The 71492-nt window shown below is 50.2% G+C and overlaps 1 protein-coding gene across 2 annotated transcripts; it reads right to left on the bottom strand.

Moving 5' to 3' along the window:
• Positions 1–16065: 16065 nt before the first annotated feature.
• On the bottom strand, positions 16066–50310 carry EPHA10 (EPH receptor A10). 2 transcript variants are annotated; one of them, XM_090123788.1, is made up of 17 exons: positions 50211–50310; positions 49708–49772; positions 48218–48887; positions 37014–37169; positions 36177–36515; positions 30803–30924; positions 29119–29281; positions 27891–27999; positions 27566–27621; positions 26858–26983; positions 25179–25364; positions 23223–23284; positions 22898–23101; positions 21718–21867; positions 21440–21618; positions 21205–21366; positions 16066–20663 (listed from the first exon to the last, which is right to left on the bottom strand). In XM_090123788.1, the coding sequence occupies exons 1-17, from the start codon at positions 50308–50310 to the stop codon at positions 20549–20551; spliced, it is 2964 nt and encodes a 987-aa protein (XP_089979914.1). In that variant the 3' UTR covers positions 16066–20548. The 2 variants fall into 2 exon arrangements, with proteins under 2 accessions (XP_089979914.1, XP_089979915.1); XM_090123789.1 differs by having other exon boundaries at positions 50147–50237.
• Between the last annotated feature and the right edge of the window lie 21182 nt (positions 50311–71492).

Genomic DNA, 71492 nt, shown 5'->3' with positions numbered 1-71492 from the left:
GTGCATGAATGTTTTTCCTAATAAGAGTGGTAGTACTCCTTTGGATCAGTGTAGGGTTTGTTCTGAACAGTAAGGAGGCTTAGTTGCTTCCTGAGCTATTTTCCAGCTGTGACTTTCTTGTAGGAAGAGTGATCTGGGGAATAATGGCCATGGTTTGCTAAAAGACTGCTGAACGCTGATGTTTTTTAGATCAAGGCCATTGACATGAACCAGAGTTCTTTCAAAAATAAGTCTTCTCAGTGACAAAGCAAGCTGAAGAAAGATGAGTTTGTGGTACTTCCAGCAGCACAGACCCTGCGGGAAGCAAGCAAGTAGCAGGGTGTGCCTGTTTCACCAGGCTGAAGTAGTGAATTACTACGGTCCTGCAGGGGAAATAACATTTGTTTTCCCTGGCTGGCTGAGCTCAGACAGTCCTCCAGCCATGAGTTCCTGCGTGCACCAAGTGGGTGCAGCAGCAAGCTGTGTGTGAGAGTCTGCCCGTGAGCCTCTGCTTGCACTGCAGCTCTGGGCACGAGAACTCCAAAGTTGAGCCCAAATTCATAATGAAAATGTGAAACTATTAATCTAGGGAAATAATGAGCACAATGGGTACCCAGCGAGGTATCTTCCTCTGTTCCCTGACATTGAACTCGCTGTTCAATGGGACCGTGTTAGATAATGATCCTAATAGGTGGCTCTTCCAGGCAATTTGATAGATGTGCACTATCAAGCATTGTCAGAAATAGCTCCGTACACAAAGCAAGCGTTTATCATCATGGACACCTTGCAGGTGGTCACTGATTCAATGACATTGTAAGAAATAAATAGATAACAATTCCCTGCTTGCCGATGGAAGAGATAATAGTTTAGAACAAATTAGAGTTGTCTCTAGGCAATTTTTTCATGGAGGAGTGTTTGATTTGAAGGTGCAGGACAGCACGTGCAGCTCCTCCAGCTGACCTGTACGATTCCACCAAAAACCCATGTTTTCTGTGGTCATCTGAAAGCACACGAAGGGAAAGCGTTTCTCAGCACTGCTAAAAGAGCAGAGGAGCTGAAATTCATTTCAATTGGAGGCTGGGAGAACCTCAGACTCAAAGGTGAAATGGATAACTGGACACCCTTCTGATTTCGGTGAGTTTCACTGAACAGACCGCATCTCCAAATTTCACATTCAATTGCAGCATCTGCCTCCAGCAGCACAGATATTCACAGATATTCACACAGAAGCTGAAATTTCATCCATTTGTGGAATTTGTGAGTCATTTGAGAACATCGGCACGCAGATGACAGCCTTGGGAGCTAGGAAATAACAAAGAAAAGGTATTTTCAAAACAAAAAATAATTGTTTCACCAGCAGCATCAACTGTCCCCTTATCAGGGTGTCCATGCAGTGATGGGTTTGCTTTCCTCTCCCATCCCAGCGTGCTTTTCCATGCAGTTGACCTGTGCTGCTTGCAGCGGGGATGTTACACCAGCTCTGATCTAACTTCCAGCAGAGTTCACAGCAGTTTTTAATGAGGCACAAAGATCTTTTCCATTAAGATGTCTAGTCCGTGGGCTGTACTGACAGTTCTTCCTGGATCCCAGGCCCTCTGCTGCAACCCTGCTGCAGCAGGCTCCAGCCGGCACCGCTTGTCTGCTCATTGTGTTTGCTCTCTGCCTGCTTCCAGCCAAGGCTCTCTTCACTTTAGGCAGAGCCCTCCTGGAAGCGCCCAGCTGGTGTTCAGGGTCAGCTTCCAGCAGCTCGTTGGGACTACTGAAATGCTCAAATATTAAATTCAGCCCAGATCTTGTGTTGGATTGCTTTACAGTGTAAAGTGGGGGTAGTCCAAGGATGAAGCATTAATCCAGATGTTCCCCCTTGATAAGGGGGCTGACTGCTGAGTCTTAAGTTTGGCATTTAATGTTAAGATGTGGGTGGTGGAGGGTGGGAGGTGAAAACAATTACTCAAATTAACAGGCTTGTAAGTGTTTCGCAATATAAGCTTCTGTAACTTTGCTCCTTTTTCTCTGTTCTTTTTCTTTTTTTCCCCTTAACTGGGACAGATTTAACATTTAATTAACCTGACTGATATCATTTAGCAGTTGGGCACTCAATTAGGTAAAATATATTAATTAGAAGATTTAACTGATGGTGGCTTTCCTGGGCTGGCATCTGGCTGCATGGAAACTGTGCTGTGCAGTGATGAGCAGCATCCCCTCCACTCCGCACAGCATCTGCTGCAACGTGACATTCCCAGTGGGACCTTGCAGCCTTTTATCTGATCCTGTGTCATGTGTCACAGGCTACAGGGACTCCTGAAAACAAATCAAACAATGTTGTTTGCCATGGATTTAGCTGCAGCTTTCTTTTTCTCTAATTGATTTTACCGCAGGGTTCTGGATGAATGCTGGAGGTGTCTGCAGAGAAGAGCCTTGCTGTAATGCCTGCTCATCTGCTGTGTGTGTGTGTTCAGGGGCAGAGTGGTTGCTCATATACCTGGCCCCTTTGCAGGAGCGTGTTCAGGAGAGATGCCTTCTTCACTCTTACCTGATGGCAAAGCCGTGTTCTGGCTGTGGGTGACCAGAAGTGGTTTGGCAGGTGCTTCTCTCCACCTGGGATTACAGAAGCCAGATGATACAGATGCACTTCTGGAAAGCTGCATTGCTCTGTGCAAGGTCCTGAGGTGTGCTGCACTCTGTCCCATCACTGTTACACTCCCACACGAGGAGGATGGCAGCTGGTCACAGCCCATCTCTCTGGGCCATGCCGCCTGCAGTCGACTGGCAGAACAACAAGGGCTTCGCCCTGCCTGGCTCTGAAGTGTCAAAACACTTCAAAGGAGAAAGGGAGAGGCCAACTGCTCAAGTAGACAAGTTCTCTGAAAAGGGAATTGTGAGCATAGCTTCTCTCCAGCTGAAAAACTGTCTTTGTGGGGAAGGGAGAGAGCTGGGTGCTCGAGCTGGGTGTGCTGAGCCCCCTCCAGCAAGACACGCTTGTGATGCTATATTGCAAGCCCTTTCTTGGAACATAAATCTAGTATTTCCTTCTGTGTAGGAAGAGAGGCAATCATGAGACAGCTGGGTTTCTGCTTTTATAATCTCACAACAGCAAGTTTTAGCTGTCAGGAGTTCCAAATAAGTATATCCAATTTATTCATAGATGGTAGCTTTCTTAAAGGCAGGACTTCTTTCACAGCTGTGCTGCAAATCAGATCCACATTGTCCAGTGAATCTCATTTACTGTAAGATAATACAAAAAAACTGATGTGGCTGGACCTCACTGTGGAATTGCAGGGTGCCACTGCTCTGCTGTCACATCTGAGCTGAGGGAAAGCATAAATGTCCTCTTAAAATACAGTGGTGGGAAACATAGCTTATGGGGTGCGGATTACAGTGCAATTTTATTCCTGGCTCTGATGAGGGTGGGGATGAAATTCTCTTTATCCCAGAAAGTCAGTGCCCGTAAGCCATGCAGCTTCACCCATCCCTCGCCCAGAAGCATTATTACACTGAAAAATGGGATTAGGCAGAATCACTAATTTGAACATCACACAAAAAGACCAAAATCCCAGGCACCCTCCCTGTCTCTCTAGGGAAAGATTTACTGCCTGCAACTGTGTAATTAATCTAATTTCCATTAATAAGGATGAGACAGTTAATAGGAAAGTCATGTCCTCAAAGTTGGTTGCCGCCTGTAAGCCTGGCTGGGCCCAGGAGAGCAGCAGAGCTGTGCCCATCTGCATGGATGGAGAAGATGCTGTCACAGCATCGTCGTCTGCTGTGTTGCCCATGTCGCACTGCCTCGCAGCAACTGGCTGAGAGCAGCTTTCCAGGGAAAAATCAATATTTACTAGTTATGGGTCAATCTTCCTTATAAAGTACAAAGCCTGCTGATTTTGCACAGTTCAGGACTGCACTGAGCTGGGAAGCCGGCGCTTTTCTTACACAATTTGAACTTAATTCCTTTGCTGTAAAGTAGCAAGTGGAAACATTAATAAGGACTCAGCTGCTTGTTGTAGCCCTGCTCTGCCTGTGGGCTCAGTGCTCTGAACACAGCTGTGCCCCAGCACTGGGGGGGGGGAGAGGAGGGATGCAGTGGTGGAAGGACGATGGAAAGGAACAATTTGTCCTTGTCCTGCATCACTCCTGTGAATAGCATCCAGGGGTTTGTGCCTCTCCTGCCCACCATTCCTCTGTTGTCTTTGCCTACCCTCTGCATCTAGCTCCCATGGCATTCAGCCACTGCAGGGCTGTCCCCTTCTGCAAAGGGCTTCAATTCACCTTCACCAAGAGCGCTAAGAGAGTTTCAGTGTGATGAACACCAGCTAATGATGCCCTCTGCGAGCAGCGAGCGGATTTCTTCCTGTTGCTGCAGCACACATTAAAGCTGGAGGCGTACCTCATTCTGTTCCATCATCCTCAGTGTGTGCAAACGACCAGGGAAGAGCTGGTTTGCACCATCCCTTTTTGCCTCTTCCTACTGTCAGGTGGCTTTGACTCATCTGTGCAGTGAAGGCTGGAGCTGGAACAAGAGTAGGGTTCGTGTTTCCTGAGTGCTGGGGCTCTCTGAGCAGACACATGGCTTATGGGAAACAGAATGGGAGGAGGGCTGGAGCAGGAGAGGAGAAGCTGCTGGTCACTGGGCATGACTTGATTTAGCTGTCCTGCTTTTTGCTTTCCTCTATATGTGTAGGAAGAGCTGGTGGATGTCCCAGTGTGCTACTGCACAATTTCCTGACAGAACATCATGAGTTTTCTTCCCAGTTCCCCACAGATGTTCTGTGTGAGAACCCAGCAGCGGGATGTGGAGGACAGTGAGTGATGACTGCTGGTGTACAGCTCAGCCTCCCTCTGCTGCCATGCACCGCAGCGAGGGGACAGTGGGAGAAAGGCATGGGGAGGGCTCTGCTTCAGACAGAAAGCTTATTTCCCACTGAGGGTGACCTTGTGGCCCGGGAGCCTGGGAAGCCGAATCCTGATGGCACTTGATTGATGGGATCTGAGGAGTCGTTCTCCCTCAATGTCAGTCAGCCTGCCTCTGCTGACTGCAAATGAAGGCATGAGAAATTGGACGGTAATCAATGCCAGATGGAAAGTGCAATTGAAAATGCCTTCTGTCTGGAGCGCGTAGCCCTGGAGGAGAGCTTGGCTGGGGCAGCGCTGAGCTCGTGTGCACTCACAAACGTTCCTGCTTTCCCTTTCCCTTTCTGTTGTTCAATGATCACACACGAGGACGACAGGAGATGCATCTCCATAGGAACCCACTGGATGAAGAAACTGCTTGCCCAGCACTGCCAGCTCTGAGTCCTGCCAGCTCCGAGCAGCTCATGCAGATAAGGAAAGAGATTGCTGTTATCCCACCAGGCAGCACGGGGCTGGAAAGCAATAGCTTTGCAACTTTGCAGAGCACACAGAGAAACCCTCCGTGGAGCAACGTGTGCCCACAGGGAGCAGAACTGCTCAGGGAAGCATGTGAGTGCTGTGCATCCCAAGGGGACTGGACAGCAGAAGGGATTTCTGTGCGTTGTATTGCAACAGAACATCACCTGCACGTGGTATGGGATTGTGCTTCTTTCTGGGACCAGGGCTTCAGACGTGGGGGAAAACCCACGGAAAGCTGTTCTTCCTAAGAAAACCTACAGAAATCTGTGTTTCCTAGGGAAATGAGGGCGTTTTTAAGAGGAATTTAGTTATTTAGCTTGTCTCAGAGAGAAAGAAACAGGGGTGCAGCACGTGTCAGCAGAAAACTAGCGCTGTAAGCGATGCTATTCAAGCACTGCATTTGAAATGCTTGTTAAAATTAAAGGCCCGCATTAGTTTGTTGTAGGGAATTGCCTCGGGCACATTCAAATGCATCAGCTCCTGGAACTCTGCTGATGGAAAAGGCCATCAGAGAGTGTCAGTGCCATGAAATGCATTAGAGGTGCCTGATGGGACGGGAGTTGGGGCTGTCAGGAGCGAAGTTCCTCCAGCCTCGCAGATCCCTCACCAGTGGTAAAGAGCCCTTTGATGGCAGGGATGCAAGAAGCCTTCAGAGAAAGAAAACCTGCAGGATAACAGGAGCGCACCCCCACATCATTGCCAGCATATGGTAAAGCCAAAAAATATACAAAGGGAAATTCAGGTAAGAAGGAGCAGCCACGAAGAGGCAGCAGAATGGGGCAGCAGAAGGATTTTCCCATAGATGCATGCAGACATTTGGCTGCAGCTGGGTTCTTCCAGTTCAGCATTTCATCATTAGAAGAGCTGAACCATAAATTGCTTTGAAAGATATGAATTTCCTTTCCCAGCACATGGATTAATTCGATCCCAGGGGCAGAGGCAGCTCAGCCCATGCAGGGCAGTGCTGGCAGTCACAGGGTCTGCTCACACCGATGAACCCACACGTCTGTCAGGCAGCGAACCTCTTGTAGGGTGGAATTAATGCTGAAAAGCAGCAAGGAGGTTTCTGGTATGTGGTAACCACAGCTGTTAAATGGTGTGGTTAGGAAATGGTGTGATTAACGGGAACACAACGCCTGCCAGTGCTGGGAATGCCCCCATGTGAGTGCAGCCCTGCTCAGGAGCAGCAAGAGCAGGGCAGGAGAAGAGAGGATGGAGGATGCTTCCCCCTGGGGTCACCTCATGGCCCTAGAAGGACACCTCCCAATCCCACACCAGCACAGTACAAAGCAGCAACAAGGCTTTGCTTGTTTGCTATAAATAAAAGCCCTTGCAAGATAGAACCAATTTCCTTTTCCCCTTGGGACAATGCCAACTGATAGCAATCCCATTATTTTTGGCAAATAACACCCCTGGCGGTTTCTTGCATGTTTGAGGAAGCAGGCGTCTTGCTGAGAATGAATTACAGGTTCACTTTCTCATCAAATATCCAGCTCACCTAGAAACAAGGAGGCCCAATAGCAAAGGGAGGAAACTTCAGAGACAAAGTGCATTGCTAATAGCCTACATTAATCGCCGATTCTTTGGAGCCAGGCTCATTGGAGCCTACAGCTCACTCCACATAATAACATCTCCCTCCTTCGTCCTCACCCATCTGGCACTTGCCATCTGCTCTCCACAGCACTCCCTGCCTTACCAGAGCCTTGCTGCAGGAAGTTTCTCTGTGCAGAATGCTGGAGCCCCGGGCAGGGCACTGCTGGCTGCAGCAGCAGGGCAGCATGGGCAGGACAAGCACTGCAATCAGTGCAGGCAGTGCTGTGAGCACAGCTGAGGGTTTCATTAACTGATTGGTGCCAGGCTGCAGGGAAGGTCTCAGCTTCTCTCCTCCAGCTCCATTTGTTAATGACCTGGCTTTACCTTCTCACCCCTTTTTCTGGCTGAGCCTTGATGCTGCGGTCAGAATGTTCTTGCTCTTTGTATCTATTATGATCCTAAAAAAAAAAAAAAACAATAGTTTTCTTCACTTAGAAGTAGAAACACTATTTCAAATATAGAACCACTGCATTGTTTTTCCTGCTTCCCAAAACCTCCTCGCGCAGACAATATTCTCTCCCTCTTTGGAGACTGAAATTGTTTGCTACAGTCATAATTTCCTTTCAGCTCCAGAGATTACATATGACTATTTCTCTGTGGGTATTCAGTAGCAACGCTCCTCTGACCACAGCAGAGCTTTCAGCAGAGCTGTGAGGTGTTTCCTTTCCTGGTGGAGCAGCTATAATCCATTCTGCTCCAACTCCTGCGTGGCCATGGGCTGTGGCAGTGCTCCTTCCCCGTGGCTTAAAGCAGTGCCCGAAGGCTCAGCTCTGCAGCTCAGCAGCAATGAGATGCTCAGTGAAGAATCACTGGGGCTTGGGACACGGCCACACACAGAAGGGAAGAAATCTGAATGCAAACAGCAGGGATGGACCCAACCCTCCCATCCATCCCTGCCCCTCCAAGGGAGACCTCCGTGCCCCAACAAGCAGAGAAGCGGCTCGTGATGGTTTTAATCAGCCCTTGCAGTAAAAGGAAATCAGTCATGTTAAAGGAGAATCGTAAAACAGCTTTGAAAACCACAGAGCCGTGCAGAAGTGTTCAGCTTTGTTTGTTTAGAGCCCAGCCATTTTACGGTGCAATAAACCTCCCGGCACGTAGGCTGAGAGCGTAAATCCTGCTCCGACTCCTTGGTGTGCTGCCTAATGGCATGGCAATGGAGCTGAGACCAGGAGCTGGGGCACTGTGTCTTCGTGTCCTTGGGCTCTCCCAGCCAGCCTGCCTGGATTTATTTTAGTCCAGCAGACAACTCCACGCTCCTGGGACATGACAGATGTTGAGAGCTTCACTTTCCCTGCAACGCTCATTTTAATGCTCAGCTTCTCCAGCTTTGGTGATTTTCCACTTTGTCACCATTCCCCAGGTTACGTAGCTTCCTTTTCTTGCTCTCAACTTGGACCTAAAAAGATCATCGTGGCTCCTCATCTGCTCTGATGCTTCGTCCTCTGCTTCCAGCAAGGCTTCCTGCACTGCTGTGCAGGAGGAGCTGCACCCATGGGCTCTGCTGGCACAGCTTTCCCTGCGGTCCCTGCCCTGAGCTGAGGGCTCAGAGCTCTCCATCTCCTCGGGGTAGATGACAAATGGCACGTGAGGATGCTGTGGGGAATGTGTGCACGCAGTGATAGAGATGGAGCGAATTAAACGTTGGTAAAATGGATGTGGGGCTGCTGTAATGAATGCGTGCGTGTTGTGAGGATGAGGACACGGGTGTGATGAATATTGTCTATCAGCTGTGATAAAAAGCCCATCATCCTCAATACGTATTTTCGAAAACTAATTTAAGGCTGAGAGAGATTATTAAAAATGAGGAGAGGAAATTGTCTAGGATATATTTAGAGTCCCTTGGTAGGTGTGAAGTGAAAACAGTGCCTGTGGGGTGATGGGGATGGCTGTGGGCATCGTGCAGCCCACTATAAGAGGACAGGGCTGAGTGGAACAGAGGGTCCTGGCACTGCATGCAGGGACTGTGCCCACCACCAGCCTGCCCCACACTGAACTCAGCATCCCACTGTTGCCATCCTGAATTTTGGAATGTTTTGTGGCTGAGCAAAGCAGATGTGATGCGTTGTGAGCGTTGTTTCCTCTGGGGAAAGAGGCTTCTGCAAAAGGAGGGCTATGCTAGAGGTGCTGAGGAATGGACCCAGCCCTGCTGCTGGATGCAGTGCCCCAACCCTGTGTGCTGCCCAGCTGGGACATTCCCAGCAGAAAGCTCCAGGGTAGATGTGCACGAATGTGTTCATCACCAAAAGGATTCAGAGAAGCCAACATACAAACCAGGAGCATCACATGGACAGTTCATTGCTGAGATGACAGTAAGATGTGATGGGTTTTAGCTGATGCACAGCAAACAGAAAGAGCTGCTATTGCTGTACAAAGAGCCTCGCTACTTCACCTTAGGCACTCCCTGGTGCTTGGCTGAATTTGTGCCATACCTCTCTTGGTGAGATTTGTGCCCAATCCCCACTGGGGGCTGCTGTGCAAAATGCACGCCACACCTATAATTCACTTCCATCTCCATAAATACATAAATGGCAACTTTTTATGGTACGTAACGAGTTGTGAGAGGTTCCAACAGGTAACATGTCGCTCCTTCACCAACAGCTGAGCAGGTCTGGCAGTCCCAGCGTAGCTCTGTGCCAGCCCTGCAGTTGCCCATAGAGGTTCCCCACTGGGTTCCTGCAGCCAGGGCTGTCCTGCAGACCTTTTGGTAGGAGCTCCTGCCCCAGTGAGCAGCTGCAACCTGCAGCTCCGTCCATCTGAAGGGCTGAGTTTTGCTCTTGACTCTTCCCGGTCTTTCATTTAATCTCACTGCGGTGTTCACTATGACAAGATCATTAGAAACCGAGTTAATGTTGCAGAGCTCTTCCTCCCGAGCAGTGTGTAACCACGCAGACGATGCCTGCAAGACAAGAGACTTAATTGCGTTCTGTCGGTATCCAGGGGGATGTCAGCCCGTCGAATTTAAAGCCAGGCGGGATGGGGGTGGGAAACGCACCTCCATTACTCACCCAGGTTGAATGAGGTTTCGGTTTTATTATCTCCTGAAATAGCCAGTGCCTGGGAGGTGCTGATTGAAGCCATTTGAAAACATGACAACATCCTTGGGACAATAGGTGTCTAATCTAATGAAGCCAGAATGCATTAGCTAAGAGCTGCGTAAAGCGAAGAAAATGCAATTAAAGCATTCCTGAGGACAGATGTCGACCTACGTAGGGGACACTGATATGAGGACGTCGGCAGAAGTCTAATGAAAATAAATGATCTGTTTGAAGCATTCCTCAAATCAATAACGGAGCCTGAAGCACTGTTGCTCTGCCCCATTCCCCTCCGGTGATGCCTGCCCTGGCTGAGGTTGGGCTGGGGACAGTGCACCAGGTGAGGAGGGGCTGTGGGCAGAGCTCCCCACTGCCCTGCTCTCCTCCTCCCCTCCCTCCCCACCTGAACCCTTCCATCAAAACCTCCATTTGTTTCCCAGCTCTGCCTGCAGGATCCCTCTTTAAGGACTAAACCAGAGAGGAGCACACAGCCATCTCCCAGCGCAGACATCCATGCACCAAGCTGCATTTCAGTTCCACCATCAGTAGCATCGACTTCTTGTTTTGCTTTGTATTTTAGGCTTCCAGACTATCTCTGACCGATTTCCTTTCAGCCTCAGCTCCTCGCTGACAGGGGAGCCCTGACAACATTTTGATGTGAGCCCATCCATCTCACTGTCTGTCTCCATGACAGTGTAAAGCCACTGTGCATCTGCTGCAGACTCTCCCATGGTGTCTGCTGCCAGCAGGGCCCAGCAGTGCCCCACACCCGCTGTGATTCTGCACCTCTCCACCAACCAGGGCTCTGAGTGAGGGCTGTGACAGTTCACCTTCCCATTGCAGTCGGGCCAATGTAAGCAGCTCAATAATTCACATCTCTCGACTAAAATACTTCTAATAAAATGAAATAAAGGAAACCCTCCCCAAGCTCCTCGGGTTGCTGAGTGTGAGCTGGCTGCACGCCTGTTGCTTGGTTGACTTGTGGGCATTGTCCGTGTACTGCCAGTCCTGCTTCACGTTATTTCAGTTTCCACCTTTCTCCTTTTCTCATCACCTGGCTTGTGCTTTGGGCAAAAGAAAACGGGCAGAAAGCAGGAGCAGAGACTGCCAGGCTGTGCTTCTACAACAGGATTCCAGGCTTTGTGCAGGAGCGGACTGCAGAAGGGCCATCTGCTGCCACCTCCTAATCCCACCATCCGGCATCCTGCCTGCACCCTAACCCTAGCTCTGCCTGTTCCCTGCTGCTCTGGGGCTGCAGGGGACGATGCTCAGTGCCTGCAGAGGCGCAGGGAGTGCTGCTGCTACCACCCCTCATGTTTCAATAAATGGGAAGGGAGGAAACGTTCCTTTCCCTTATTATTCAACACAGGTTGTGTTTCGCTCTGTCTCTCCCTCCCTCTGCTATATTGGAGCTGTGTCAAGGATGTGGGTTTTCCTGTTGTACTGCTATCACGCACTTAGATAGAGACACCTTCCTCTCCAGACTCCTACCCCTGTTTTAAATAGTAATTAAAAACACCCACTTCTGTAACTCGCATCAAATCACGATCCCTTGGCAAGAATTTTAATTGACAGCCACGAGTTTATTTCGAGGCCCAAGTTGTATTTTTGGGAGCTTGATTCATTGTACCACTCCACCTCTGGCTGCGGTGCTGTGCTCCCTGACACGCATGTTCCCTGCAGGATGAGCTGATGGACCAAAAAGAACCTCCCTGCACAGCACTGGGGAGCAACATGCAAGGAAATGTGCATGCCCAAAGAGAGCAAAGCCAGAATGATTGCATCAGGATCCCTGGTTATGAAATGATGGAGAGGGAACAACACTGACGCTGTTTCTCACAAGAACCACTGTCATAATTCTGGTTCTCCTGCAAAGCTGCGTTACATCTTCACTTCATTTGACTTTGCCCAGAAACAGCCACAGCAGAAGCAGTGTGAGTCCCTGGATCTGCTCCTCCCCACAGACACACAGCGTTGCCCATTTACATATCACTCACCCAGGGAGCTCATATTTACACTTGCAAACTGCTATTTATCCAGCATGCCAATTGCCACCACCCCAGAGCACCTACAACTCACAAAAAGCATTTTCATTGCCCTATTCATCTCTTCCTCTCCTGTTGGTTAATAGAATTCACTTAAAAATATTTACCAGCATAAACCCCCTCAACTGAATGCCATTCCTGTGGCTGCCGTGTCTCAGTGTGTGTTCCCAGGGCTCTGCCCCAGCTCCTGGCTGCACACTTTTGCTTTGTTGCAGGCCAGCAGTGCCCTGGGGAAATGCTCATGCCCTGCATGATTGGTTTGGTTTTATGGTGCCCTTCCTCTGCTGCTCATCTAGCCCTTACAACACTGCGGAGCTTTGCTTCTTGCATCACCAAATGCAAAAACCCCGTGGATGCCCCAGCACTGCCCTGAGCACCCAACCCACAGACACAGCATTCCCCCGGGGAGAGCATCAATCAGAACAGACCTCATTACAGAGAACATGCCCACAAAATAACCTGAATTGCACAGTTCTAAATCCTTACCCAAATGCGCAAGGCTTCTCCGAAGCAGGTCTTTGTAACAGATGGTCTAGGGCTCTAGAGGGGATAAGATGCTGCTGCTTTATTTCAGCTCCATTATGGAATTTAAATACTGTGCAAGTTAATGGAGATGTTTATGCCTGCACATAAAGCAGCGAGCTGTGCTCCATCCTGCTGTGCAGTGACAGCAGTTCACTCCCTGCTGCCAGGGCTGGGGGGGAGCAGTGCCACGCAGCCCCTGGCACGGGGGGGGGGCTCTCCTTGCAGAGCTCCATGTCTGGGAGAAAATATTAAATTGATCATTTGCAAAGTGTCACTTAATGACCATCCGTGCTTAGCAGCACATGCAAGCCTCAGGTGGAAGCATTGCTAATGAATGCCTTTGCTCAGCTGTCGCCAATTCCCTGCACTTCTTCATGCAGTTCCCCTCATCTAATGAACATTTGATTCGGTTGGTACACACATGCATGCACTCGTGGGGTGCCTCCAGGATGGCTCAGTGCTTTTGCAAATCGGTTTGAAACAAGAACTCCCTGGGCTGTCCCAGGAGGTGCCAGCATTGGTGACCCTCATGGTCCCACTTGGTCCCTTGCCCCCAGAGGACATCTGTGTCTGAGCAGTGCCAGGGCTGCCTGCCCACTGCAGCAGCACAACAGCCATGTGGTGCTGAGAGCCATCGGTGCTGTGGCACTGCTGCTGGCATAGGGAGCTGCTGCAAAGATACTGCAGTCCTCCCCGAGCCCACGCTGAGCACCCAGGGGCACCCACAGTGATGGCACCCACATTTTGTGCCTCTTCTTTCTCCCTTTGCCACCTGATGTGTGTCCCCAGCTTGCAGCAAGCAGTTGGAGGAGGATGCTTGTCCCCGTGCAGCCCCCACCTCACATGTACTGTGCTTCCAAACATTGCACCGAGCAGAAAGGCCATGCTGGGGGCACGACTGCTGACATCCCACGGGCTCCTGTTGTCAGGGCAGATAGTTGGAATGCAGCAAAGAGCAAGGCAGGCAAAGGGCCAGCTCTGATCCCCGAGGTGCAGCCGTGCAGCAGAGCCCAGAGATGGAGCTGCACCCCCTGACCCTGTTCTGCTGCTTTTGTTTGTGCCCATCAGCCGTGGGACCGCAGCCCCTGCGCCGAGCGATAACGGCTTCACTTTGTCTGATGCTGAAGGTGCTTGTCAACCTCAGCGAGATAAAAAGGCCAAACACATTTATAATTGTGTAATTAAATGGCTCCTGTGCCTTCCAGGCATCTCGCACAGCTGGGCAGATGGTTCAGCGCCAGCACTGACAGGCTGATGGCACAGCACTGAGATGCATGGCCAGCTCCTGCTGTGGCTCAGCTGGGTGGCACCGCTGTCCCCATGGGGTCACATCCCTTCACTGTGTCCCTGTCCCTTTGCTGTGTCCCTGTCCCAGCCCCAGCATGAAGGAGAGGAGCTGTGGGTCCTTGCAAGCTCTGCTCTGGCTCAAGCACTGGCCCTGCATCCCCTGGCTTCAGTCAGTGTAGCATAAGCAGGTTCTGCTGGGAAATAGGAAGGAAAAGGCCAGGGCTGATGCTATACAAAGTCCTGAACAGCTGAACAGAACCCTAACATCTTTTTTTTTGACTTGCTTAACACGACTCCATCGCCTGTGAGGTTAATACATCAACAATGCATTTTCTACGTTTGCAATTAGCAGAATAGAGCACAGGAGCTGGATGTGCTGCAGGGAAGAGGTGGGCACAGGGAGTTCCTGCTTAAGGCGAACCCCAGAGCTGTGGGATATGCACCCCATCTGCAGGCAATACCCAGAGCTGCTCCTCTGTTTGCAGGGTCCAGGCACACAGCAGCCCCAGATGTGCCACAGCACCGGAGAGGGCAGAGGTAGGGGAACAGAAGGAGATTAATGCAAGGAGGGATGGTGCATCCGTTCCTGAGACACTTCAAGTGGCAGATCACTGATTATGATGATAGATGGCACCGGTTCTTCCTGATAATTAGCAGTCGTTCTTATTTAAATGAAACTCTCCCCCCAGAGCCAGGTTTTTTCAAATATTCCCTAGGCATGGCTCTCCCCTGCCATCCCCAGCCCCTTTCTTAGGGTTTGCCACCCACCCACAAACAGACCTCAGATGGGAGCAGAAGGCAACGGTGGTCCAAAGGGAGGCAGGACACAAGGCAAACAGCAAGGTGACAGATGCTGCTGTCCTTGGAGAGCAGGGACATGATTTTCCAGATGTTTTCCAGAGCTTCCTCAAAGACACTGCGTGTGTCAGAGGCTGGTTCACGCATTGCTGGATACAGACACATACACAGCTGCAGCCCAGGCTAGAAACTCCCCCTCAAACCTCCAAGGACTGGGATTAGATCATGAGACGTTTGCTTGGGTCTGTTGTGTGGAAAATATTCAGCCCACTCAGCTCCACCAGCAGAGGATGGGGGGGAAGAAAGGAGCAGAAGCTTCAATGTCAGCCCATGCAATCCATCACTGCAGCAGGGCAGGCGTAAAGCAGGGAGCAGTAAGTCATGCAGACGGAGCTTCCAGCTCAGAGGATGACATGCTGACACCACGCAGTGCAAATGTGTGACCCAGTAAGTCCAAAAATCTGCCTCCCTCATAGATAACACATGGACCTGGCACTGGGGGTGACTCAGGGGGTGATGGAGTCCCCTGGCCCTGCTGCACATCCCTACCCCATGCTAGAAGCATCCCATTCTCATCCCAGCAGAATGATGGCATCCAAACTCCATCCCTACAAGGAAAGTCACCCAAAAAAGGGGAAAACATCACACACACAGCCCCAGGAGGCAGCACAGCAGGTAAAGCCTGAGCAAAAAGCACCTCTGATGGCTGCGCTGCGATCCGCTATTCATAGCCCCGCTTCAGAGCTCTAATTAGTTCTTTATAGTGCCAATATAGCCCTGGCCAGGCTCCTAGTGAAGATTGGCTGAATTAATTGATCGACAGAAGGCAAATAGACTTCACCCGGTTTAAGCACCCATTCAGTTCCCTTTTTGGAGCAGCTGTCACTGCTGTCAGCGCGCTGCAACGAGGCTTTGTATGCACTCCTTGGCATTAAGCAGCCTAAGAAAAAGAGAAGGAATGGGAACTGCTGAATGAGACACACTGAATTATTTCTCAGTATTACTATTTGTGCAGTGTTTGCATTTAACGTGCTGGCCATACACTGCTTGCCTTTCCCCAATTAAACAATTTATTGCATCCCTTGAGTGCAGGAACTTGGCGGCGCTTTCCCTTTGCTCCATGTGAACTCCCTGGACTATGGGGATCCCTGCCAGCCCTGTAGCCTCTCCCTCCTCAAAACACACCAGCTGCACTCGTTAAACATTATTTTTTCCCTTATGGAAACATCAGAAGCAAGAAAGCACCACTGCACTGCTGCACCCTCAGCAGAAGGAGCTCATTTGCTATTTAATAAAACAGGGCATCATTTTACACCTGGCTACTGCTTAAGCTCTGCATGAACTGGCACCTAGCACCCCTGCTGGCACTGCATTTTCCATCAAGATACCTGAAATAACCCACACAGACAAGCCAGGACAGAATTAGTGTTGTTTTTACTTCGGTATTTAGGCATCTCATTATTGCAATCTTCAAACATAGTTCAATAAATACAAAATTAACAAAAATGTCAATAGATCTTTATTACCATCTATTATTATTATTATTATTCCAAACCAACAGTGATTCCCTGGAGATGTCTGACTATAGCTCAAACATTGAACGTACACAGTGTCCCTTATGATCTTATATTACATTTGTTTCAAGCTTATAAAAATATATATTGACTTCTCAGGTATGTATTTACAGTATATAACACGTGGTTAATGACTATCAAAAAGCAGCTGGAGGTGAACCAACGTGATCTGGACTGACTCTGCCTCAACTCCTGGCTGCAGGAAACTGCCCCAGAGAAGAGCAGTGCTGGGAGCTGCCCTTCTGCCCAAGGGGAATGCAGGGCTCATTGCAGGAGGGGAGGATTTGCAGAGAGGAATTTCTCCATGATGTGCAGAGAACTCCCAAGGAGAGGCTGTGCTGTGCCTCTTCTCCCTGGCCAAGAGGAACATCTAGTGGAGACATCCTCCTTAGGAATACAGGGAACAACAAGAGGAGGCTGCATGAGAACAGAGCGTGCTGGGAACAAGGAAGGGAACAAGATCCCAGAGTCACGTGTGCACGTGGTGCTGATGCTGCTCAGGGTGGGATGGGGGTCTGGGGACACCAACCTTGGTGAATTCCTGCATGAGTTCAGCAGAAACCTAAAGATGCCAATCCAAAACACCCATCAGCTCAGGCAGGTCACCAAGTGCTGCTTCCTCACCTTTCTCCAACCCAGTCACCTGGTGCTAATGGTGCAGGTGGGCTGAGCTCTGCCCCGTGCCCTCCTGAGCACCAGCACGATGTGTCTGGGGAGCTCTGCCCACACTGCATGGATCTGAGAGCATCCCTTCTCGAGGTGTTTCCCTTGACTGAGCAGCTGCACAACAGCACTGCTAATTAATTTAATTATAAGGCATTGAATACTTCCCCAAAGAGGAGGTGTGGAGAGGGCATGAGTTAATTTTAAAATCGTAGCAACAATTTATAACTTAATCTGCTCAAGTGATTATCTTCAGGGCTGAGAGAGCTCAGTTACAGGTGTGTGCTGGTGCCACCTATGAGTCATGAAGCACAGACCAGGATGGCAAGCACTCCTTGCTCCTGCCCTGGTCATAGAATGATACTGTTAGGGAGAAACAGCTGTGAAACACCACATCCCTCATCCACAGGAAGTCAGGAAAGTAATTAAACATGGAATTTCTTTTGGGAACAGATAGAGAATGCAGTACAGGAGCCGCAATTCTGTAGGGGAAACGTTCAAGAAGTGACAGAAAAATGGTCTCATTTTTAATTGGAGTACTCCAGCACAAAGTCAGCATGCAAGTGCTCAACCATGTGGATTAAGGGGCTTTGTGAACTTGCTGCTGAGGAAGGATGAGGACAAGGACTTCCCCTTCCTCACCCCAACATCCCCCTTTGCCTCTGCAGGGAATGCAGTCTGGAGCTCGCCAGGTCTGTTGCTTTTGTCAGCACTGCCTTTGGTTGTAGGTTCTTAAATGAAAAATAAAACCCGGGAGCATTCCCAAGGAATAACATTTAATCTGTCAGAAAGGGAACTTCACTCTCTCATCCACTTTTTGCCAAGAATTCATTGCTTCTGTGCAGCTGTGCGCGCATCCCTACACCTGACCTCACTCACTAGGCACACAGGGACCTGCACTGCCCCCTCATAGACATGGAAACACTTGTGCAGGAGCACCCAGCACCTCCCAGCTGCTCCAAGGAGCTGCCATCAGATACTCATGGACTCCATGCACAGGTGTGGGCAGAGGCTTCAGCTTGCTCAGCCTCTTCAGCAGCTGCTCAGCCTCCCCCAATGGGTCAGATGGGTGTTACAGAGATTGGGGCACCTCCCCTGTGATTCCTCCAGTTGCTGATTGCTGTTCTTATTGCCATAGTTCCATTCCTTTTTGCTAGCTTCACTTCCTCACCATTGCACTTGTGATGCTCAGAGCCCTCAGCACCTTCATAGAATCATACAATTATTAAGGGTCAAAAAGAGCACTAGGATGATCCCAACCTTCCTGCACACTGCAGACCCAGATAAGGCCTTCTGCATGCTCAAGGTCAGCAGTTTTCCAGACCATGGTGCCCACCATGGCACCACATCACCCTGCACCCAGCCCATCCTACAGCCACCTCCGTGCAGGAGGGACAGGAGTGGGAGATGTGGGATCAGAAATCACGTTGGTTCAGCTCCCTGCCCAGAGAACTCTTAATATACTTTTCTCTATAGATAAAATGTAAACATAACGAGCATACAAATTGCACTTGATCCTTGGGATCTGGCATTTCTACCAAATGAAGGTTTCAGTTCACAATTATTACTCTTCTGGGTGTGATATGGCAGGATGCTGGACCCAACAATGGCAAAACCTAAAGGCAAATTAATTCTGTAAACAAACAAACAAAAAGACCTAATGGCATTAGGGAATGATGTCCAAACTGCAGGAGAAGAGCACCGAGAGCTGGTGGCAGTTCACTGCAGCTCTGCCTTCAAATGGCAAGACGAGGCAGAAAAAAAATATACTTAGCCAGCACCTTCTTGACTCCGCTTGTTGGAGTTCAGCCAAAGAGCTCTGATCTCCAATGCAATCACATTGAAACAGCTGAACAAAGTTAAACGTAGTCCTGAGCACTCACAGCCCTGCTCTAAGAAGCCAAGCCAAAGGGCTCTGAGGGCACAGCACTGTGCTGGTTTGAAGGAACCCATCAGGAACAGGGCTTTGCTGGATCCTTAAAGCAACTGTGAAGGCTGTGGGGCCAGGATGGATGTGACCTCATTCTGGGCAGGTGGGTGCTATGCCAGCCCTGCAAGCAAGCTGTGTCAGTGCCCTGCAGCTCAATGCCTTTTGGATGCATCCCCTCGGCACAGGTTAGCTGCAGAAGATCTGAATCCTCCGCATACAGATTTCCAACTGCACTGTGAACACCTTCCACAGCATTCATTCCTTTTGTAAATCTTTGTCTTTCATCATTAATAATTCACTCGCAATACGTACAGATGATAATAAAAGAGCTACAAAGCTCTGTACGAGGCTACAAAGACCCATTTAATTAACTAACTTCAAAGAAAACCTCGTATTGTTAAGCAGATGCTATTTATGCCTTCTGTCACAGATTGGGCCTGTAGCAGAAACACCAATGCACGAGGCACACTGTGCAGAGCTGCTACAAAACAAAGTGCTGTGTGCCCACCTGGTGCCCAGCAGCACCCAGGGCTCCATCCCTCAGCCACGCAGCAATGCTCTGTTTCTATCTGCAGGATGGGTACCACATCCAGCTGCACCCAGTGGTTATTTCTATACCACTCCCCTAAGCTATGGTACAGTGTTGGGATTGCAGAGCAAATGCAGCTGCTGGCAGACCTCACGGGGTCTGTGTTAGTGCTGGAGGTAATCAGACCCTTCCACTTTTTCAGACTCCTGAAGATGTCTCCTACCTGCAAGGAGCAGCTTGCCACCATGGGCACACCTCGCTCCCACTGCCTCCCTGGATCTCCCAGTGCCATCACGCTCCCCCACTGCCAATGAGGATACAGGATGCCTGCAAGATTTTGCAGGGCAAGAAGCAGGAAAAAGGGGCAAAGGAGCACCAGCTGCTCTAGCATCAATCAGCCCTCCAAGGGCAGCAGGTTCCTGCTCACTGCTGCTGCTCTGTAATTCTATCCCACCTGGTGGGCTCACGCAGAGAAATGATGGACTAGGACCTGAACAAAAGGCAGCAAAGGCTGAAAGCATCAGCGGGGCAACCCAAGGCTTCTCTACTTGCCCTCTCTTGGCTGTGGCTATCATCAAAGCCTTCCATTCCCTCCTCTGAAATTGTCTTGTCAAAAGCACCTTCCAAACATTCAGCACTGCACTTTGGCAGGGAACATTTGTCTCTGTTCACTGACAGTGGTGTCAGAATTCAGCAAGGTGACTCTGAGCGGAAGGGACGTGGCTGGGACAGAGCTTCCTTCCAGCGTGCCAGATGGGCAAAGTCACCTTCCTGAAGCTGGGTGTGAGCCTCTAAAAATAAAAGCAATAAAAGCTCCTGGTGGGGTTGGTAGAAGATGTCAGCCTGTATAAAAATACCCATGGATTTCACCAGTAGGATGCTAGATAGGAAAATGCTGTCAGCTCTGGATGAAGACAGCAACAGAAATGTTCATCCACCCTGTTAATCTAGTTACCATGTGAAATGGTGTCATTACAGTTTGACTCATCTTACAGAGCAGCAATGGGGAGAACCATAGCCACCCAAGTACACTGTACCTGGTGCCTGGGAACACAGCTTCCCCAGCACAGGGGATGGGCATGCCCTGCCCTCTTACCACTCGGAACGACACATCTGGCAGCAGCCCACCAGATCCCACATCCCACCCAAAACTTCAAGGCTTCTGAGATTTGGTCCAACATGGGCCAGCACCTCCTTCTGCTCCATTGGTTCTGTGTTCCATGTCACACCTGCACGCCCCGGCCATGCATCTGGATCACCTGGGCCCGCAGGGTCTGGATGCCACTCAGGATGGTCTTCTGATGCTCTGCCTGAGTGATCCCCAGGCTCAGGACGTCTCTGCAAAATACACCCCATGGTCAGGGAAACAACTCTAATCTCAACCTCCCGTGCTGGCTGCTCTCCATCAATTAGCAGTATGAATTTCAGACCATTCGGCTACCTGTAGCAGTAAGAAAGTCCCCAGTGCATTGTCCCAGCTGAACACTATGGACCTTGGCAAGGAGCTTAGGGGTGACACATAAGCCCACAGCACAGAACAGTTCCCAATATAGCTGCTGGGCCTGGAAGCCCCATGCTGCCCACAGTACCATCTGTCAGCAAATCTCTGACCCCTTTCAGTGTATGGGTCAGGTAACACGCTACTCCTGCCAGAAATTACGGGTTAAAATCCCAAACTACAGCTCCAAAGTGCAGCAGCTGAACTGCACAGCACAAGCAACCAAAGCCATGCCAGCAAGCTTGCTTTCTTTCTTCAGACACATTTGGGAAGATCTGCCCCATCCATTCACCACCAAGAGGCCGTAATTTAGAAACCTTACAAAGCCCTGCTTAAACTGAACCCAGCAACACCAGGCTGCAGCCTAACCCTCTCACTTACTGCGCTGTCATCCTGGCCACGGACTCCAGGTAGCAGCAGCCTGCAGCAGTGAAGTTATCCCGGTATCTGCCCATCCCTATGGCTTCCAGCCACTCTCCCACAGAGCTGAACGCTGGGAAAGCCATGAAGGAGCGCTCGGTGAGTGGCATGGTGCTGCGGGACCTGCGGGCAGAAGGGAGGTGAGGGACAGTGGGGGCTATGGCAGGGTCCCAGCCCCACAGGGACAAGCAGGCACCTGGTGCACGGAGGTGGCTCTGGGCTCTGCAGCATCTTGCTGAGGACGTCGTGGATGTGGGAGAATTTGGGGCGCTGGCTGCGCTCCTTCTGCCAGCAGTCCAGCATCAGCTGGTGCAACGGTGGCTGGCAGTGTGCTGGGGCAGGCAGGCGGAAGCCATCCTCCACTGCCTTCATCACCTGCAAGGAGAGGCAGAGAGGTGAGGGGATGGTGAATACAGATTGCACCAAACACAGTGAGCCATACGACGACATCAGGCACGCAGCTGGGGCACTCACATCGTGGTGGGACATGTCCCAGTAGGGTCTCTCGCCATAGGACATCACCTCCCACATGACGATGCCAAAGCTCCACACATCACTGGCTGGGCTGAAGTGGTGATACTGGATGGCTTCAGGTGCTGACCACAGCACCAGGCTCTTCCCATGCTGCCAGGCAGAAAAAGGGGAGAAATAGGGTTGTCACACAGGACAGAGAGTGACACAGTGATCCCCGTGGCCATCTCACGCATTCTCTCCCCCTGCATACCACGTGCAGCTCTGACAACTCGTGCCTCCATTTATTTTAAAATGGTCATGCAATGGTATGCTGCATGGGAAGGCGAGTCCTGAAATATTAATGGCAGGGAGAATGGCTCTGGGAAGAGCTGATGGCATTTTATACATTAATATTTAACGAAAGCCATCTCAGAGCTGCACAAACACACAGCTCCTCCACCCCGGCTGCTCTCCTGTAATTAGCAGCCCTGTCCTCCACCTCTGCAGAACCCTCTGGATGCACCGGGGGAAGCAGGTGACAGACACTGCAGCTAATGGTAATTAACAGCAGAGAGACCTCAACCCCTAAGCTACCATCTGGGCTCCTCATGCCATAGAAAGGTTTCTCCCAAGCTCTGTGGGTTGTTCAGTGCATGGTCCCATTTTACCACATTCTCTCTAGGATGGGGATGCTTTCCCCAAGGTCTCCTTGGAGCTCATGATAAAGGCTGAAAAAATACTTCTCAGTGATTCTCGCTGCTATCTGCCAGCTTACAGATGGCAGCAAAGTGCAGCTCCTGACAGATCATGGGCTGAACCCCACACCCAGGCCTTTCTCTCCCTGGGACAGCAGTGCCCAGCACTGGGGCACAGCTCCAGGTACCTGCAGCCACCACACCTCCTTGGCACTGCCTGCACACTCCCTGCAAACAATAAGGGCTCAGCCAAGTGCACAATCGAGGCTTTTTAAAACCTCTGTGCCCAGTTAATGCAATGTACTAATAGGTTCAGCTGCGACAGGGTGAGCTGATGAAGTGTGAGCATGAAGCAAGCAGGACTTAAGTTCTTAATTGAAAACTATGAACTTCATTACAAATGACAAATTAGAGCTAATGAAGCCCAAGGCTGCTCGCCATGCAGAGGGGCAGATCCCCAGCCAAACACATTTCATGTCCAAATCCCATTCCAAAAGGCACCTTACCATGGTGGAGAAGATGGTCTCCATCTTATCTTCCTGCGGCCGTCTGAATCCTGTGATTTTGCAAGCCAGGCTGCTGTTCACCAGGACTTTGTGGGCAGCCAGGCTTTTGTGTATGTAACCCATCTCTGCCAGGTATTTCATGCCAGCAGCGATCCCCTGCAACATGCTGAGGAGCTGGCTGGCCGTGAGCTGGCCCTCGTGTTTCTGCAAAGAAAACCAAAAAGAAGGAAAGAAAGAAAAGAGGAGGAGGAAAAGCTGGAGCTGAGCGATGCCTGCTGAAGCCTGAGCAGGTGATGGAGCCCAGCAGTCAGCACACAGCACTCACCCTGAGGAAAGAGTCCAGCACTCCGTTCCCCATGTACTCCATCACTATCATCATGGTGCTCCCTGCATGGACAGACAAGGAGCACTGCATGAATGCTACTGCAGGGGGAATGGAAGCACAGAGCACAACTCCCTGCCCTCAAACCTCCCCACCTGCAAATATAGGTTGTTTGATAGATTTTTGGTCACAAACTCCACTGGTGAGGCAATGTATGTGACCAATAGGGATGGGTGAGAGAGGCTTGCTGATGGAAAGCAACAGTGCTTTGGCACTGCTGAGCACATGCACTAAGACTTGTGCAGCGTTGCTGAGGGAGGAACTCGTGCTGGAAGGTGCTTCACTGCAAAGATGTGATTTTCTTGTTCTGAATTATCATAACCAAGAGATGCACAGAACTCCAGCACAGTGCTGGGCTTCCTGCACCCCAACAGTGTGGCCACAGAATGAGCTCTGCCAGTATTAATGAAGATCAATAAAGGAAAGATTTGGCTAAAAGGGTTGGAAAATACAATTGCCAAGAGGAAATTAGGTGAAGAGCTTGTCCTCATTTCTCCAGCTGTCCTGGAAAGCCTGTTACAAAGTCAAGCACTGTCTTCAAAGATTGTGATATGGGCACAGACTCACATAACACAGACTTACCCAAGAGCAGGACAAGATGCTCCTGGGGAGTCTGTGCCTCTTGACACAATGAGATCATTTCAAATAAATACATTACTTACAGAATTACACAAAAGCAGCCAGTTCAGTCCCAGACTCAGGGCAGAGATACTTTCTCATGTCCTGAAGGGCTGCTTCAAGTCACCACATATACTCACATGCCTTTGGATTTACACCAATATCCACTTAACGCAGCACTGCAGAGCAGCTCAGTGCACACTCCCATGAGGGCTGGGAGCAGTTGGCCTCATCTGTTTCACTGACACCACCTCCCTCCAATTTGCTTTTATTAAAAGCACACTGTTACGCTGCTAAGCCAGTCCTACTCCTTGGATTTATTAATCTAGCTGTAAGCATCTTATTAATCATCAGAATGCTAAAATAGCTAACACTTGATTTTCAGAGAACAACAGCATTGCGCTCACAGCACCAGGGCATCTCCAAAGCATCAGCTTTAGCACACTGCCCAAAAATCTGCAGTGCATCACCAACATCAGCATCCTTGTACTCTGTCAGAGGGCAATCAGGCTGCCATTGCCCTTTGACACCACACTGCTGCTGTAAAAGGTTCCAGCACTCCTTTCTGTGCTTCTCCAGCAGCACAAGGCATTTCTTAAGTACAAAGTACCTGGCTCCATCATTTCCACGCTGATGGAGTTCCAGAGACCATTGGCATTGTGCTGTGCAGGGCACTGCGGGTCAGCAGCACAGCTGCCACTACGCAGAGACACTCCTGCTACATGGGAACATGGTTGGGAAAAAGAAAAGAAAGGTGCAGAAATGCCTTGCATGGTAAAACTACAGACTGGTTTGCACATAGTGCCTTCATCAGGCAGTGCTGACGTTGTGCCTCCTGCAAAGATGTTGGATCAGCCCTGTACGAAGGGCATTGCACACAGGGTGACTGCATGACCCCTGAGCTCTGCAGGCTGCTGGAGGAGCCACAGCACAGCATGCAGGCAGGGCAGGGCTTCCACACTCTGCAACCTCACTCTCCAAAATGAGGAAGGAGCAAACTGGGATTTGGGGGCTGAAAATGAGAGGACAAATGGTAAAGCCACCTTCGGTTGAACATACTGAAAAACATACTGAAAAAAGGTTTACATACACACACACACACGCATGCATGTAACAATTGAAATGAAAATGCCATCCTACACAGAAATCCCTTGCAAACGCACTGCAACAGCCAGCACTTGCCAACAGATACAAACAGGATGATAACGCAGCACAGAGGTGGGTTTTGCTCGGTCCCTCCAGGAAGCACAAACCCATCACTGCCCCATGCATCCCCTTTACCTCTGGTGATGACTCCCTCCAGTCGGATGACGTTGGTGTGGTCGAACTGACCCATGGTGCACGCCTTGGCCAGGAAACAGCGCTGCTGCTTGGCAGAACAGCCAGCCCTCAGTGTCTGGATGGCCACCGGCAGCTCCCGCTTGCTGGGCAGCTTCAGGCAGCCTCGGCAGATCTCTCCAAACTCTCCTGTATGGCACAGAGAGGGTAAGCAGGATCCCCACTGGAACATCCCCACGTTTCCAGAGGGCCCCTTGCCATAGCTCGCACATCACTGCACCAGACCTTTGTTATCTGCAGACTGTGAAGGAAGGAACAGCGCTGTGCAAGGGTGATGCTGTCACAGTGTGCTCTAAGGACAGCTTACAGCACCCACTGCGAAGCAGAGGGCAGCTGTCCTGAAGGATTTCCCTGTAGGAGTTACCTCCTTTGTTTTGGGAACACACTGTGCAGCTCTCCAGCACAAGCCAGGAGTCTCACTGTGCACACAAAACAGACCTTCCCATCATCAACCAGAGGATTTGCCAGACCTTAAACCATGCATGGAGCCCTGCCTGGATGCAGCTTTCCCCCTGTCGTCCTCTGTGCTGCCTTTCCTGACCCCACACAAGTTCTGCATCAGCATGTGACACTAATAAACACAAACGCAATGCCTCTTCTTTCTCAGTCTCCAAGCTACGTTCTCACAATGCTCTGCTCAAGGGCATACTGGGCATTTCTCAAGGAGAAGATCAACCCCCAGCCACCACGCTTACACTCTCTGGCTCCAGCCCCTTCTGCATCCAAGCATAGCTCTGCTTTGTGCAGCAAAAAAGTACAGCAGGACCTGGAGCATCCAAGCAGCACCTGGGACTGAGCACCCTGCTTCTCACAGCCATGTGCTCAGAAACAGGAGCTACCTAACTCATAGCAAAAGGCCAATATTGGCTTTACAGCAAAAAAAAAAAAAAAAAAAAAAAAAAAAGAGTAGATCTGAAAAGCTTTATCGATCTGAAAGCCAGGTGCTTGTTAGGTCAGCAGCGAGACTAATGCACTCTTAAATTCTTTATATTTAAACATCTCCCCGACTAATTTCTTTCTTGATCTTCTCAAACACCGATCTGTTTCTGGAAGTGATGTGGGACTGCAGGCCCAGCAGCACCCAGATGACTTCTGCTGCTCCTTTCATCACTGCCCTCAGAGCTGGAGGGGCAAGCCCCCCCACCCCAGCTCTTCTTTCTCTGCAGCTGAATTTATCTTTAGGGAATAAAAAAAAAAATGACAAAGAATAATCGTGTTTCCCATGTTCTGGTGCACATTAGCAGCTAAAGCTCTAGGGCCCAGCGTGGGGATTTTAATTTGCTTTTAAGTTTTAGGCTCTGAGGGTGATGAAAATCAATAAATCATTAAGTTCACATATTTATAAATAGCTCCTGCGCTGCTGTCAGCCTGCCCAGATGCAGATCACTGCTGATGCCTCTGGTGCACGCCTCACTCTGTTGGCTGTACGTAGTGCCACAGCAAAACAAAGCAGAAGGGGAAATCCAGCTGCAGGACAACACACCAACCCCCATGTCCAGAGCTGTGGGAAGGGATGATGAGGATGGAGGGTGAGGAGCTGCGCAGGACAGCACTGGCAGGCAGTGGCCAAGCAGGGGATGATGCATAGGGACACAGTGCTAAAGGCCATAGGGGAAACCTGCCTGTCCCGATGATCCTCTCGATTTTAATACTGGCATTATCCAGCTCTTTGGCAAAGAGGTGCACAGCCTGCATGGGATCTTCACAAGTGTCCGGGTCAATGTATGTCCTCCTGGTCGGTATTTTAACTGCAGCAAAGGAGGGAAATACACAAAGCTAACAAGAGCGACGCCGTGCTCACCTGGCTCTGCTCTGCACAGAAACCCCTCATGGGCAGCATCAAGATCAGGAGAGAGAAGCCCCAGTGCATCCCAACAGCACGTGGGCACCTGAAATGCTCCAGGGAGCAGAAGAGCCTGTGTGTGCTGAGCAGGCATTGAAGAAACTCATCCATTCCAACATTGGAATTTCCTCATCTATAAAATTACTGCTGCTCAGTCACCAGGAATAGCCCCAAAAAACAACACTGTGTTCTCCCACAGCCATTTGTGAAAAGCTGATGTAATAATTCATGTGACCCAGGGATCGCCAAGAGCATCCCCACCCCATAGGCACACCAGTGCCCTGCTAGAGAATGGGAGCTGCTGAGCCCCACTGCCCACAGAGAGCATTGCTGTGCCCAGCCCTGTGCTGGGTAATGTGAGTGGGAACACTTAACATTAAAGGGTCAGGGCTGCGTGGTGGAGAGTTGGGTAATTAATAGCAATTAATTGCAGTAAATACAGGGACCCCACTGGCCATACTAACCGTGCTGGCCAGACTGCACTTACAGTGGAAGTAAAGCTCCTCGTCTCCATCCTGGCTGGCTTTGCTGTACCCACACTGCCTGCAATGAGAATTAGGATACGTGTCATTGCCTGGGACAGCCTCCCATGGGGCACAAAAGTCAACAGAGCCCAGTGCTCATGCTTAGAGCCATGCTGCCCAGCGAGTTGTGGGTGCCCCATCCCTGGAGTTGCCTGAGGCGATGGATGGAGCCCTGGGCAGCCTAAGCTGGTGGGAGCAGCCAGCCCAAGGCAAGAGGGTTGGAACTGGATGACATTCTATGAGTCTGTGGTTCAAGGAACAGCTTTGGACAGCCACCAACCCGCTCACCTCCTCCAGACCATCATGCCGACCACCATGGACACCAGCACCGTCAGCCCTGCGATGGCCACCACTATGATGATTAGGACAGGATTTTGCTCATTTGAGGCCACTGTCACTGCCAGGAGGGAAGCAGAGCCATCAGCATCATGCCTGGGGCACGTCCCACATCCCACACATCTCTGCACCAGCTTGTGTCCTCCAGTAAGGCTGGGGATGACCCACCTGCAGTGCCAGGCTGCTTCTCCCCATCCTCCCAACAATTCACACCCTGGGTCAGGACACCACTTAATACTGAGCAAAGGATCCAGCTTAGTAAGGGGGAGGGGGGAGGGAAACGACAATTTAAAATTGATGGCTAACCCACTGTTTTCCATTCATCCTTCCCCCTTCCTGCTTTTGCAAACAGGGGTATTTAGAAAGCTACATTCTATATAAAATTTTCATTGGCTTCAATTCATTCCAAAAATGTCTTCTGTGTGGTAAATGGATGCAATTTAAAGCCCTGTTAAACACAATCTGTGCGAGTCGTACTGAGCCAGCCATCTCAGGGCTTTCATTTCCAGCCAGGGTGGGTTATTAAACTGAAACCCTACCATCTCTCCAAGCCCACTTTTAGTCAGTGAAATAAGATGCTTCTGGACTATAGTTATGAATGGAAACTGTGAAAAGTAAAACCCAGCAAATAACACCGATGCTGGCTGACTCAATCCAACACAGGATGGAGAAGTGCCTGGGAGCCAGGGGGCAGAGAGTGGAGGCAGCTGCCCCATGTTTGAGCAGGCACCCAGGGCCAGGGCTGTCTCTGAACTGCTCCTGTCCCCTGAGGCAGCTGCCCCTACAGATCGTTGTCCCCACTGCCACTACACCGTGCTCCCTTCCAGTGCTTCCCATTCTATTCCCAATAGAATGAACTTTAAAAAAAAAAAAGGGGGGGGAGAGGGGAAAGAGAAGGAAAAGAGAAGGGAGAAAGCACTGGCAAACGGGACAATGCAACTAAAAATAAGCCTGGAATAGGCTGCCCAGAGAAGCTGTGGATGCTCCGTCTCTGGAGGTGTTCAAGGATGGGGTCCTAGGCAGCCTGGTCTAGTATTAAATGTGGAGGTTGGAGGCCCTGCATGCAGCAGGGGGTTGGAGCTTCGTGATCCTCGAAGTCCCTTCCAACTCAAGCCATTCTATGATTCTAAGTCCTGGGAAGCACCTGCTCTGAGATTCAGCCTTCGCATGCAAGACTCACAGTCAGCCAATGTCTCCACTTCAATGCTGGGGCTGTAGTTGCCATAGTCCTGCGAGGAAGATGTCCGGATTTGGAAAATATAGAGGGTGCCAGGCTTCAGATTATTGACTGTCACGGCTGTTGAGGTGGTTTTCACAGTTGAGTAACTTCGATCTCTTTGATCCTGTGAAATAAAGAGTTGCTTGAGGTTGAAAGGGACCAACGGCTGCACCAGAATCCCACTGTCACAGCCGTGCCCCCACCCTCCCATCAGCTCTCACCACCACAACCCAGCAAACATGCAGCCTTCACCAGAAAGGAAACTCTTACCTGATCTTTTGGCCATTGAAATTTCATGGATAGGTCACATGAAATGGCAGCTAGAATCAGACAAGGCGCTATGAAGACAGGCAGAGGGCAGAGTGGTGGGGAGGACCCCAGCACGGCTCCTTGGGATCCTATCCACCTGCCCAACAACCTGCAGATTCCTCTGTGTGACAAAGGGAGGTGGCATCAAGCACAGCACCCACGGCTCAGTATGCATTCAAGGCTGGGGATGGCACCACCAAAAGGATTTTCTGCTGGATGCACTCCTCCCCTTGAATCTCCATAGGTAAAGTATGGCTTTAAAAGTGCAGATTAGGAACCAAGTTGATTTTCCTGTCAGCATCAAGAGCCTCATTCCAGCGAGTAATTGCTAAACTATAGTTTAAATTCTCCACCCAAGCAGGATGTCTCCTCGTTGCACGTACCCTGAGTATCTTGTTGCTGCAGCCCATTTGCAAAGGAATTACCGTATTACTCTCAGCATTCGCCCTCCCCCACAGATTCCTCCTTTCAAATCTATCAGATGCTGAAAATCACATTAATATGAATCAGCTTCAAGGTAGCTTGTTACTAAATACAGAATGCCAACGTGTCACCTGCACAGTTTGCTTGACATGCAATCAGTTTCATAACGAGCCTGAGCACACGCAGATAAGGTAATTTGCGGAACTGTGTCATAAAATGCATTTATTTTGATTTAGAGCTTTGTCTCTGCTCTCTGCCCACTGGTATCTCTTCTAAAATTCTCATCCCGCTGTGTCTGTCAAATAACAGCTATTTTTTGAATTAAGAGGCTGTCACAGGAATGTTTGCTGGTGGGCTCTCCAGCGCGCAAGGCCACTCACAGCTTACTGAAGTCTGGGGCTGGTGGCACTTGATCCTAAACCAAAGACCACTGGTCCAAAACTTCCCAAGAGAGCAGGCTATGAACATAGGTGTCACCTCATCACAGCTCAGGAAGCACTGCATGGTTTATAGTTCCTGTCTAGCTGGGTGATGGCAAGCACCCAAACCTCAGACTTCTACTATTCTTGAAAAAAAGTCCATCCAAAGAATGAATGAATGGAAATTATTGGCTTCGCTCCTCTTCCCAGGGAGATGTCAACATTAGGACTGGAAGAAATCTTGCTGAACAGATGGGACCAAAAAAAAAAAAAAAAACCACCCTAATTAAAATAAACCCTCCAAACAACCCAAATTTCCAAAAACTTACATAAGCAGATTTCATAAGGCTGGTGGAGAGGAAAAGACTTTACAAGCACCCACTGGAAGCGCTTCTGCCACTCTCAGGTGCCAGTAAAACTCTCCCCATGCATTCACATCCCTTATTTCCCACCACTCAGCCATGGGGTGCTGAGGAACATCCCCAGAGCCATACCTTCTCATAGTACTTGACCTCGTACTCGGTGCTGTTGGTTGGGAAGCCTGGCTCCTGCCACGACAAGGAGATGCTCTTCTGCTCGACTTTATCAGTGCGGATGTCAGTGACAGGAGTTGGCACTGGAAAGGCAGAGGGGAAAGCAGGGGGTGATGGCTGAGGCAGAGCATCCCTCTAAGCCCCCAGCAGCCACCCCACAGCAGAGCCTGCCCACCTGGGGACCCTGCCAGCAAGTCTGGGGCACTGCAGTTACCAACAGCCACATTAATAGCTAGGAGATCATGAGTTAGAGGGGGTTTTACCACTGTCCTCACATTCGTGGTCACTTTGTTTCTGCTTTTGTCCTCTGATGCCAAAGTAAAAGCTTTTAATAATCTGAATGGCTGAAGAGCATTCATCTTGTGCAGTTTGTGGTTTCCTCTCTCTGAATCAGGACTGAAACAGGGCAAACTCCAAGCTGGTGATCATCCAAAATACAACTGCTTTGTGATCTGGTCAGCTAGCAAGGCTCTGTCCTAAAAGAAGCAAAAAGCCCCGATTGCACCCTCTGCCACAGTGCTGCAGGGGTCAGGTGCTCTGTGCCTGCTGCTAATGGTGTGTGGGAGCTGCAGGACACATTGAGCCCCCCAGTGCTGCCCCGTCTCACCATCCCATCCCATCCCAACACTGGGAATCAGGCAGAGCTGCCCGCCCTGCCTGCTGCCAGCACTTGAGCCGTGCTCCAGAAGCTGCCTGGTTATTTCTGATCAGCACGCACTGCATGCTGAACCGTCCTTCCTGGCATTTCTGCTCCTGGTTAGCTCACCTCCCTGCATAGGATGCACGTGGCAGCTAGTCCTGCTTTCACCATGCCACATCCTGCCCAGAATAGCTACAGTTCATCCCAATGCCAGACTAGCAAATGTACTGCAGGTGCTCCAGCAGCTCCAGCTGCATCACAGGAGCTCACTAAAGAAGCAATGCTCCCCCTGAGCCAGGAGCAGCACTGCTGTGATGCTCAGCCCACAGGCAGCACCCATCACGCACTGGGCAGCAGCAGGGAGGAGGTGGGAGATGCTATGACAGCAGTGGCTCTGATGCTCTTAAAGACAGACAAGAAATGTTTTAGTAGGGAAAACATAATGTGAAAAATGCTTCTGCTGGAGCTCCTCATTCTGGATTGATCAGAAAGCTCAACTTCCCCAGGCCAAGGAACACACCACAGTGAAGAGTCTGCAGCGACCAATTCAACACCTGCACACGGCAGCACAGGGAAAGCTGTGCAGGGAATTGGCTGCTCCCAGCCCGTGCTGCTTCTCCATCAAACCAGGACACGCGCTGAGCCCTGACTGCTCCACCAGGACTCCTGCCGAGAGGAACAAATCCCTGGAAAGTAAACTTAAGTATCTGTGAAATTTTGTATTTATGACTTAGCTCATTAATCTCCACTGCAGAAGAACGTCCTGCTGATGTTTTATTCATGATGATTTGCTCCTTGATTCCAAGTCCTCTCAGCTTCTTCTGAGAGCACGAGGATGCAGAACGCAGCTGGGCATTCCGAGGGCATCAGGCTCAGCCCTTGCACACTGCTAACCCCCCACTGCCTCAATGTGGGTTGCCATTTTAAAGAATAACCCTCTGAGTCCACAACACCGGCCCTAGAGCTGACCTTTAAGGGCTTATCAAATCGTTCATGCATAAAGGAGGAGGAGCACAAAGCAAAACAAGAAGGCTGGCAGCAGCCCTGCTGGTGCACGCTCCCAAAGCCAGCCAGGGCTTTGCTCCTGTAAACGGAGCTAAGTGCTCCTTGCTGTGCTATATGATCCCCATCAATAAGATATCGCACAGATGTCTGCCTGTATCTCTGAATCCAGCAAACAGACTGAGAAAGCATGAACAAGCTCTCCTGACTGTTAACAAAGCCATCAGGAGAAATCATGCCCGCCGAGTGCCTCGTTGGAGAGCAGCACACGTGGAGCATGCCAGCAAAGCGAGCACCAGCCTTCACCATGCTTAAAAGGGATTAAAGAAAATCACACAGACTATAAAGCATTTCACACTGTGGGAAAAGAAAAAAAAAAAAAAACCACAACTGTTTCCCATCAATATTTTAAGCTTCCCTAACGCTGTCTCTATTCTGAAAAAAGCAAACTTTAAATTATTCAGCGCTCAGCCTGGTTTTATAAACTCCACTCCATTGCATGTGGGTGTGCTTCTCTCCATTAACTGGTGGGGCAGCAGTGATGGCACAAAGGTGCTGTGCCCTGAGCACCCCTAAGCAGGCATCCAGAGGGGGCGTGGATGCTCTGAGGACAGATGGACGATGGGTTTGCAGCCCATTGACTGATCTTGGTATTAAGAAATGAGCTTGAATTCCTCAGTTTAAGTGTCCATTTTATACCCATTAATTACACAGTAATTCAGCATCGCTCCCTGTGAGCAGCAGACAGCAGGCACATCAGGCTCAGGAGATGAGTGCTGCCAAAAACCTACAGCTGGTGGTGAAGGTGATGCACAGAGTCAGAGACAGTGAGGAGAGATGGAGTCGGAGCACAGGAGTGAGAGATCTCCACCTGGGCAGAGCTCAAGGTGCACAGACACAGGGAGATGCTACAGCTGATGGAGAGCAGCTCTGCTCTGCTGCAAATCACTTTGCTTCTCCATCCCACAGTGCAATCAGTCACCCCAGGGCCCTGATTAGTGCAATCAGCTGCTGTGATAGAGCCAAGACAAAGCCCAACCGACTGCAGGGTCACTCAGCAGAGCAGAAGCAGCAATTTGCACCTGTTAATTCCTGTGAACCGGCAGCGTGAGCTGCAGATCCAGCATCTGAGGTGCCCAGCAGTCGGAAGAGCCTAAGCACATAGCAAAGCACTGAGAGTCTCATGGAGCAGGAAACTTCCAAGACAGCCCACACTCAAGCTGCTGCAAGGCTCCAATGCCACCGCTGCAAGCAGCAAAGTGTGGGGAAGCCAAGGGAGCAGCAGCAATGTGCACGCAGAGCAGCTGCTTCAAAGCACCTCATTCAGCAAAAAAAGCACTTCCCAGTCTCAGAGAGCAGAATGCATTCCGCCACTGGCTGCATTATTAATCTGCAACAGATTTAAAAGCCCTTTAAGACAGGAGCTGATCCCTGCCAGGAATATAAATGACATTGTCCCACATTGTACATTTACATAGCTGATGTTGATCTGCTCCTGCAGGTAAACAGCTCCGTTCGCTCCTCAAACACTTTTGTTTAGTCCCACGCTGGGGCCAGATTAGAAAAAACACGATATTAATTTTGCCTCCTGCAGACTAAACAGCATCTTCTCTTTTTCCTCACAAATACAATGAGCAACTGCTAATTCCCTCTTGTGAATGCTGAAGGGGAAGGGCAGTGTGAAAGATGCACTTAAAGCTATATTTAGAGGAGCTGGGATCTGACAGCTAAATAGGGTCTTGTTTCTTTGTTTAATTTTTCCTCTGAATCTGCATATCTCCAGCCAGAGCTTTCCTGATGCTGCCAAAGACATCCCCAAGACCATCATATCGCAGCCACAAAAGGAGCTGCCTCTGCTCCAGGCATCCCTGAGGCCTTGCTCTCTGCTTATCTCTGGCCCCACTCAGCACTTTGGTGATGGATTTGAACAAAGGGGCCCCAGCACACGGGGAGCAGTTCCAGTCTGGGCAGGGACACCTTCAGAAGCAAAACACTCGAGGGTTTCAAGCAGCTTCCTGAACCTCAGCTGCTCAGCTAAATCTGTGCCACCATCTGCATCCGGAGGCTTGACAGCTCGACAAGAGACACTGATTTTGAGCAGATTACAAGATTAATTATGCCATATTCTTTATGCATACTTCAATTCCTTCAGGAGTATGCAGCGTGGAGTAAGGGAGTGAGATTCCCACTTACCAAAATGAAAACTTGCATTGAACAGACTTACAGATTCAGCACAGGCTAGCATCATGGACTTGTTGCTGTGTTCCCTATGGAGCACAGGGACCTCCTGCCTCAGGCTCTGCCCCACCACCCACATGGGAACCTCTGCAGCGACCTCTCATTATCAGATATAATTAAACTCCCACCCTCCCCAGCACACGTGCTGCTGGCTCAGGACTAACCTGAGCTTTGTGACACCTCTTCCCAGCATTAAATTCCTCCCTGAGCAGCCACAGCTCTAACGAGGAGTGACACCTCTGCTAAGGGTGGTCTGTGGCACAGCATCCACCGAGCAGATTCACAGAAATTAGGATAGGAGAGAGAGCAACAACACAGGCAAAACCATTTGATCAAGCGGTGGGAAAATTATTTATAACAAGATCAAAGTTTAATCCTTTCTGATGAAATTGTTGGCCAATTCCTGCCAAGAGGTATGTGAGGATCATCTGTCTCCATTAACCGTGGCTTGGCAAAGGGCTTTCATGCAAATTAATAACGTAGCCACAGAGGAGCAGACAAGGACACAACAAGGCAGTGCTGCATGGCCAACAGCTGAGCATAGAGCAACCCCAGGACCACAGACAGCAGCTTCCCCTCGTGCTAAGGGAACTCAAGCCTAGAGCAGAGCTGTTGGAATGGGTCCAGAGGAGACCATAAGGATGCTCAGAGGGTTGAGAGCTGCGGTGCCCATCCCTGGAGGTGCCTGTAATACTGTAATGGGATGGTAATAGCAGGGTGGCAAAATCTTTGACTACAGCAAACAAGAACAAGCCCAAATGCAGCAGCCACAGGTGTAGAAACGAAAGAAAAGAGCTGCTTATCTTTGGAAGGCCTCAAGTAGGCAAGGATCTCCAGCAAGAGATACCCTCACCTCCACTGCCAACCCTTAAATGAGGTCTGGGAAAGGGTGGATCCTGGCTCCACCCCTTCAGTCACTCAGCTGCATTGCACGCACCTGAGTTCCCCTGGGCAGGCCCTGCCTTCTCACCAGGTGCTCCATCACTGTTTCAGGTCATGATTTAGCATTTCCACAACAGTGCCCAAGGCCACAGATGTGACCTTGAGAGGGCAGCCAGCCCAGGGAGCACTTGGAACTAGACAGGCTTTAAGGTCCCTTCCAACACAAGCCATACTGTGAATGTATTCTATGATTCTATTCTACGATAAAGTAGATAATTACAGTCAAAAATCTTGCTGTGGACCAGCACAGAAAAGAGATAAAATAATTTTTGTTTCCAAAGGATAGCCAATATTCAAAGAGTCCTTTCGTAAGTGGCTTCACAAGCGCATCTCTTTGAATATGCTTTCCACGAGCTGCAAACCCATCCTACAGCTGCTCGAAGGAGTTGTGACTCCCAGCCCAGGTTGTCCCCAGCCACTCCCCAGAGTGCCTTTGGGATCGAGGAGAGCAGCAGGTGCCACAAACGAGCCAGGAACCCGCAGCACACATCACATCCCCACCCCCACCAGTACCTGCAAGCCCAGTGGAGACGTTGACCTCAGCGTAGGGCTGCCCTGCCAGCGGGCTGCCGGCCGAAACGCCATTGAGGGCCACCACGCGGATGGTGTAGTTGGCGTGGGGCAGCAGGTTGACCAGCGTGACGGTGCGCTCCACCAGTCCCGTCTGCTGCGGCACGAAGCCCACACCATTGCCACACTGCTCACAGCCTCCCCGCGGCGCCGGGCAGCGGCTGCACCACAGGCTGTAGGTCAGATCGCTGCGGCCGCCAGCGTCGGCAGGAGCGCTCCAACGCAGCACCAGCGAGGAACGGCGCAGGCTGTACACCAGGTCCCTTGGGGCAGATGGTGGGCCTAGGAGGAGAAGGGTAGCCATGGGCATGAGGTTGCTCAGGGGTCCCATTTGGGGATGGAGGTGGTGGTGGAACAAGGCTCGTGTTCAGGCAGCAGCCCCATGGCAGCTCGCAGGACATAAGTCTGCACGGTGGGCTTCTTTTTGGAGAACCTCCCACAGCCAGCCAGCCACAGCTCACACAAGGTGTGAGGAGCACCCACAGCACCTCTCCCTGCCGTCCAACCCATGCCTGAGCTTCTCACTGCCAAGCAGGCACTTCTACCCCATCCATCACTGAAGGAGCTGAGGTCCAATCCAATTAACTAGAGGCCAACTAATTAAAATCAGCAAACTACATTGAACAACTAACCGCCCTAGTTTTACCAGTGAGTGCCTGCAAGCCTGATCACACGTGGGATGTATTGAACCTCACACCCCCGTGGAACAAGGAGAGCCCACCGCCCTCCCAGGCCCAGCCCTCCTTGGTGCTACAAAGCCACTGTTTCAGTGAGACATACGCGTGCAGGAAGCAGACAGAGGATCTGATGGGGACCTGGAGTAGTTCTTCTGGCAGGAGCAGAAGGTGGAGGCTTCCTCATGCGTGAAGCTGTGCTCAGGGCAAGGAGAGCAGAGAGGGAGGCGGAGGGAGAGCTTGTAAAATCCTGGAAGGCATGCTGGAAAGAGAGAAAGGGAGTTATTGAAAGAATACCACAAACTGAACAGGGCTACAGCTGGTAGCATCCAGCTCCCTGGGCTTCCTCTGCCTGTTGCTGGCCAGAAGACATCACCCTCCAAACTCCTTGCTGGGATCCTGGCATCAAGGAAGATGTCCATTTGGTTTGACCCAGAATGGATATTTTGATGCTGTCACTTGGTTCTGGCTCCCAGGGCTGTGGGACCCTTTCAGTGGGCTATGGAGGCACTGAAAGAATGACAGCTATTGGCAGGACATCAGCTAGAGAGATGCTGGAAGCTATAGAGGGATTTGGAGGAGGAGGTGGCTGCAGAAAAATGTGCGATACAGAAAACACAGTTTAGTGGTCAGCGCCAGGTGAGCAGTGCAAAAGGAAGTGCAAGACTTAGCACCAACCCAAAAAGGGCAGATCAAGAAGCTGGAGAACTCATTGGGCACCAGAACTACAAAGCTGCACACGAGGCCATGTGCTGGCAGCCGTGGTGCCATCACTGCAGATTGACAGCAGTCACTGCAGGCAGTGGGGTATGTACTGAAGTCAAACAGCAGCAGCAGCAATTTACTTTTACAGGCTGTACACAGGCTGCCTTTACCCTTTGGAAAGCGTCTTTGATATTCAAACAAGAAAGTTTTTCATCCGCTGGTCGAGGAATTGCTTGATCATGACCACAGACAGCACAGTGTACCAACCTACCAACCCCAGCAGGACACCTAGGAGCTACTTCTGCATGAAAGACACATTACTTCACACGAAACAACAACAACAACAAAAAAAAACAGGCTGTAAAACCCCACAGAGCAGTTCACAATAGCTTCACTTTAGCCCTAAAACAACATCTGAAAAAGCAGCAGCCTGCTAACAAATACATTCCGCTTGGCTTCATCTTCTTGATGTGGGGCTGCTGCCTGCTGCCCCTCCATCAGCTCCCTGAGCATGCAGCCTTGTGAAGTCCCCACACAAACAGCTCCCCGAGCGCAGTCCCCTCTCTCATCACTTTTAAGGAGTTGGCTGCTGAGACTGTTCCTTTTAATGAAGATTATTCCAGTGCACTCCGGTTCATTACTTTTTCGCATGACACAAAACTGGCAGCTCTGGCTGTGATCTGAGGATAAAGCACCAGGCAAGGCACCGGGGCAGAGAAGACTTGCATGGGATGCTGAAAATGGGTGAAAGTTTACAGGGGACATTATTTCACTGCCGTTAAAGAAATCCATCTTGCTGTGACTGGGGGTGGGTTGCTCCTTTCCACACAAGGTCTCTGTCACACAGTGCAAGCAGATAGAAAGCAGCAGGTTTGGCCACCCTAAGCCTATTCCAGTTGTGCTCAAGCAAGGGGTTTCCTGGTATCTGGAATGAAAATCAGAATTTGCCAATCATAGAATGGCTTGGGTTGGAAGGGACCCTAAGGATCATTAAGTTCCAGCCCCCTGCCACAGGCAGAGCCACCAACCTCCAGATATGGTACTGGACCAGGTTGCCCATGGCCCCATCCATCCTGGTTTTGAACACCTCCTGGGATGGAGCACCCACAACCTCTCTGAGCAATAGATGTGGACTCAGCGTTGCTTTTCCATACTAAAGATGAAGAGTGGTAAAAATGGAGAATCAGAAAAGAAAAGCCTTAAAAACTAGTGGGACTGGACAGTCTACAGCTTTGCCTTTTCCTCTCCCAGTTCCCAGCACACCTCCAGGACCAGATAATGCTGACCAACATAGAGGCAGTATGCAACACACATAAATGTCTTCCCCTACTTCAGGCACTAGATAACACAAAAAAAAAACAACAGTGGGTGTTCAAACTACCTCCAAAACTTCCAGCCTCCCCTTTGTATTTGAGAAATCAAAGCAAGCCTACTGTTACACCAATACGTGCGGCAATGCATTCAGCTTGCATTTCCTTCAGTGCTGCCCACAGCGTAGGGCAACAGGACTGCCATTGGCATACAGTGCTTGCAGGCACATCCTGAGCTCCCATGGGCTCCACTCCTGCTCAGTCATCCCAGCCCTGAGCACGGCATGTCCTGCTCTGCAGGGAGAAGCTTCTCATTACAGCATCAAAGCCCCAACGCTGGCACCGGGTTCCTGCTCGTAGCCTCTGTCAGGCAGAACAGAAAAATCAATCTTGTTTACAAACTTGATGGGACTAGAGCAGTAAAACCAGGGAATATACTGCTGTCATCCCCCGGAGCTAAAGGCGAGCCCAGCAGTCACATAAATTTGACATCTCATGGTAGGAAATTGAGCGTTTTCAATTAGAAGCATCTTTCAGGCAGTTCCTCCCCGTCTCTAATAGCTAGGAGAAGGAAGTTGACAAAACAACATTTAGACATTGCCTAATTCTTCACTGAAATCACGGCCAATAACAGCAGTGCTGCAGCCTCCTGGCTTTCTATGCGTTGTTGTTTTTAACTTTGTCCCCTGGTTGTCCTATTCTGATGCTCCAGAAGGAGTGCAGAAGCACCCCACGACATTTGATGCATCACAGATGCACCTCAGTTTCTGAAACGAACTCCCCCTCTCTCCACCTCATCCCACAAGTGTTTTCCTTGGTCCCCAGTTAGTTTATAGGCAATTCTGTTACTTTGCAGTGCTCATTTTTGCAGAGGGTACGTGGCAGCTCTCCAGCAATCAGGCCATCCATTTACAGAATGAAATTCTCTGTTTGGTACACAATTGCATCTCAGGTACCACCACAACTGAATTATTAAATAATGGAATCCAATAATCCCTCATCCTGGAGGAGGAGCAGCTGGGTGGGTCAGACAAATTCATCGCCTCTCTCCGTTTCCATCACTGCTGCCCACGTGAGATGCTCCCTGTGCTCCCCATTCACTTCTCCAATAGGGCACACACTCCCTGCTTGTCACCACACTGCATGCCAGCAGCAGAACCCCATGGGTTTCTCATGCAGACACATCTGCTCCCACTGTTGGACATGAACAGGTGACTACGGAGAGCAAAAAGCAGCATCCTCTCCCACACACAGTCTTAGCCATAGGGAGATTGGAGCAATTAAGGATGCAGAGAGGCACGAAAAAGGCCTGATTTCTGATTAAGCCATCACAGGACAACTTTAATTCCCCCTCTCCAGCAGCAACCACACTGTTGCTCCTCCTGCTGCAGCCCAGACTCTGCCCCACGGCCCCAGGGGCTGCAGAAGCCTCTCTGTCACCAGCACGGATCTCAGCATTCCCCAGGCAGCAGCAAGCTGGGCATAGACGTTTCACCTTAAAAAATAGCAAGGGATCCCTGGCTGAAACCCTGATTTATCAGCAGCGGGGCATCAGCATCCCAGCAGCTTTATCTTGTTAATTGATAGACAGTGATTAGAGGCGACTCGCTAAGTGCACCAACCAGGACAACTGACTGCAGCTCTGCAGCTTTGGAGCTGATTGCATTTCTTTTCAAGTGAAGCACGGCCAGGATTTTGCATGCAGCAGTAAAATGAAGTTATTAATCACCCCAGCTCTATTTACCAGCTGGCGGGCAGCCTGTGTGATGTTGACATCCATCGCTGCAACAGCTGATTACCTCAAACAATTCACTTAACCTTTGTTTTCTTTTTGAAGCATGGGAACATTGGCCACACTCAAGCAGGGAAGATGGGACGGGTGGGTTTGAACAGCCAAATCCAAGTTAGGAGATGTTCGCTGACATTGCCCCAGCCACTCAGCAGGGCCTGAGGAATCCAAAAATCCATTTCCTGCAGCTTATCGGTGCCTAATTAAACAGCGCTCATCATTTTGCAGAGAGGATGGGGCTGAGACCTTAGCAAATACTGAAGCTTAGCATAAAATATTGAGAGGATGAGCACAGATGGAAGATTAAATACGAGGTGGAAATTGCACTGTATCACGGATTTAGGACTAAAGCTACTTAACCCACACAGCTTCCAGGTAGCGTCAATACAGAAATCAGACAGAGCCCATCAAACACCTCCTGCCTGCCTCCACCACTGGGAAACACATGTGTACACATGTGCCCGTGGCTTTGCCTCTCCAATCACACTGAGCTTTGCCAGACCGCAAGGAAAGTTCCTTTGCAGTCCAGCAGCATGTTTCTGCCCCCCACCTGAAAGCTTTTGATGAGTTCTACCTTTTGGTTTTCCTACCCCAACTGTCTCACGCCAGCTTGGTGATTCACACACCTCACAGATCTCTGAGAACAAAGGGAAAACAGGGAGGACGTTGTATGCACGAGCACTGCTGAACTTATTCATGCTGCTGAATTCCTGCAGACGGCGGAAGAGCCGTGTGCTTGCCAGCAGGAATCAATAACGCCTGCAGATTCACCCAAAACGCCTATACAGTCATTTGTAATTAACACTACAACTTGGTTGTCTTCCAAAATCAATTCCTTTCCTTTTTTTTTTTTTCTTTTTTTTCTTTTTTTTTTTTTTTGGTCATGAAATTGTATTTGACAAAGTCCATTCTCTTCTAACGCACGTTAATTTTCTCTGCTGGAACTGCCAAACGGAGGGGCTGCGTGTGGATCACAGCATTGGGCTCCTCTGCATCCCCCATTCCCTGCAGACCTTCACCAGAGTGCATGCAGACATCATTTCCAGGAGCACCAAGAAGCAGCACATCCGTCCCTGTGATAATGCATATCAAGGTATGAAGGAGCCCTTCTGAGCACAGACCACCAGATCAACACATGCCCAGCCTGCACCATATCAGTCCCTGCTGCCTCACTTTCTGTTATCAGCAAATGGGATAAAACACAGAACTGCTCACACTGCTGTCTCCCACAGTGATGCTGACCCCTCGGACCAGGTTGGCACATCCAGCTTCCATCCATCTTAATGCCATTATCGAGCTGAGCAAGTCAGTGGTTATTACACCCTAAACATTTCATTGAAATGCTGGTGGAGATGCACTTGGTGTCAGCAGTTCCCATCCCCAGGGCTGACCTCAGGGTCTCACACCAGCCTCCCAGTTCCAAAGAAGGAGCGCAGTGAACCTTCTCCAGGAGGGTGAAGAGACAGCAGGCAGCAGCCTGAGCTCAGCCTCCACAGAGCTGGGTTTTCTGCTCATGTAAGCACATCATTTCTCCTGTTTTCTTTATCAGATGATCTGTGTGGGCAGGGTGGGTGCAAGATATGGGATGATGCCTGCCTGCACCCTGACTGCCCCAGGGAGCCTCTGGCTGCTGTGACATCCAAAAAGGGAACCCTAAAACCCTCATGTTTTACCAGAAAAAGGAAATGGGGCCCCAGCAGAGCAGGGTTGCTCGGCTTGGAAGAGATTCCCGAAAAGACACAGTGCTGAACTCCATCCCATCACTAAAAGCGTGGAGAAGAGAGCATTGTTACTTGCCATTTCACAACACACAAGGCTGCGGGTGCAGCTAATGAAATTATCAAGCAGCAGGCTTAAAGCAAACAAACAAAAATATTCTCTTCATATAGCATGTAATTAAATTAAACCCCAGACACAGACTTCAGAGCATCTTCTAGCTCAGACCCAGCTTCTCCAAGCACTGCATCACCCCCCAGAGCTCTGCAATTGCTTTTTCTTCCCATCAGAATCGTGCTGGCGCCCTGGAAGGACAGCTGCCACCAAACACACACAGATGAGGACAGGTAGCCCCAAACCAGACAGGGCACCTTGTGCAAAACATAGCATCAGAGTAAAGTTCCGGGAGTATATTGAGCTGGTGAAAGAGCCTTGTCAACAAATGTCCTCGGGTAATAGAGAGGCTCCTGCCTTCCCTTGCACGCTGGGTTTGCAATCTTGCCTTGTCTTATTGCAAAAGCTGTAATCAATACTTTGCAGGCAACGAGCGATACCGTTACTGAGCCCTGCTGTGAGGAAGGGAAAGAGACCTTCTGCAATCTCTGTGCCCGTGCAGGAGGGACAAAGTCAGCAGGAGGGAGAGATCAATGCGGCACCGGATCGGGTCTCCGCTCCTCTGCGCTCAGTGCTGCCTACCAGGATGGGCATCTCAGGCTGTGTCAGCTCAAGGAGAAGTCAAAGACAGATTTTTTTTTCCTGCAAACTTCTTTTTTAATAACCATTTTGTCAGTAATACTTTCAAACAGCCCACTGTCGTTTCCAGCATCCTTGAAACCTTTAAGACAACGCTACTCTATGATTTCGGTTCTCGCTAAATAATTGGAGAAGTACTGAAATGAAAACCTGTGTCCAGAGGGTAGATCTTTGTGCATCTCCAACAATGAGCTCTTAATAGCTGAAATTAAATTCTGCGATTTAGTCTAGAGGAAAATTAAATACCCAAGTATATTTAGTAAGGCAGTCCTGAAATATCAAAATCCATTCAGCACCAAGAATGCATTCACTTGAATTCAGTGCCACAGAACTGAGCAGAAACTCATTGCTGCTCATGCAGGAATTTTCCTCAAGGACACACTAATGCAGGCACATCCACGGAGCCAACTGCTGAGTACTGCTGTCCCTTACAGCTCCCCAATACAGCCAGCCAATTCCTCCCATGCTGAGGGCTGGCCAACCCACACCTCCAGCTCACCCTGCTCCTGCTGAGTGCATGAGTCCCTGCAATGCCTCCTGAGCTGGGGGCAATGTGGGTTTCCCTTTGCATTTCAGCAGAATAGCCACCGTGTCCATCCAGCAGCCAGGTCTGTATGACTTTAGGCCTGACGAGAATGCTGCAAGCCAACTGTGATGCTTGCAATTTTCTGAGTAGTTTGGTCTAAAATTAAGTGTCATAGAGTAATTTGTGTCTGGCTCTGCCACAATTTCCACAGCCATAATTATTTCAGACACACTATAATACAGCAATATAACATGCAATCCAGAATAATAAATATCTCCGAGCTTGATCATTACTCCAAAAAGAGACCAAAGAGAAAGCATGTTTTATAGGGGTGGTCCGTCTGCAGGACTTAAGGAGAGCAGCATCCACCAGAAGACACTGCAGGTTCCCCAGGGGCTGCTGATGGGCAGATACTCAGAATTCATTCAGTGCCACACTCCCCATACCTTAAAAACAGTCATTTTGCTCAGGTCAAAAAAGCGCTCCAGCCACACAACCCCCAGGAGAAGAAAGCCAATAACTCAGAGAAGAAGCCCAAATCTAAATTTCCTCACCAATTAGTCCTCCAACTGCAGCACGGATTTACTCTCTCAGCCCCTCTCAATGTGTTGTCCTCATTTCACGCCATTATAGCATGCCCAGCTCCAGCCTCAGAGCTGAGCATCCCACAGGCAGCACAGGATGCTCTGAGGATGAAAGGAAAGCCTGGTGCTCAGTGCAGAGTCCCAGGAGAAAAAATAAATTTATTATGCATAATACCCTGGCATCAGTCAGGAGATAAAATAAACTCCAGGAGTGCATACAGGTTTGTAAGCTAATGTATAAAAGATGAAACAAATCAGGAGCCCCAAGCGCTGAGCATTTGGATCCATCTTCTTTGGACTTAAATGGAAAAGGAGACCTTAGGCTTCAGGAGGTATCTTTGTAATAACCCACAGAATATTGCAACTTTTTACTCTAAATTTCTTTAATTCCCACTCAAACTTTTTATTTCTCAACTACTGTCGAGACACGACGTTCTGATGGGAGCATGAGCCACAGAGGAAAGGATCTTCCCACCACCCCCAGTCACACACGACTGCTGCACCACATCTGGGGGGGGGGGGGGGGGCAGAACACATAAATCAGCCAGGAAAAGGATGCACTGACACCACAGCTTGCAGGGAAGGGCAGTGAACAGCTGAGCAGTGGCAATATTCCAGTGCACTGCTATCACAAGATGCTGCAGTGGTTCTCAGGATCACTAATTTTGATTTTTGCCTTCGGCGCAGCTCCTCTCTCAGCATCCCCATCCTGCATTGGGCAAGGAGACTGGATGGTTTCTTTCCCTTCTCCCAAAGATGAGGAGAGATGAGTGCTGCCATCCAGCACGAGCAGCTGGCCAACAAAAGCTCTTTGTGGCAGTCCCAGGAGATGTGTGCACAGCAAAAAGGGGCTGAAGGCAGAGCTGGCATTCCTCCACCCTCAGCCCACGGCACTCAGCAGCGCAAGGAGCAGAGGGGAGGTCTGGTGGGACGAGAGGGGGAAGGCTGATTTTATAGAACAGCGAACATTTCCTCTATTGCAGTGCATCCCTTTGGAAAATCAAATCCAAGGACTACTACTGCAGCCTTGCTTTTTGCAAAATAAGATCCGTTCTCATCAAAACTGGCTCAAACAGGACCTGGTGTTGGTGCAGAGGCACTGCTCTGCTGGTGGATCCATCAGGACACCCCAATGGGCAGATCCTGATGGATCCAAGCAGAGCTCACTTATTGCTAACTGCACAGCATCCAGCATGAGTTAGGTTTTGTACCACTAGTAGCTGCCAGTAGCAAAGACCGTGTTCTTCTAGCAGCTGCTGACCCCTCGCCTCACCTCTGCATTTCAAGACCACAGAGCCAGCTGCTCACCTTGTAAAGCCCCCACATCCCCCTGCACACCACCAGGGATGGACACACCAGGACAACTCTGCCTGCTGCACCACAGAGGGCAAAGCCATCCCTTCCACCCATACCAAACTCACTTGAGAACGGACTCTAAATACCCAGACAAAGCACTAGAAACTGTTTTCTCCCTAAAATTAGCATCAGCAATATATGATACTTGCACAGAAGGGACACAACCGCCTGACCTGATTGTCACTGCTGCTGAGCCCCATCTAGGTGACAGCAGCACTGCTGTCCCAGCAGCTCCACGCCAGCTCCCACCACTCCTGTCAAAAGCAGAGGGAAACAAATGGATGAGACTTAACTACAGCACAAATTTACGGTTCTGTCAAAGAAGAGTGGCTGACAGCTATTTTTGGAAGCGGATCTCCGTCATATTAATTCAACGTCTGCTTGAAGTTGTCTCATTTGCAACAAAACTGGCTGGTAAATATTAACCTTGGGCTTTGTGGCAATTCTCCTTGCGGGTATTACAAGGGATTGGATGGGAAAGATGAAGCACAAAAGACAACTTCACAGCAAACGTCAGGCAGAGATCCCTCACATGGCAGTTTCATTTACGCAGAAGCTGTTGCAAAGCGAATGGCGTGGAGGGGCTGCAGCTCACACCTGGCAAAATGAAGAGCAAAGAGACATCAGTGCTGAGAAGCCAACTGAAAACAAGATAGGGATGGACAGGAGATGGCCCACAGTGCTGCAGCACCTTCCACCCGCCCACCACGCATCTGCTGGAAATAGGCTTTAAGATGAGGGTAAGCACAGGCCAGCAGCTGGCTGGAGGTGTATATTAGACAAGAAAAGCAGTTTAAATGTATTTACAGTGACAGAACCTCTCCTCTTATTTGCGGGAAGATGTTAAGCAGATGCTAAAGCTGCTCACTTCCACCCCAGAGATGGCTGCGTTTCAATGATCACCAAAATGATTCATCAGAAATGTGCAAACCCAGGAAAGCTGTCGGGTGCTCTGGGATTTCTTCAGAGGAACGGTGCTATGTGGGAAGATGGACAGCAAAAAGGCTTGGCTTTATCACAGCACTAATTAGCAGCGCCGTAAATCCTATTAGTCTTTTCTCATCTCTCCTAATTTCAGTGTGAGGATACAAATGTTCTCACAGCAGCAGGGTGATTTCAGCACCTAAATCACCAGAGCAAGGAGGCTTTGTGATTCAACTCAAACCCGCATTCAGCAGGAAATAAAGCTAATTTCCCTAGCAGAGACGCCCTGCCTTTCCTTCACCTCTAAGCTCTGCCCTGCAGCACTTCTGCCATCCCATTGCCAAGCATGGGACAGGTTATGAGGGGCAGCACCAGGCTGATGCCCAGCATCCTGGCTGCACTGCTGGGCATAGAGCATCCCCAGACAGCCCTTCCCTTTATCCACTTCCAATTCAAGGGCTCCTGTCCTTGCACAGCAATTTCTGCAGCCCAGAAAGGCTTTCATCAGAAATCTTCTAAAGTTATTCAAAGCTTAAAAAAAAAAAAAAAAGAAAGAAAGAAAATAAGACACACACACACAAAAAAAAACTTTCAACTCTTAAAACTGTTTTCTGATATTTGACCAGACATAAGATGCTGCTCTGCTGAGAGTGACTAATGACCTGCTTTCTGTGCGAGGGGGGAAAAACTTAATTACGTCCATTAAATTACTTCAGATATTTTTCCTTAGAGAATATGAATTATTTAAATTCAACACAGAGAAACCTGAAACATTAGCAAAAGCCTTCTGGGACTCGCTATGTAAATTCCCACTCCAAACAGATGGGGAAAGCATGGCGAGCTGCCACGCAGCCACTGAAGCAGTCAACAATGCTGAGATTTCAACCCCATAGTTTTAATAAGGTCTTTTAGAGGAGGGCAGCGCATGAAGAGTCACTGCTGGGGCACCATAAAAACCCATCCGGGTTCAGGAGAAAGTGAGAACCGTTCACATCCATAAAGCCTCAAGCAGTCCCATCGAAGCACATCTTTTCCCTCTGGAAAACCTCTCCTATTGCAGAGCTGAAGCACTTAAGCCCTTGCAACCCCTGGCCTCAGTGCTTCTTTGCCCGCTTTCCAGCAACCCCAGGCTGTGCTGCTTTGAAGGCAGCAGGCTCCATGCTGCAGATTGAGCACTGATGCTACCCAATGCATGAAAACAAGAGCTTTTTCACACCAAAACCCATTCACACCAGGACAGCTCAAGCTGCTCCACTCACACGACCCACTGGCACTCCCCAGGGACACGTCAGCAGAGATGTGCAGGTGGATGCCCACATTCACCTCCTGCAGGCTCCCAGGCATCCCCCATACCCACAGCCATCACCACTCCTGCTCCAAAATGGTCCCAGCCCTGGGTTCATTAAGAAGACCCCAGGGAAGGTCAGGGTTATATCCATTTTTACAGCTGTCATTAAAAGCAACCTCGAGAGCTATAAAGTCACCAAATTATTAACTTGCGTCTAAAGCACGGCGACGGGGATATTCATGACAGAGGGTAATTTTAGGGCTCCAAATAAAGCTGGGGGGAAATGCTGGTGGTATTCAGAGCTCTGGCACTTCCACCCAGCGCTCCCACAGGCAAAAAGATGCAAACAGCCCCATTACCTCTGCACCTCCCGTCCCTCTCCTCGAAGCCTGGGCTGCAGAGGCACTTCCCGACGGGCACCAACCACTCTCCCTCAGCACTGCAGTGCATCCGGGGGGGGTTATCCACATCCACCCGGGCGTGCTCGACACACGTGCCCTTCACCTCCACCAACGTGGCAAAAGCTGCCTCTGCCACCGTATCTGGAAAAACCGCCAGGTTCTGCACGGTGCTGAGGCACTTCTTGTAATAAACCCGCACGGAGACCAGAGCCACGCAAGCACCCACATCCTGGAAGCCCAGGTGGAAACCTCGCTTGCTCAGATGCCCGATCTCCCGCAGTTCTGTGTTCAGCTTCATCTTCCTCTCGCCCAGGTCCCCCTGCGTGAAGCTCTCGTCGGCAGCAATGGTGTCAATCTTGGTGTGTTTGCTCTCGCGGATGCTGTGGCCCAAATCGGCGTCGGACTCAGCGTAGTAGAGGTTGAAGGTCTCCTTGCAGGTGCCTGTCACACCTGGGATGCTGTTGCAGTCCCGCAGGGTGAACTTCAGCTCGATGAAGATCCGCTGGCCGTCGCGCCGGGCGATCCAACCCGTCTGCAGCCAGTTGTTCTGGTTGGGCTCCATGACGTTGCACACCTGATAGGTACGGATGGGTTTGTACTCCTCGTCCACGCCGCTGATTTCCTCCCACTGTGGAAAGAATATAGAGGCTGAGAGAGCTCGGGAACTGTGGGCAGCTGGAGCCAGAACCTGAGCAGAACACAGCCACCACTATAAATGCCTCCCCCAGCTGCCTCTCCACCTACAGACCAGCACAGCACAGGTACTGAGCATCCCTCAGCCACCCAAACCACACGCTGTGGTCACAGGGCTGTGGAACCACCCCACATCTGAGCTCCCAGAGACACCCACAAAAGGCACGGATGATTCAGGACACACAGAGCCATCGTGCAGTGACAATATCTCAACCAGCAGCAGCTTCTCTGCTTGAAGAAGTTAGAGCTGGGACAGGATGAGTCCTTTGCCTGCAAGTGTAATGGTTTTCCCCAAAGTCACCAGCACAGATTCTGAGCAAGCTGATGACTCAAGCTTTAAGAATGACCTGACACTTCCCAAGGCAATTCTTTTTGAGGGTATATTTATATCAGCTTGCTAAATGCACCCAAAACAGTGTTCCTTCTGCAGATTGACAGCCAGGGAAGGTAGACGACGCCAGGATGCTTCACTTTCCCCTCTAAACACTCTGTTTGCCTTCTGGAAAACAAACCTGAAGCAATGAGGAACACAAACTTTGACTTTGCCAACAGCAGCCCCTGCTGCAGGGAACGGACCGGAGCTCACCCCTCTGCCTCTCAGATTGCTGACAATTTGCTCTATAGGAGCACAAGGTGCATTTTGGGGAGGTGTCCTCCCTTGCCACACCACCCCCATGGCCATGCCGGCTCTTCTCAGCCCCACACAACCGAGGATTCCCACTCAAAGCCCACGCAGCACCCAGGGCTGCCCTTACCCCGTTGGCCGGGTGTGAGGTCCAGCCCAGCTCCGCTTGGGATTCTTTCGAGTCCATCAGGACGACTGCGGGAAGGAACACACGTTAACGAGCCCACTGCCGCCCGATGGACCCCGCAAAAATCTCAGCCCGAATTTCCTTTAAATAATACATCCCAGCTTCTAAGTCACTCTTTTCGCACTCTTTTCTTTCGGCAGGACGGGGCATTTGCCCACGTTCTCAGTTTCACGAGTCGCTCGCTGGCAGCAAACAGGAACCCGGCGAGCCGTGCCGTGCCCGCACTGCGCCCCGCACCGCCCGTGCCTTCCATCCCAGCCCGCTCCTCCCTCCCTGCGGATACAGCGGTACCTCGCGCCCTCCCTCCTTCCCCATCCCGTTCCTTTTAACGAGCTCACGGCGGATCCCCGAGGGCTGCACCGGGAAGGAAAGGGAAACCCACAGAGCGGCACCGCACCGGAGGCGAAGCGCACAACCCGACGGGCGGTGACCGGGGATGCGCTCACCCTGCTCGGCGGCGGCGCGGGGCAACACCGGCAACACCGGCAGCAGCAGCAGCAGCGGCAGCGCCCGGGGGAAACCGCCGCCGCCGCTCGCCGTCTCCATGACGCCGCCGACTCCGCGCGCCCCGCGCCGCCGCCGCGCTCCGACCGCCGCGCCCCGCCCCGCTCCCCCCAGCTCCAGCCAACCCCCGCCGAGGGGGAGGGGCTTAGAGAGCCTAACAGCCAATGGGGAGAAGGGGAGGGGAGAGAGGGGGCGGGGCGAGCCGCGTTCACTCTGAAGCCGACTGATGGCGCGGCTGTGCGTCGAGAGATTCGCGAGGTTGGAGCGGGCTGTGGGATTCCCGGCCTCAGTGTCAAGGACAGGGATTGTTGTCTGATGTTAGCTAAAGGACTGCTTGGCCATTGGGGAAGCTGAGATACATCTGGTCGCACCCTGAATGAACTGTGCTGCAGGCTTTTCCATTACAGAATCACAGAATTGTCAGGGTTGGAAGGGACCTCAAGGATCATGAATCTCCAACCCCCCTGCCACACGCAGGGCCACCAACCATCCCACCTAATGCTAGACCAGGCTGCCCAGAGCCCCATCCAATCTGGCCTTGAACACCTCCAGGGATGGGGCATTATTTGATGTTTGCCTCCTTGTTTGCCTCCTACTGTCGTGTTCCCATTGCTCAGCAGTGCAGGAGGGCTGAGGGGTCGGCTTCACTCTGCACCACGCAATGGGCAGCCCTAAAGCTATACAACCATGGGAGTAGGGGAAAGCAGAAGGCCTCAGCGGGCAGCAATGCACCCTCCTGCAGCCTAGCTGGACAGACTGGAAATGAATGGCATCCCTGTCCCGACACTGCCACTGTCCTGCCATGCTGGGGTGGATGCACAGCCTCTGCCCTCTGCAAACTGCTGGAGAAATGAGAGGTGTCCAGCAGATCACAAAATTAATAGAATGGCCTAGGTTGAAAAGGACCACAATGATCATCTAGTTTCACCCCCCCCTGCTATGTGCAGGGTCGCCAACCAGCAGACCAGGCTGCCCAGAGCCACATCCAGCCTGGCCTGGAATGTCTCTAGGGATGGGGCATCCACAACCTCCTTGGGCAACCTGTTCCAGAGCGTTCCAGATCTCTCTGTTCTGACCTCCTGTACCAGCACTACAGTTCCATGTTGCTCCTGAATGTGCAAAGTTTGTGCCATGCACAAAGCTGCAGACCTCGTTAATGTACCACCTGAGAGCCATGCTTGGGTGTGCCAAGTTCACATCGAGCCTCAGGCTCTGCCTCTCCAGGCTGGAATTGGATTCTCAGCTGCATTTCAAGGTCCTGTAGATACCATAAATTTCAGATTGGCCAAAAGGAAGCACCAGGAAAGCACAGCCATGGGTGTACAGCTGCCTGTGCCAAGGAGGAAGGCAGCGTGCTTCAGTTCCTGCCAACTGTAGGTGTTGCAGGTTCCTGCAAAATCTCAACAGGCTGAACACCCGTCAGCCTCCCATCTGATGGCTGTACAACCCAATGCTGAAGTCTGCTTATGTAGCAACACTTATTCCTGTGGGTTGTTCCCCACGCCATAATTATGTGCTGTCAAATGTAAAACATTGTAAGCCTGGAATAAAAACATTGAGTCTGCAGCTCCGGCAGCCAGCACTGGAGGCTGGGTTGGGCATGAAGGGAGAGGTGTGGGGATGTCTGTTGGAGCAGGAACACAGCGATGATGCCCGTAGGAAAGGGGGCACAGTGCTGCAGGAAAAGCAGTGGTTTGTAACCACACACACTGCACTGAAACATCTCCAAATGCCAGATGCCAAAGCCTCAGTTCTGCAGTGCTTCCTTCATTCACGCATAAGTTTACTGGAGCAAGTATCCCATTGAAGCCTGCTGCCAATCAGACTCAGATTTGCACACTGCATAATTAGATTAATTAGATATGGTGATTGCAGTTCATTTGCCTTGTGTCCTGGCTTCCAAGTATGCCCTTCCTGAAGTTAATGAGACCACCTATGTGAGTAACTTCAAGCAATGCCTGCAAGATTGGGAATCCTCAGCGACCCAAGGACCAGCTCAAGACCCCGAGGGCAACGTTGCTTTAATCTCATCTTTCTGAGCGTTTTATTTTAAACACCTAAGGCGCATTTGCTTTTTGAGAGGTTTGGGAAGCATTGCAATAGAGAACCAATCTGCTGGAAACCGGGGGCTGTTGGGAGGTGCTGCTGCTGTGGCCATTCTGCACAAATGGAGGGAACATTTTTCCGGTCCGATGAGAATTCACACTCAGGTTCAGCAATACAGACCCGTGTTTCTGCTTGCTCTCCATGCCTGCCAGCAATCTCCTCTCACCCCAAAGCACCGACCCCACACTCAGCCCTGCAACACAGACCCAGGGGTGCAGATTTGTACTGGTACAGACATCCCCACTGGGTGCTCAAAGCCAGAAGGCATTTCCAGCCCTCCCTATCTCTCACCCACACCAGGAACACATCCACTGCCTTCTCTCAGCCCTGGAGTCAGGTTACAAGTTCAGCTGATTAAAATAAATCCCCCCTCCATCACTTTACAGGACAGGGAAGCAAAGGACAGGGTTTATTTATAATCTTCCTCGAGTGGAAACCAGAAGAACCGTCCCATTATTACTGGAGGTTTTGCCAGCCACCCAGGACGGAAAGTGATATTTAGTTGTCGTTAAAGACTCATAACTGCATAACAATTTCATGCTATGTTAACTTCTAGGTTTTCTTTCGCATATAAATTTTTGAGGAGTAAAATAGAAAAACCCAAGCACTTGACCTTTAATCACAGTTATTTGTGTGATCAGTCAAGTGTGAGAAAAAGCTAGTTTGTGCCTGAAAGATGCCCTTTAAAACTAGATTGCTCTAATATGACACACGACTCACGTGGTGTAATGTATGGGATCTTGCTTACCCATCTCTGGGGAGCAGCAGCCGCCCGCTTAGCATTCATAGCCCGGATTTTGCTGCTGGTGCATTGGAAGGTATTAATGTCATCCAGCGAATCAATATGGACCCTTGGGACAGCTTCATTCACCACTGAGAGCCCTGGGGAGGTGTAGGCTCTCCCTTCATAGAGGAAGCCAACAGGGAAGGGTATCTTCCGCCTATACGGAGGATTTGATGCTCGAGATATTTCACTGGGAGAAGGGTATGTCATGCTAATAGAGTACAAAGCTCTCCCATTTCTCTGAAATATTATTCCAAGCACTTATAAAAGCTTAATATTAGAACAGCCAGAGGTATTTTAATTACGGGTTTGAAGCATCATGTTGTTGTGGGGGAATGATCTCATGAATTTTTCTTTAGCAAGACGAGATGACTGAAAACCGTCGCGGGGGTGAGGAAACGGAGCAGCTTTTTTGAATCAAGACTGGGATTTATTCACTATTGGGCGCAGACATGGAACAGGGAGAATCTCCTGAGCTCTCATGGGCTGCACTGAGGGGACACAACCCCACAAGGCACAGGGATGAGCCCCAGTGGCAATATAGGGACAGCAGACCCGGCTTCAGGCCACCCCGGGAGCTTCTGCAAAGAGCTGGGACCAACACGGCCCAGAAAATGGGTAATTCTGCGAGCTGAGCTATTACTGACTGTAAGTGGAGACAGAAGGATGGCTCTGAAACCACGGTGAAAATAACACTCCTGGAAAAAAAAAAAAATCAATACAAACACCAAGGAAAGAGGATCAGAACCCGAGACCATCAATTCCTGAGATAAAGAGTTGAAAGTCTCAGTGGGAGGACAGCCAGATCCAGACTGAAAAACAAAACTTTGCTTCTTTTGCTGACAAATGACTTTTTATTCTAAAGGACAAAGGAGCAGGAGGACGCCGGGCCTCCATGTGCGGCTGCCAAAGCTGCCCTTGAAGGAAGAAGGAGCAGCAAAAAGCTCACCGATGCTTTTCTGCTCCTTCCCTTCCTCTTCCACACTTGAAAGGATTTCCCTACAGCTGAAAACAAGAGATATGTGCGATTTTGTGCCGTGCAGGGCATTGCCATAGGAATGTGCTCCAGCACAGGTCTTGCTGTCCTGCTCCTCAGGGGCTGTCCCCAAGCAGGGACCATGGATTGCAAAGGGATTGCTGCTCAGTGTGCTCACTGCCTTCACCTTCCATGTTGTTTGTCTGGAAGTCGAAGCGTTTGTTTTTGAACAGCTTAATTTTTCTGTCAGATGCGCCCTCCTCGCTTCAGAATCTCTGGGTTATAAATGTTTTGCAGCAGCTCTTTAGCTTTTAAGGTAATCATATAAAAGATCCTTGACTACATAAAGGCAGCTAATCCGGGTAAATGCCTCTAAGCATCTTTACATTCCATGCTAATGGATTTCTAGGCAGCCCACAGGGATCCGCGTTCTAGAAAATAATGTAAAATATAGTAAGCATCTCCTTTTTTTTTTTAAATGCCTCAGATTTGTCATATATTGAGAAAATCCAGAGCTCCAGGCAGCGTAAATCATCACGCTTATATAAGTAATACCCTGTTCTGTCATAATCAGCGTGAAGCCCAGCCTCTTCATGGGGGCAAGCATCCATTTAGTGTTCAATTCCAACTCAACCGGAGACAAATTATCATCTACCATTAATTAGAGCCGGAGAGGAGGGACCTGAGCTCTGCAATTGGTGACAGGACCAACCTGAGCACACGGAGGGCGACGCCACCGTGGGGTTTTACTATGGGAAGGTCAGAGGGAGCAAAGAATGTATTTTTAGGAGCAGCACCTCCCTAGGACTCAGCCCTGAGCCACCCCCAGGAGGCACAGCACCCTATTTTAAGAGCTGTCTGATGCAATTAACTCTGTGGAGGAAGAACCCAGAGGATGCACGAGTGCGGCGGGCCATCTCCTTCTGCAGATTCATTACATGCCTTAATTAGGCTCCCAGCTCCCGGGGATGGCTCTGTTCTGGTGGCACAGAGGGAAGATCTGCAGCCGGTGCCTGGTGGGCAGCAGCATTGGGATCAGAAAGGAAATTTCAAAGGATGACGGAAAGAAAAGAAAGGGAATGGGTGATGTGAGAGGAGCTTTAAGCAGAGGCGCACCTGGAGCATCAATCAGTGGCAACAAAAGAAGCACCAGCGCAGTCCCAGCAGCAACACAGATCCACACACAGAGCTGGGCTGCAGCGAGCACAGAAGAAACGCACGCTGGAAAAACACTCACTTTTTTCTCCAGGAGAAAAAAAGGCTGCATTCACGCACCCAGTCCTGCTCCAGCAAACCCGTGGCAGCACACAGGCACTGTGTTTTGGGGCATTTTGGAAGCAGTCACTCACTAAGCAACAGCACAGAAGATGCAAACTGCGCACATCACTGCAGCCCACTCCCTGACAACCGAGGCTCTGACCCTCACCTGCACGGCATCAGCCCAGTGGAAACCATTCAGCACCAGCAGCAAAGTTATTGGAGCTCCAGAGGAACCCACGTGTAACTTAGTGATAATTAGCATCCAACAACTTAAAGCAAACAGATTGAATTTAGATCTGAATACTCTTCCCCCCTACCCTCAATCCAGACTTTAGGATCAGAAACACCAAACTCCTGAGCTGAGATTTGCTGCCCCATGTTTCGGGGGGAAGGGAGCAGCATCCTCCTCCACCCAGCACCAAACCCAATTGGAACAGCTCAGAACACAGATCTGCAGCCCTCCCTGGTGCAGAGCCCAGTCCTGCCCTGCAGAAATGCTTTGCTGGTGGTGCTGAGCATGGGACAGGATTCAGCCCCCCCTCCCCTCTGCACAGAGAGCTTTCTGTGGAGGCAAGCAGACCCTCTGCTTTTCCTCACTCTGGTTGAAACTCAGCATTTCAGGTGCCTGAACCTCTGAGAGCTCAGCTCTGCGATAGAAATGATGATACACCTCAAGTATAATGGTGCAAACAGCCATTATCATAATTTTGATACCAATTACACGTAATTTGAACAAAGGAGTTGTCCTAGCTTTGATTTGCTCCCCTTGTATTCCTGGCTGGTTTCATTAAAATCACTTACAGAGATTTGCAGCAGTTCTGTTTGAAGTGCTGTCATTAGGATTTTCATTTCAGTGGCGTCAGGAATAATTTCCCACAGGGCTGTTTATGCCTCAAAAAGGGCTCTGCAGAGTGTGGGTCACCATCCCCTTTCGGACGCATTTTTGGTTGGATGGGGCACAGAGCAGACAGCGAGCTCCAGGATGGCTGTGCTCAATGTTGAATCATTTCTAAATCAGAAGGCGATGGGCCAGGCTGTCCCCTGCACTGTGCCCATGTCTATTGCATGTCCCCCATCTGGGGAACCTCAAAGCACCAGCTTTCACAGGTCAGGATGTCCCTTCCCATGGTGTTTGTTAACAGCTCCTTCACCTTAAGCCTTTGCACTGCATCACCGTATAAAATCAATTACTGAGATTTCTAACTTCATTGGCCCCTCAGTAACGTGAAGATAAATGTCCCTTAACAACAGGGCTCTGCAGTCCCATTGCTTGGGGTGAGTGCTGCTTTGGCTGCTCTTTGTCAGGCCATGGATGGTGCTGAAGGACGATGCTCACTCTGTGGCTCCATCAGCACCAGCCTCAACAATTATCCCCCAGTCACAGTGTGAGGGTAGCAGGGAGGGCGTGCAGAACGAGTCCTTTTCATTTGGCCATTAAAAAAAAAAAAAAAAGAGAGGGTAATACACTTTGCAAATGACAATTAGCAATTTACTGCAGCTGGGGCTAATTCCTAGATGCATTTTACTCTCCAGGACTCAGTGCTTGGGCAGACTCTAAATCAGGCACCGGCACGTTATGTCCAGCTCCATTAAAGCTCGTTGCTAATTGCAGAGCTCTGGGTGTGCAGTGGGGAGCTGGAATCCTTCCCGAGCCCCCAGGAGCTGCTCTGCTGCCAAAGCTCTGGGCTGGATCTGGCCCCTGAGCAGGGACCCCCTCCATTGGTCCCCGCTGCACAAGTCCTACTGGCTGCATCACACCGATGGAGCCACACAGCTCCCCAGCCCTAGGATAAGGATGCAGAGTGATGCCAGCAGCCCTGGAAAGCAACAAATCCTTATTCACTTTGATAATAAGGTTGCATTCGTGTCCCAGAGTGAGATTGCCATGTAGGTTTGCAAAAATACTGCTTAAATAAACAGAAAGGGAGGAAACGCGGGAGAGAGAGTCCAATCTGCATTATAATTAAGGGAAAGAATAACAAATAGGAGAAACAACCTGTTCCCATCTGCAGCTGCAGTTTGTTCCTGGTGCATCTGAAGGGCCACGCACCGCCCGCACCGGGAGCCTTTGCTGGGAACGTGTGAATGCTCCATTCAGAACGAGTGGGAAAAAAGAACAGCTTTCTGCCTATATGGCAATTTCTTCTATAATGAGGCATCAGAGGGAATTCTGTCAGCCCAGACACTTATTGCTATGCTCGATGCTGAAAGCCCAGAGGCAGGAGCAGAGGCCCAGATCACACCAAGGGTCACCAAGAGGAGAAACCACAGAGGAGGAGTGGTTAGCAGTGGGGCAAGGCTTACCTTGGTCCTAACAGCACTGCAGCTCAGAGCCACCATTGGGGTCCCCCTGGGGTCACCCCAACCCAGGGCTCAGCAGATGCTCTTGGACTTCTGTCATGGTTGTGTGATTTTTGGTTTTCTGTATTCAACATCACGTGGGGCACTGGGAGTTTAACTGTTAATGCTCAAGTTCTGGGTACCTGCCCAGAAGAGAAGAACTACATTCCCCAGGGGACTTTGTGGTCACAGAGAGGAGATATAACTCCTGGCAAGATCACCTGATGGGCTCTTCTTCATCTGCTCTTCTTCGCCTGCTCTTCTTCGTCAGCTCTCCTCCCATCTCCCTGCTGCTCAACTGGACTGCCCACCTCACCTCAGCGTTGTGGTGAGACCTATCCACCTTTCGGACATTTTCTCTCTCATTATATTTGATTTATTAGCTTCAATTTTAATTATATTGTATTATAGTGTGTTAACTTGCATTCCACTACTATATTTAGTAAATTAGTTTGTTTCTCCTCAGATCCTTGCCGCTGTTTTTAATTATTTTGGGGTCCCCTGCTCCATTTTTTCTGGAGGGATGGATTTTGCAAAATCCCTCTGCCCCGCTAGTCACGGAACCGGGCCAAACCAGCCCGTAAACTGTTTTCAACTTCTTCTTCAACCCTATCCTCATTTATTTGTAAACCATCCTAATGAGGCCGATAGCGTCGGGATGGCAAGGAAGCAGTGTTATTATCTGTAAGCAGCAGAGACTGACAGCATGTTTAATCACGGGCTGCGCAATGGCAACATCAGTAGAGGACAAGATTAGACACTTCTCCAATTAGTCATACATCAGAGGCACAGCCTGAGGGTCACTGAACCCAGCAATAGAGGAGCACAGATCCTGGAGGCTGGCAGGGCTGGATCCTCCCCCCAGGCACCCTGCATCCTCCTGGCTCTGCTGGCTCCTAACACGATTTTGCAGCCTATAGTAGATGTGCTAATGGGATCGAGAGGTAAAGAGTTCATCCTCCTCCCTTTTCTCTGCTGCTTTCCTTTTTTCCCCCTCGGCATCTCTCTCGTCCTGGCTCACCTCTCCATGCCTGCGTGCTCCTGAGGTCTGCGGATTAAAAGCACTAATAAAAGCCAGAAATTATTACAGCAGTCCTATTTATCACCAAGCAAATTGTATCCAACAGCCTGCAGCAGCCGCTGGTCTCCGAGGAACTTTGTCACAGCAGTGGGGCTTTTCCTTCCCCACCCCATAGGGATGGAATGGGGTGAGCAGGCAGAATGGGGTGTCCTGACTGGAGGTAATGGGGCTGTGGCATTCCAACTACCAGATGTACTCCCAAGCAGCATTCAGCACTCGGTCCCTCCTCATGCCAATATCTTGGGGAAACCTCTCTGCAGCAGAGCCCAAGTGTTCTGATTTATCTGAGACATCTCGTTATCAGCCTTTGCCACAGAGGCTCTGACTTCTCACGTTGAAGCCTCTTTGAATTTACTCCCTGCCCCAAGCTACAAAAGCAACTGTGAGAAATCCATTTGCCTTCCTCAATACCCCCTGGTTCTCAAAGAACTTCCAAAGGGCAGAGGAGCCACCAGTGGGACACCTCAGACCGTGGCCAAGGTTCTCCATCACATCACATGCTGATTAATCAGCCCTCAGTTCTCCCTCCCCTTCTGCTGGGATCTCTGGTGTCCCTCCAGCCCCTTAGAGGGACCCATCCCCATGGAGGGACCAATCTTATGGGCAAACCCAGCACCAGGCACACAGCTGCCACACGGATCTCAGATATAATATTCATTTAGGACCATCTGAGCCATGGTAATAAAGCAGCCATTATGACAATACAGATCAATACGTCCAGAGACGATCCTTTGCTGAAACACGCCGCAATTGTTCAAACCAAGTCTTAATTGTGACAGGAATTGATTTCCTTTTTCTAATATCTCTGACTTTTAATTAAAAGGTAGTTAAGCGGGCGATACATTTCCAGGATCATTTAGAGGCAGAACAACACTGGGGAGCACACACTTAACATGCACAAACACTGCCTTGTCCAGACACAGTGTGGGTGTAGGAGCTGCCCCATCCCATCTCTGCTGCATGGGAGGGATGGGGACACTGGAGACACCGGGGCTCCCTGTGCTGTTCCCATGTTCCTGCCCTCTGCCAGCCTGCAGCCAGTCCCAGAGTGCTCACAGCATGGAAGGGGGGATGATAGTGATGGGAGGAGCCCCTCCAGTCTATGCTTGTTTTAATTTCCAGGAAGCTCCCACTGGGCAGGGCAGCATGGCACAGCCAGACGCTCCCCATCAGCCCTGATTAGACTGAAACAGGTCAAAGCGACTTCGTCTGACTGGAGAGAGGCCATTAACATTGCAGACTCCATTAAAAGAAGAAATGGGCCTTTTATCTACTCATCAAGAACCATAAAAGAAAAGAAAAGCTTGGAGCCACTCATAAATCCCCCAGGAAACCCCATCCTGGAGCGTGGTGCAGGGGCTCTGATGTTATCCCACTAATATGTCAGTGATACTGAGGTATGGCACAATCTATGATGCCCACATGGCACAGCAGCAGCTTCACCCCAGGTGCCTGAGCTGCCCTAGGGATGTCTGGCTGGTCCTCCCATGGGGCAGGGTCCTGGGACAGCCCATAGCCCCATGGCCTTGCCTGCAGCAACCCCATCCTGAAGGCAGAAGCTTACCTCCTGCCTTTGGGAAGAGGGGCTGCACTCCAAGCTGGAGCTTTGCCATGGGCAGCACTGCCCAGACGTACAGTAACATTATCTCCCATAACATGAGCTTTAACAGCAGAGCATTATCAGGACTAATCAAATCTCCCTTGCATTACCATCCAGGCTGGTTCCTGCCTGACAAACACGTGTGATACAGGCAGCAGAGCGGCTTTAGGACCAGGTTTAAGCACAGCCCCCAGCCCCCATCTGCCCATCCCACCTCCAGTGAGGTCTTCAGGCTGCCATGACTTCTGCAGTCACACTAAGGGGACGAATATTACTGTTACCATTACCACAGTGTGGGCCATGGGAGCACAGAGCCCCCCAGGACAGCCAGCAGGATGCTGAGCTCAGAGCCCCTGAGGAGCAGAACTCCATTCCCAAAGCTGACATTTGTAAGCACTGTGACTACACTTCTTATTTTTCCCTATGATTGCAAGCAGCTGTTTGCATCCTTTGAAAAATCTTTTTGCTCTTACCTTCATAAATGAATACAAGCACCAGTAAAGAGCAGTACAATGAGCTGCTGTATCAGCTTTCATTATAAAGTTTAGAGAAAACAGGAATTTCATCTCAATATGGAGTTCCCTCTATACACATCCTGCTCTGCACAGAGGAACATGCAGTGCCTTGCACCAACCTGGCACCAAATGGGACTGGGAATTCTCCCCACCCCTCTTCTGGCTGTTCAAGCCAGTCAGAAATGTGGCAGCATCACGACTGCTAACAATCCAGTCCATTCATCTGTACTATCTGGTCCATCAAGTCTGTCTTCCCTTAAAGTCTCATGCCTAGAAAGAGGGAACCCAGGCCATGAGCTCTCCCTCAGGGCAGTGCTGCAGCCTGGCAGTGACACGAGGCAATAAATTCAGGCCCTCTAGCAATTAATCCAAACTCATCAGCAAACTGACACTGTGCCCTGGGAAGGCTGCTTCTCCTAGGTGATCAGGACGCAGGGAGCCTAAAAGCAATCTTAACGACCCACGAGCCATGGGGAAGTGCACTGCACCCTGCCAGAGTGATAATGTTGGCACCACAGCAAAAGCAAAGTGCTAATTAGAAACTTATCAACAGCCAAGCCTTTTTGTAAATGATTTCCTGCCCAAATAAGAGACCTGGCTTATGTGACAGCAGGTCTCCAGTGGGACCCCACGACCACCAAAGACCCCCTGCAAGAACCCTATGCTAATGCAGCACATGAATAGCATTAGATTTTAACATACAGAACACTTCTAGGAATAGGCAGGCACTCTATGGAAGTTGTATGAACATGCACATGTTCAAATGGATACAGTCTGTGTGCTTTAACTCCTGAGGGTCCCTGTTTGGAGGAGCGATGCCCCACACACCCAGTGCTGCAAGAACATCCTGTCTGCAGGAGCAGAACAGCCCAGACAGCTCCAGAAGAGCCAGGGCTGTGCTGTAATACCTCCTCATGCTGCTAAGCTTTTAATTCATCTGGCTTTGTTACCTTGGATATTTTGTTCTCTAAATCAATGCAGCCCCCAGAATGATAAAACCCTTCATTAATACCACTGGGTTATTGCCTAAAACAACAGCACATGATCTGGCACTTTTTAGTTTGATTTCACTGTCACTTGGGACGGGATTAGAGGGAAATATATCTCCTAATTCTTCCAATATCCTTCAGCAAGCACTGGTTCAGACCAAAGAGGACATGAGATGCCAGTGTCAGTAATTGGAAAGAAACTCTTCGCTTGCAGATGGTCGGAGACCCCTTGATGGCACCTCATGCTTTGACATAATTATCACAGCCACAGAGCAGCTGCCAAACAGTGCAGCACTGGGATGAAAAGGAGGAGAGCTGCTTAATCGCATGGCCTCTCCTCCTAAAAGGGGACTTTCAGCCTCTCTGAAGCCCCTCACGGTGGGTGCTGCCATGAGCCACGAATCGAATATCAAGGATGGGGGGGAGGTTATGTGCAGGTCCATCTCCTCAGGCCAGAGTCAGTGCTGGGGACATCGTGGAGAACCACCCCATGCACTGACAGCCTCAGGTCTGCCTCCAGCACAGCAGGTTCTGGCCAATGAACTCCCTTTGCAGCAAAAATTTGTTGCCAGGCCTGAAGTGTGGCATTGCACTTCATAGCAGGTTTCATCCCATTTCCCTCATTCCTGCACCACCAGCACCTCCCAGCCCTGTGTCTGCAGGTCTTCCCCATCAGCTCTTGCTTCTCTCACCTTTCTCATTCCAGTCTCACTTTGCTTAGTTTTACCTATTTATTTTTCTCTCTCATTTGACAGGATTGCATGCAGTTTGCATCTCCTGTTCTCCTGCTTAGCAAGTCGCTGCTTCCACACCTGCCCTGCCCTGCTGTGCACAGGACAGGCTGCCCAGACTGCGTGCTGAGGAACCCGCAGTACATTTTATCCCACTTTCCATTTACTGCTATTTTTTAATAGCTGTTTATAATCCAACCAGCTCAAGCGTTGCAGTGGCCTTTCTCAGAGCAGCCAAAATTTTCTGGCCGGACACCCCTGGCGCTGTGTCAAGCACTGTTTTCCCAGCCAGCAGCTCCCACTAACTCCACTCATTAGAGCTCACAGCATTGCCTGTCCCTCCAAAGCAGCACAAGATACCTCTTGGAGCTCTGAACCCCTACAGGAAGGCTTGGGCTCACCACATGGGAGTGTGGAAATAAAGTCTAGGATGGCTGTCCATCCATCCATCCTATAGAAAGGCAGGAGGAGCACAGCCTTTGTACCATTACTACATGAACATTACCAATACAGGGCATCCCACATCCTGCATCCCGCATCCCTCATCCTGCATCCCATATCCCGCATCCTGCATCTCTCATCCTGCATCCCATGTCCTGCTCCGTTGCAGCACAGGGAGCACCATCCTTGCCCCAACGCTCGCCTAAAGACCACGTTTCACGTTTTGCTTTCTCTTGCAGCTCTCTATTTCCAGCCTTGAGGCTGTTAACTCTCAAATCCTGACCTTAAGCCTCGCTAACGAAATTTTGCCTCTCTGTTACCGTAAGGGCTGCACAGTGCTGGGAATGATGCTCCATCAAGGCAAGCCGCAGCAGCAAGGGGCACTCAGGGCACCACTGCTGTGGTTTGCTTTGCCAGCACAGCCCAGCACCTGGCAGAACCTGAACCTGGGCACACTGGGCCCCAAAACACAGCGATAGGAGAAACAGAGCCATGGTGACATAGGGACATGGGGATGCAGGGACGTGGGGATGGAGTGTGAGCAGCTCACAACCACGCAGGCTTCAGAGAGAAGTAATTAAATATTGACTGAGAACATCCTAAGTGAGCCCCGGATGCACATTACGTCCTGCTTAACTCAATAATTACCGTATCTATTATCCCTTTCCTCTCTCTATCTTTATTAAGCTAAAAGGTCTGTAATTAGCTACTTGGTTTAAGTGTAAGATTTCAATTAATCCACATTATGAAATATAATTGCTCATTAGAGGTAATGTTGCACATTCTATCACGCCAGTATCTCTTTGTAGCTTTTTAACCAAAATACAATCGTTTATGTCACAGTGGGCGAGCAGCGGTCTCACTCATCAGGCAGAGGGATGCCAAACAGCCTCTCTGAAGCCAAAACAAAGCAAGAAATCAGCACACACAGCCAGGCTTGCATCTGCTGCCCCATCCCCAGCATCATCCACCCACCCCAAATCCTCCCTTGGCCAAGGTCTGCAACACCACGCACTCTCAGAGACATCAGCACAGCCCTGCAGAGTTGGGAGATTTCCTGGTGATGCTTTTAGAAACGAGCAGGGCTGACAACGCCACGAAAAGATATGGGGTGTTCTCAGAGCACAGCTCAGGAGCAGCACCAACTGCGGAGGTTCCTCATGGCAATCGAGGAACATAAATAAAAAGGGAGCCGTGCTGTTGGCCATGAGACTTGTTAGCACAGCCTTCACCTGAGCTCATTCCTGCAGTTCTGTTCTCTTTCTGTGTTTGGAGGGATTCAGCCCATGGTACAACAGTGACCATTGGACATCCTAGGTTGAGAGGGCCCCATTAGGATCCCACTGCAGGACCCCGTGCCATCATCCCACCACCCTGCCCAAACCAATTTAAGCTTTGATCCTACTCAATTTAGACATCACGATAGTTTTATGATTGGTTTTTATATCATACTGGTGAAGGTGGGTACGTCCAGGCAGCACAGCCTGCAAGCAGCTGTTGCTGCTTTGGGACGAGGCGCTGTGCAGGACAGGACAATCTGTCTCACTGTATAAAGTCAATTCCGCAGCACTTACGCAAATGTAAAAATCACTACAACATTAGAAGAAGGAGGGGGAAATAAAAAAAAAAACAACCAAAAAAACAACACAACAGCCACACTAGAGACTGAGAGAAATACCTTGTAAAGCACGCAATGAATTATTGAATTTACAGCGTTTGGTGCTGAATTAAAATGATAAAGCGAAGTTTTTATCCGCCGAAAGCTGTTTCCATGGTGTCGAAGCAGCAGATGGCCCTTCCTGCAGATAAAGGATTTCAGAGCTTTGCCAGTGCTGAGGACTGGAGCTCTAACATATGCATTGGGAAATAGGAGAGGAGAGCACCTGATGGCACAGCCCCAGTGTGGGCAGAGGGCTGCACGCCCCATTCCTGCTCCTCAGGGCCCCTCCAGATCTATCCAAGAGGGAATGGCCAACAGCCACAGCTGCCCCTTCATCCACACCAACCGCCTGCTCTGGCCCTGTGTTACGAGTCATTAATTCCTAATAACTAGAAAACTGCACGATGAGTTTTGGGTACGAATAGTTTACCGTATCAGAGACAATTCGCCATCCAAATTACCAGCTATAAATCAATTTTGGAATGTTGACATATCTTTAATAATGATAAATGGAGAATTTATGGGTGCCGCTAAAGTTCACGGCGAGATTTTGATTTATGAGACAGCGGAGCTCAGGTGGATCCACCAACCCCTGGCCCAGCACTGTGCCCCAACATGATCACCTCTGTGCCCTCACCTGCTCCATGGTGGCCATGAACCCCTGTCCCACCCTGCTGCTGTCCCTATGGCCTCATCCTACAATAGCACTGCATACAGCCAGGGTTGGAGCTCCTCTCTGAGCTGCAAAGCAAGCAAGACAAGCAAGCAAGATACAGACGTAGGCACTGCACCCCTCTGCCTGCTGGCTCTGTTTGTCCCTTCATGCCCACCCGGTGTCCCAGGACAGCACCCCTTCCTCTCCCTCCCCCCCCCAAGGGATGCTGCTCTGCACTTGTGCCAGGAAGGCGGCTTTTCATTTGATTTCAATTTACTGGTGGAATTAAGCTGGTGTAAAACAGAGTGTGGAGGGAAAAAATTACCATGTCTGTTTAGAGAGCGTAAAATAAGCACTTGACTGTTTGACCACTCGGATGGCGGGGTCCAAGGTAATTCTCACCCAGCTCACGTCCTACCACCTTTATTAAGCTGAAAATGATGCTTGTTAAGAACAAACAGTAAACAACAACTAGCTGCAGTGCTGTCCCTCCTTCAGGGCTGCCTTCCTCCCATCACATCAGCCACCCACCCACCCCGATCCCACCATCTCCCACCCCTGGGGCTCTCCCATCCCCACCTGTGGCAGAGCCTGGGAGCATGGAGCCATGTCCCGCAGCCAGAGCCATGACATCTCCCCAGCCAGCCATAGAAACATTAATTGCTAAGCGAGTCATTAGTGCCTACAAAATGTGACCAATATAATTACCCCAAGGTGGTTTTTTTTTTTTCCTCTTCTCTCTCTGTCCAGAGCTGTGGCACTGAACAGTCTTATAATGAGATGACAAAACTGACAGGCAGCTCTGGTGAAACAGCCTGTCCTTGCCTTTTGCAGAGACTCCCCAAGTGTTCTGCACCAATAATCACTAATCAAGTTATTCCTCGCAGTATTAAAAAGACATTCAGCACAAACTGCCATAACAGCAGGACCTGGAGATGGCAAGCAGCCACCGACCCACAGAACCCAGCAGCTCTGGGAAGGCTTCAGCCCCACTCCATCCTCTCCCTCACTGCACCAAAGAAACCCCTTGAGCAGCTCAGATTGGCTGTTCTTGTCTCAGATCCAAAGCAGACTCCAGCACCCAGATGCTGGAGGTAATTTAAACATCAAGGTGACCCTCACTTGGGTAAATGGACCCCAAAGCCATCACCCACTGCTGCAGGGTCAGAGCTGCAGCACCATGCAGGCGCTGCCCCTGCGCCGCAGCCTTCAGATGGTTTGGGTTGCTGTGATCTACAGCCATGTTAGCGAGCTAATTCCATCCCAGTTCCTCACTGCCGAACTTACAGAAGCTGAAAGTCTTCTGACACACCCGAGTGCCTTAATCTCACTCCATCCTGCACAGAGAGCAAAAATCACGGGTTTGGTATGCAGAAAGGAAGCCAGCAGTGATGGTTAACGACAGCCTTCAGCCACAGTCCCACCTCTGCTCTCTCATGCCCTCAGCAGCACACGATGGTGTCGTCCATCCACATTTTCTAAGACTACTTAAGGAAAAAAAAAAAAAAAAAACCACAAATCTGTAATTTGCCATTATAACACAGACCTGGAGAACAGCTGAACAAAGCGCTAATATCGAACAAACAAACAAACAAACGATGCAGCACTCTGATCGAGCACAGCCCCAGAGCTGATGGATGACCTGCAGCCAACACAGGAGAACTATTTGTGAGGGGCTATTGATTTCCAAAATCAAAATGTAAATGCGGCCTCAGCTCTAAAGCACTGGGAGAAGTTTTTCTTTGAGAATCTCCTTTTTTTTCTCCCTGCGACTTTTTCTGGGGTGGAAGCACTGTGCCATGCAGCCAAGTCCCAATAGCACAGAGCGATGCAGTGGAATGCAGATGCCCACATCATAGAATCATAGAATGGCCTGGGTTGAAAAGGACCACAATGCTCATCCATTTCCAACCCCCTGCTATGTGCAGGGTCACCAACCAGCAGACCAGGCTGCCCACAGCCACATCCAGCCTGGCCTTGAATGTCTCCAGGGATGGGGCATCCACAGCCTCCTTGGGCAACCTGTTCCAGTGCATCACCACCCTGTGTGAAAAACTTCCTCCTAATATCCAACCTAAACCTGTCCTGTCTCAGTTTAAAGCCATTCCCCCTTGTCCTATCAAAATCCACCCTCATAAACAGCTGCTCCCCCTCCTGTTTATACGCTCCCTTCAAATACTGGAAGGCCACAACGAGGTCTCCTCATAGCCTTCTCTTTTCCAAGCTAAACAAGCCCAGTTCCCTCAACCTAACATCACCATGCTTGGGATGGGCTCAGCGTGTTGCTGTGAAATAGAAGCTCACTGCACGCCCCGAGCAGCGCTGTGTCATTAACAGAACATCTGGCACACAGCAAACAGCGGCTGCAGAGCTTCTGCCATCACTTCTCACTAACGGCACTCATCTCACTCCCGTGAGCAGCGTGCAGCAGCAGCCTGAGCCGGATGGAAAACTCTCTCCTTCACAGTGCAGAAGAACCACAGTGAAATCCTGCCCAGCGCTGCAGCCCACAGCATTTCCCACATCAGCAGATGCTCCTGTTGCCCGGCACTGGTGCATCCCTGCTCTGCTTCCAGCACTCGCCTCCATCCACAGCCTTTTATCATGATCTAACCCATGACAAACCTATTATGATGCTAAAGATTGGAATTACTGTGATTCCAGGCAGATGCCCAGGATTCGTCCCCGAGACGCAGCAGCGCTTTGCACGAGGCAGTAATAAATTACTGAAGGTCACCTACGATTTATCACTGCTTTGGATTCCAGACAGTGACACCGGGAAGCAGCCTCATGGGTAACAGAGCATCTGCTCAGGCTGAACCTCTAACAGCGATGCTTTTGCTTCTTTTATTGGATTAGAAACATCCCCAACAGCACCACACGTAGTTGAGCAGTTCCTTTATCCACAGACTCCTGCTTGCTGCCCCCTATACCTGCCCAGCACACACAGTGGTCACAATGGGACACAGCCAACCACGACATCCCTTCTACCCCCAACCCCCCCATCCCTTCCATCTCCTCGGGGGTTGCTGCACTTAATTCCCCACACTTTGGTACAAAGATCGGGTCCCTTCCAGAAAGCAATTTGTGTTTCCCAGAGCAGGCAGTCGTAACATTTCCCATTAAAATGTAAATGCGGCCAAATTTTCTGGCATCTCTTTTCCTTCCTTAAGGTAAAAAAAAAAAAAGAATATGAACTCCTATTATTTTTTCCATCAACGTTATCTTCCTGTTTTGTGCTAAGTAAAAAAGCTGCCCGATATACACCTTCTGCAAATTAAATTTGAATCGAGTCTGACAGCACAACAGGGATCCGGATTACAGAGCTGCGCCGGCCTAATTGGCACCATTTCGAGGAGGTTATTTGCAGAAGCACTGAGCAGAGATGCAGGAGCCACGGGTTCAGCACTGTGCTGGGCAATTGCCCTGGCTGAGCTGCTCAGGACCACGCAGGTGATGGGGGTGAACAGGAGGAGGGTTTGGGGCAGCTGAGAGTGCACCCCTGTGGATCATTCAGCATTAAAGCAACCACCCTGGAGGCTTTAGATGAGCTTCGTTCATTAAGGCTGAGCATCTCCAGGGCTTTGCTGCCTCTTCTCCCTTCTGGTACCTGGAGCAGGGAGCTGCTCTCTGCACCTCGGGGAACTTGTCAGGGTCTGAAGGGTGTTTAAAGGGTAGGAATGCAGAGCAAGGGAAAAAGGCACTGAGCATCACCTGCTGGTAGGAACTGTGCAGGAGGCACCGGGCCCTGTGGACACCTGCATTCAGCCCAGGGCTCAGCCTGGCACAGCTCAGCCATAGCACGTCAGAGAGAGAGCCTGTGGAATTAATTAAGGGAGCACGGTGAATTAATTACCATCTCCAGCCGCATTTCTAGTGGGGATAATTTCAGGTGCAACCGTTTGAATGACATCTTTTCAAAGAAGAGCCTCCCATTCTCCTGCCTAATTTGAGGTTAACTAAATTTGCATCTCACTGGGAGACAGCTCAGCCCCCAGCAGAGATGGCTGTGCAGGGCTGCTGCAGGTCCTTGGGCTTGGGGGCTTTGAAGGCAGCAGGAGGAAGCAGTGCTCCCACAACCCCATGCCCAGGTGCTGCCTCACCCCCCTGCATCCTCCCAGGCACCACCACCGCTTTCTTCTTACACATAAACCATGCTGCACAGCTCCTCCTGCCCCAGACATCTCCTCCTCTTTGGGCTGGTGACAGTTTGCATCACTGTGTAACGAAGTAATCACACTTGACAGAGGTACAGCCAGCCCACTTCCCAGCACAGAGTCAGCAGAGAGCATCGTTATGCACCCAGGAGAGGGATGGCACGTGGATAACAACTGATAACTGATTGCAAACAGAGGGCTGAGCCCCTTCCCTATAGCTCCCCCTTCCCTGGAGGCAGTGGGGGGGGTCAGGCACTGCCCTCAGCCCTCTGTGTCCACAGCAGCAAGGAGGGAATTAGCAGCATCAGCCAGCATTAATTATACAGAGAATCATTAGCTGGTGAAATTAAAAAAGAAAAAAAAGAAAAAGAAAAAAAAAAAAAAGAAAGAGAAAGGATCTAATTTAATCACAATATAATTAAATGAATAGTTAATTTAACAATTCCACAGTGAAAACCCCCTGACCTCTGGAGCCATCCTGCCTGCAGGCACAGCTCTGCATGCAGTCCTGTCCTCATCCCCTGTGTTCCATGAGCACCAGAGCACCTCACAGCATCTTACACTGAGGGGGATAAAAGCAGAACTGCTGCTCAGCATCCCTCCCTACGTGCAAAAATGGCCTAAATGGACAGAATTGACTATTGCAGCTGCAGCCACCAGTGACAAATCCTCATCCCCAGCTCCAAGCATCTGGCAAGGCGGGCCACGCTCCATCTGGAACCATTTCCCCACACGTTGGGTTATCTCCTATGTGAGGCATTACGAGAAAATAAATCAGAAGGAGATTAACATAAATATTGTTTGAAAGATTTAATCAGCTACAAATTGTAACGTTATGTTTCTATCTTAATTAGCCCAAGCCTGGTTGTCTTTGCTCTGTATTGTGGAATGAGGGTGCTGAGAAGCAGCATTTCAGAGCTTGGTTGGTGGAGGAGGAGCAGAACTTCTCCATGGACAGTGTTGGCAGCTGTCTGGGACAGCAGGACCCAGTCAAGGCTGCTTCCTTCTGGAAGTGTTGCACTGGTGGCAGTGACACTGGGCAATAAATTCAGAGCCTCTAGCAATTAATCCAAACTCGTCAGCAAACTGACACTGTGCCTTGGGAAGGCTGCTTCTCCTAGGTGATCAGGACGTATGGAGCCTAAAAGCAATCTCAACAGCCCACAAGCTGTGAGGAGGTGTGCTGTGCCCTGCCAGGTTAATAACACATAGCAAACGTTAAATGCTAATTAGAAACTTATCAACTGCCTCGTTATTCATAAATGGTTTCTTGACCAAATAAGGGACTCAGCCTATGTGACAGCAGGTCCCCTTTGGGGCCCCACGACCACGAAAGACCCCTTGCAAACCCCCCCATATATTAACACAGCACAGCATGCTCTGTGGCTGCTCTGCCTTGAGTGGAATTGAGGCTTTGCAGAGCTGCAAAGCGAGGCCTTTTGCCTCAGGACCCCCCCATGCTGCAGTGGTACCTCACACCCCCACTTCTGCCATGGACAGGGCCAGAGCTCAGTGCAGCTCCTGGGATCTCTGCTGGATAAGTCTGAAGCTGCTCTGCTAACGAGGTTCTGAAGATACGTTTTTATTTGGAGGTCAAGTGCTCATTAAAATGCAAGCTGAGTACTTCCTGCTCCGAGTGCTCACACCAGTGTGATTTCAACAAGGGTTGCAAACACAAGAGTCACCCTGACTGCACAGCTCCCGTGAATTGGCTCAGGGAAATGTTTATAGTTCCACCTACAAGATCTAAATAGGCAGCTCCCCCAACTCCAGCAGCTGTTTGTCTGATCGGCGTGTCCTAATCGTGAGGAGTGCGTTTGCACAACACACCTCATCGCCTGCAGTGCTCTGATCACCATCATCCCACTTCCCCCCCACCTCCCAGCACCATGATTTGGCTGGAAGACAGCCTGCCCAGCAGCAGGTCCC

Source organism: Phasianus colchicus, chromosome 24 (genome assembly GCF_987193195.1).
Source record: "Phasianus colchicus chromosome 24, bPhaCol1.hap1.1, whole genome shotgun sequence".
Lineage (NCBI taxonomy): Eukaryota > Metazoa > Chordata > Aves > Galliformes > Phasianidae > Phasianus > Phasianus colchicus.
The sequence above is the reverse complement of the archived record's forward strand: the minus strand, read 5'-3'. Positions and strand labels throughout refer to the sequence as shown.

Coding starts and splice junctions, on each gene's coding strand:
- EPHA10 (XM_090123788.1), bottom strand. CDS start 50,310: ATGGAGACGGCGAGCGGCGGCGGCGGTTTCCCCCGGGCGCTGCCGCTG. Junction 48,888..49,707: donor CCTCACACCCGGCCAACGGG/GTAAGGGCAGCC, acceptor TTCTTTCCACAG/TGGGAGGAAATCAGCGGCGT. Junction 21,868..22,897: donor AGACCATCTTCTCCACCATG/GTAAGGTGCCTT, acceptor TCTGCCTGGCAG/CATGGGAAGAGCCTGGTGCT.